Genomic DNA, 69747 nt, shown 5'->3' with positions numbered 1-69747 from the left:
AGAACCTGCCTTGGTCTTCAGCAGTTGCCCCTGGCCACCGCTGCAGTGACATTCCTCCCCCCGCCCTCGTCCCCCCTGAATTCCCGGCATCCTGCCACGGTGACGGTTGTGTGAGGTGCAGGGCAAGCTGGTAAAACCTCAAGGTTTGGGCTGATCCGTTTTTTTCTTTAACCTCAGATATTACCAAATTACAAGCCCGGAAGACTCAGATGCCCCCTCTCCCCACACGCCACCCGCGTCATCTCGCGCCGTGGTTCTCGCTCAGCCAGGGGACAGGTTTCTGGGGGCGGGGGAGCAGTGGGCACGTCAGCTCATTGAGAGATTTCAGTGCAAACCCAAATTTCATACAGACAATGACTGATCGTCAGGGCCGGCTCCAGGCACCAGCCTACCAAGCACGTGCTTGGGGCGGCACCTGGAGAGGGGCGGCGCTCCGGCCGGCTGGGGAGAGTGGGGCCGCCCTCCCCCGGTGCTCCAGCCAGCCGGGGAGAGCGGGGCCCCAGCTGGGCTCACCGCCCTCCCCGTGGCGCTCCGGCCGGTCGGGGAGAGCGGGGCCCCAGCTGGGCTGGCCGCCCTCCCTGTGGCGCTCTGGCGGGCCGGGGAGAGTGGGGCCACAGCCGGGCTCTCCGCCCTCCCCTGCCGTGCTCCCCACCGGGGAGCCGGGGGCGGCGGGAGGCTTTTTTGCCTAGGGCGGCAAAAAAGCCAGAGCTGGTCCTGCTGATCGTACAGACAATAACATTCATGCTGCTCTATGCACTATATTCAGCGGTTCTCAAACTGTGGGCTGTGACCCCAAAGTGGGTCCAGAGTTCGTTTTAATGGGGCCGACGTTAGACTCACTGCGGCCCGGGGCAGAAAGCCGAAGCCCCAGCCCCGCTGCGCAGGGCTGAAGCCGGAGCCCGAGCAACTTCACAGGGTCCCCTGCTTGCCCCCCCTAATGCCGGCCCTGAGCCCAGAGGGAGGACACTGACCTTGGGAACTAGGCTTTGGAGGGTCTGTTACCTTTTGGGTCAACATATCTCTGTGAAGATATATCTCTTTTTTTGGCTCTGACTGCCAGCAAGCCAGTGTGGAGAAAAACCTAACTGTGGCTGTCGCTCCATTGCCTTGTACGCAAGTTTGTGAGCAAGTCGTTTGTAAGTGAGGTGAAACTAGGGGGTACACGAGCCAAATCAGGGGCCTGGAAAGTCAGAGAACCATTGATCTAGCTTGTTCCATTGTCAGGGCCGGCACTTCCATTTAGGCTCCAGGATTTGGGGGGGCGGCAATTCGGCGGTGGGGGGTCCTTCCGTGCTCCGGGTCTTCGGCGGCAATTCTGCGGCGCAGTGGGAAAGTCCCCCCCTCCTTCCCCTCCCCGGGCTTGGCTTTTTCTTATGCTAATGCAATCTGCCCGTAGTGAGGTTCACAGTTGATTGGTGCCTGAGCTTAAGTGCTGCATTTTAAGGAACTGAAAAAACTGAAACTGCTTTGCACAAAAAAAATAATCGATGAGCCCGGAATCTTTCCGCCTGGTTTTTCATACCAATACTTTGTAAAGCGCTCTGGGGTGCGGGACGGGAGGGGACAGGTGGGACGTTATCTGATTAAAATATGACCATATCGATCATTGTTGCAACCACTGTTATATATTTGCGGCAAATCTTGTACAAAGGTTGGCGAGTGAGGTGGCTATGAAAAGGCTATGATTGGCTGGTTATGATTATGCTATCTGTACGGCTGTATCATTTTTGTATTTGAAGTTATAAGTATTGGTTCTATACTTGGAATTAAAACGTTGGCTCCTGGGGTAACGCCCACGGGGTAACGCCCAGAACATCTTGGAAGGACTATTCAAATTAAGTGGCTCATCAAAAGAACATTTACCTGCCAATAGACCATGGGAGACGCCTATCTACACTTAATGAGATTTCCTGTTGTGACTAGGCGAAATGCATGGACATGGGACTTGCCCAGGTGACTCCAAACTCCATCTTGTGGCTGTAATTTTCCACAGGAAGAACAATGGGTTGCCCTCCGCATGGCAAAAGCTATAAACTGCCCTGGAAACCCCTCCATCTTGTCTTCAATCCTGCTTCTTACCTCTGGAGGACCCTTGCTACAAACTGAAGCTCTGAACAAAGGACTGAATGACCCATCCCAGCTGGGGATGTTCCAGAGACTTGATTTGAACCTGCAGTTTATTCCATCGCTGCTACAAGCCTGAACCAAGAACTATGTAATTGATTCCTTTAACCAATTTTAACTCTCTCTCTCTCTCTCTCTCTCTCTCTTTATAAATAAACCTTTAGATTTTAGATACTAAAAGATGGGCATCAGCATGATTTTTGGGTGAGATCTACGTTATACATTGACTTGGGTGTGTGGCTGGTCTTCTGGGATCAGAAGAACCTATTATTTGATGAGACTGGTTGCAAATAATCACTCCTCTGTGAATCCAGTGGTTTTGGTGGTGATATAAGAACTAGGATGCCTGAGGAAACTGCCTTTATGTTCTCTTGTTAGCCAGTGTGGTGAAAGAGGAGTTTACTTTTGTGGCTGGTGTGACGAAGTGGGGGGTTTTCTTGTTTTCTGTGGAGTTTCAATGGTTTGCATGCAGAGGATGTGGGACTCAGTTTCCCTGGGTGTTACTGGTTTAACGAGGTGAGGGGAGAGGGAGTGTGTTTTGCAGAGGACCGGAGAGAGGACGTGGGGACCCAGCTGATGGCCGGGAGGATGGATACCCCAGTGACCGGTGACCTGGCGACCTGGTGACCCAGAGGCCCAGCTGAGGGGACAATGGGCTGCAGAGTGAGGACCCAGTAACCTAATCAGCCGGTTCCAGCCAGAGGACAGAAGCAGGAGCGGAGGCCCTGGTTTACGACCCTGTTTACCTGGAGAGAAGAAAATGGACAGAGGCGGGGCCTGGGGCCGGTGATCTCAGATGCCCAGCTGGGAAGCAGGGGGGCTCGGGCCTGGAGAGGGGAAGCAGGCAGAGCCCACCTGGATGCAGGGAGACTGGGATGTGCTGGGCTGAGGGAGGCCAGGCCTGAGGGTCAGAGAGTTTCCTGTGCTGTGTTCAACTCTCAATAAACCCTCCTGTTTCATGCTAGCTGAGAGTCACTCCGGTCTAGAGAACAGGGTGGCATCAACCCCTTCAGGGGTGGAGGCCCTGGGGGTCCAGAGCGAGGGGACTCCCTGAGGGGGCCCATGGCAGAGACAGACGTGCTAAGGCTCAGAGAGGTGCGGCTCCAGGAAGTGGAGGGGCCTGACCCCGAGAGAGAGTTGCCCCCCGAGAAGGGCTGTCTCACTAAAAGGGGCACCCCCCACGGACCGCACGGGGCCAAGAGTGGGCACGATCTGTGAGTCCGTGACAGCTGGTTTGATCTATCTTATAAAAGAATAACCACCAGTTTGGGGTTGTGTTTGCCCTATTTCTCAGTAGTTCGTCCTGAACTTGGCATCCTCCGTTGTGACCCACTGAGTCATGGTTACAGCAGCGTAGTCTGTCTAGGATTCACAAAGCCAGGTCAATTAAGCTTTGGATCAGAACCCCCCGCTATTAAAATTTGGTTTTGAGAGTTTTAAAGGTTAAAGATCAGTGGCCATGAGCCAGAAGGCATCAGCAGAAGGAATCCAACTTCAAGCCCTGAGAGAGCGCCTGTGTGTTGAACAGGAACAAAGACTGGCAGAACTGAGAATGAGAGAGAAGCATGTCTTGGCCGAGCTGGAAAGAGAAGCTTACAGGAGGCCTATGGAATGGCTGGTGACTGAGGAGAGGGTTCACCAGATGCAACAAGAAACTGCTCGAACTGTATCATCCTGGAAAGCCAGCTCCTCTCAACAACAGAGCTGGGGATAGAATCTATCCAGTTTGTAACAATGTTGGTAGGTTGTTTGACTCTAAGCAGTTAACTGTGTGTAACCAAACTTACCCCAACACGGCCCCCTTTTATGTAGATGCTTTTACTGTGAGCTCAGGTGAAGGTGAGCCCATAACTGGTCCAGAGAATGTAAAAGTCAATGGGAAAAGCTGTTTAGGGCAAATTACACTGGTCTACAATTTTTGAGAAGTCGTCTGCTTCAGAGATAAAATGTGCTATTTATGATGTATTTTGATGTGCTGAATTCAAATATGACAATTAAAACAACTGATTGGCTACTGTTTCTAAGATATTTAAGTTTTTACATTTTATGTCTATGTATATTGTGTAGAGAGTAGAGTTTTAATCATAAATTGTAAACCTAGGTCTTTTCATGTGTTTATGGTTGCTTTACATGATAATATTTCACCTGTCTTGTTTATGTAACACTTTAAAAATCAGCAAAAGGGTTATATAAATAAAATGTATTATGAAACAAAAGGCAAAAAACTATTCTGTACATAGTTTAGTCCTATTCAGTGTCTACTCGGCGCTTCTTGGCTTGTCTCTTGTATTCATTAAATGGAGCATCTCTTGTCACTGTCCAGCAATAGTCTGCAAGCATTGATGTGCTCCATTTGCCCTGATAGCGTTTCTCCATTGTTGCAATGTCCTGGTGAAATCGCTCGCCGTGCTCGTCGCTCACTGCTCCGCAGTTCGGTGGAAAAAAATCTAGATGAGGGTGCAAAAAATGTATCTTTAGTGACATGTTGCAACCAAGGCTTTTGTATGCCTTGAGGAGGTTTTCCACCAACAACCTGTAGTTGTCTGCCTTGTTGTTTCCGAGAAAATTTATTGCCACTAACTGGAAGGCTTTCCATGCCGTCTTTTCCTTGCCACGCAGTGCATGGTCAAATGCATCATCTCGAAGAAGTTCACGAATCTGAGGACCAACAAAGACACTTTCCTTTATCTTAGCTTCACTTAACCTTGGAAATTTTCCACGGAGGTACTTGAAAGCTGCTTGTGTTTTGTCAATGGCCTTGACAAAGTTCTTCATCAGACCCAGCTTGATGTGTAAGGGTGGTAACAAAATCTTCCTTGATTCAACAAGTGGTGGATGCTGAACACTTTTCCTCCCAGGCTCCAATGACTGTCGGAGTGGCCAATCTTTCTTGATGTAGTGGGAATCTCTTGCACGACTATCCCATTCGCAGAGAAAACAGCAGTACTTTGTGTATCCAGTCTGCAGACCAAGCAAGAGACCAACAACCTTCAAATCGCCACAAAGCTGCCACTGATGTTGGTCATAGTTTATGCACCTCAAAAGTTGTTTCATGTTGTCATAGGTTTTCTTCATATGGACTGCATGACCAACTGGAATTGATGGCAAAACATTGCCATTATGCAATAAAACAGCTTTAAGACTCGTCTTCGATGAATCAATGAACGGTCTCCACTCATCTGGATCGTGAACAATGTTGAGGGCTGCCATCACACCATCGATGTTGTTGCAGGCTACAAGATCACCTTCCATGAAGAAGAATGGGACAAGATCCTTTTGACGGTCACGGAACACAGAAACCCTAACATCACCTGCCAGGAGATTCCACTGCTGTAGTCTGGAGCCCAACAGCTCTGCCTTACTCTTGGGTAGTTCCAAATCCCTGACAAGGTCATTCAGTTCACCTTGTGTTATGAGGTATGGTTCAGAGGAGGAGGATGGGAGAAAAATGTGGGTCCTGTGACATTGATGGTTCAGGACCAGAAGTTTCATCCTCTTCCTCTTCCTCATCTGACTCAAGTGAGAATGATTCTGGTGCATCAGGAACCGGCAGTCCTTCTCCGTGGAGTACTGGGCGTATCGCTGATGGAACGTTTGGATAATGCACAGTCCACTTTTTCTTCTTTGACACACCTTTCCCAACTGGAGGCACCATGCAGAAGTAACAATTGCTGGTATGATCTGTTGGCTCTCTCCAAATCATTGGCACTGCAAAAGGCATAGATTTCCTTTTCCTGTTCAACCACTGGCGAAGATTTGTTGCACAAGTGTTGCAGCATATGCACAAGTGTTGCAGCATAGTGGTTATACTGCGCTTTTGTGATGCAAAAGTCACTTCACCACAAACATAGCAGAAGTTATCTGCACTGTTCACACAAGTACGAGGCATCTCTGCTCACTTTGGCTAAACAGAAATGTGTCCCTTTGCAAAACCAAACACTGACAAATAAGAGAGCACGACACTGTATGATTTCTAGAGCTGATATAGGGCAATTTGTTCAGCAGAGTGATGTAAGCTTCGTTATGATTGCATCATCCATGACTTTTAGGAATAACATGATGCAATTCATATCATGTATGATGCAATACCGGCTTCAGATTGCATCATTCATTGTTTTGCCTAAAAAGCAAGTACTGTCCGAACCCAGTCATAGATTTATTCATAGATCCAGTCAAAGATGTATTTTAGTCATTTCTGGTTTAAACTGAGATCCCTTCCCTTTATAACTCACTTATCCTCCGCCATTCCCAAGTCAAGGGTCGTATATACTGACCCAATAGCATATCTTGAAAACTAGAGCCAATCAACAATTTTAAGCATCATTTTCGTTCTCAGTGACCCAGAATTAGTAAAGTTTGACTACATTTATTTCGGAAGCATTTTGGCTGTAGAGCAGTGTTACAGCTTCTAACATCACGCTTGTTAAAGCAGATCTGGTCAAAGAGGAAGATTATTTACCAGATATTGTAATCCCCTATGAGTTTGCTGTAAGTGTGCCTTTGGCCAGAATCCATCTTGAATGGATTGGTGTTAAATGTGAAGTTATAGCTGGTGTGAGGAAGATATTGCCTACGGACCTTTTGATTGGGGATGATATTAAAGTATGTTCAGTCAAGTTGGTGACATAAACCAGTCACAGGAAAGAAATAATCCTGAACCTGTGTCTACGAGGGGCAAGATTTGGAGGGTTTCTCCAAATGTTTGTCTGTGCAAAGAAGCAGGGGAGATGAGGAAAATAGTTCTGAGTGTCTGTCTGGTATCTCAGAAGTGAATCTGGCATTAGATAAAGCTCAGGAAGATGTTTCTCTAGAGCAAATTAAAGTTGGTGATCAGGTTAAAGCCCTAACTGAGGAAGGAAGGGGGACAGTCGCGAGTGATACATTATTGGCTAGTAAAGCTTGGGAAAGTCAGTCTGACCCAGTTGACGTTGTAAGTATTGGCTCTATAATCGGAATTAAAACGTTGGCTCCTGGGGTAACGCCCACGGGGTAACGCCCAGCACATCTTGGAAGGACTATTCAAATTAAGTGGCTCATCAAAAGAACATTTACCTGCCAATAGACCATGGGAGACGCCTATCTACACTTAATGAGATTTCCTGTTGTGACTAGGCGAAATGCATGGACATGGGACTTGCCCAGGTGACTCCAAACTCCATCTTGTGGCTGTAATTTTCCACAGGAAGAACAATGGGTTGCCCTCCGCATGGCAAAAGCTATAAACGGCCCTGGAAACCCCTCCATCTCAATCCTGCTTCTTACCTCTGGAGGACCCTTGCTACAAACTGAAGCTCTGAACAAAGGACTGAATGACCCATCCCAGCTGGGGATGTTCCAGAGACTTGATTTGAACCTGCAGTTTATTCCATCACTGCTACAAGCCTGAACCAAGAACTTTGCCATTATTGTAATTGATTCCTTTAACCAATTTTAGCTCTCACCTTTCTTTCTTTCTTTTTATGAATAAACCTTTAGATTTTAGAGTAGCAGCCGTGTTAGTCTGTATCCGCAAAAAGAAGAACAGGAGTACTTGTGGCACCTTAGAGACTAACAAATTTATTAGAGCATAAGCTTTCGTGGACTACAGCCCACTTCTTCGGATGCATATAGAATGGAACATATATTGAGGAGATATATATACACACATACAGAGAGCATATGCTCTCTGTATGTGTGTATATATCTGTATCTTATATCTGTATCTTAGTCTCTAAGGTGCCACAAGTACTCCTGTTCTTCTTTAGATTTTAGACACTAAAGGATTGGCACCAGCGTGATTTTTGGGTAAGATCTAAGTTATATATTGACCTGGGAGTGTGGCTGGTCCTTTGGGATCAGAAGAATCTATTATTTGATGAGACTGGTTGCAAAGAACCACTCATCTGTGAATCCAGTGTTTTTGGTGGTGATATAAGAACTGGGATGCCTGAGGAAACTGCCTTTATGTTCTCTTATTAGCCAGTGTGGTGAAAGAGGAGTTTACTTTTGTGGCTGGTGTGACGGTGCTGCCCGTGGAAGCCAGCTGAGGTCACTCAATCAGGGTGAACTGCAAACAAAACGGGGCAGACAAACCCCAAACGCTGGTGGTTATTCCAATACTTAGATTTACCAAGCCACACAAAACAGCTTCTGTAGTACCTCACTGGTTACTCAGAAGTCCAAACAACGCAGTTCCCTTAAAGTGCCCGGCCTCAGGCCTGATCCAGATCCAGGACGGATCCAGACACACCTGTCAGATATGATGATGATTACTGAAAATCTTACTTAATCATATAAAAGACAAGGTTCTTCCAATCCCAAAGGATCAGCCACACACCCAGGTTCAATTATAACTTAGATCTTCCCCAAAATACACACTATAGTCAATTCTTATTAACTAAGCTAAAATGTATTAAAAAAAGAAAAGAGAGAGAGTGTTGGTTAAAAGATCAATATACAGACAGACTTGAATTCAATTCTTGAGGTTCAGACACATAGCAGAGGTGAGCGTGTAGGTGTCAAAAGTCCTTTTAGAAATAGTCCATAGGTTATAGTCCAATGTCCATATTCAGGGTGGCTCCAGTCAATGACTGGGGATCTCAATCCTTGTGGCTTAAGGTTTCCCCCTCTTGAAACCCAAAGCAGATGTGAGATGAAGTATGATTTTGTCCCAGGGTTCTTATACATTTCCAGCAGCCTTTTGGCCTGAGAAAACAATAGGCTTAATTCTCCTTCCAAACATCCTGGCAATTAGCACAGGATAATTTATCCATTAAACAGTTCAGATACAGGTTACCACAACCTTCAAAGAGACAAATAGACAATAATATTATGTCACTCAAGTATCATCATAAATGTTAATATTTCTTTTTGATCTTCGAATTAAAGTTACAGCAATAGACAAGACTTCTTTGCTTACATCACAAGACCTGAGCAAACATCTACCCTTGAGATCTCTAACAATGCAGACTTGCATTTCAAAGCTCTGTTCATTTACGTATTTTCCTAACCAGTTTCTACAATCCACCCCTGGGTCAGAGTGAGCACCCCAGTGTGGAGTGAGCACAAATCCAGTGTGCCTTGGATTTGTCTTGGGGCACCATCTCACGATTATCTTGCACCACTTGCATTTGCCACTGCACCAGCGCATGGGGGCAGCCCAGGCAGAAATCTCCTCCCCTCCCCCGACACACCAGAGGTGCTGGGGTGATGGCAACAGGGGCAGGCATCAGGGCAAGTGGCTGTTGGGTGTGTTGCTGGATTCTGGAGAGACCTCCCCTTCTGCCACCAGCCAGCCCCACAGGAACACAGCACAGCGCCCTCCCCTGCCCACGTCTGCCACTGTCTCTCCGCTCTGCGGAGCTCCCACAACCTGCTACCCTGGGGCAGCGACAGACCCTCTTGCTCTCCAGTTATAACACCTAGCCCTGAGCTAGCCCCTTGCACCAGCAGATCTCAACACACTTCACAAAGGAAGTTGGCATCACTATTCCCACTTTATAGATGGGGAAACCAAGGCACAGAAACTGAGCATGGGGGAAGTGACTTAACCAAGGTCACCCCACCGGCCAGCCATGTCTGTATGCAAATGCCTGAGGACTTTAACTGTACTGGTCTAGTTAAAACATTACAAATAACCCCCCACCCCCGTGGGGATGCCATTATACGAGTACGAAGGTTTGTTAACTGGTAGGCCAAATTCCTACTAGACCTCAGGCCTACTGGTGACCCAAACTCCCAAGATGCTTTGGGAATGCTGCTAAACACTCCCAGGCTGTGATAAATGCCAGTTTGCTAAATTTTGTAGCCCAGCGCCCTGTTATTTGCGTTGCCACGCGACTGTACGAGAAATGTACTAACCGCAAAGAAACGGCAATGTATAAATAACATAGTGATGGTAAAAGTTCATACCTATACGGCAGATGTGTGATTGTGTGCTGAGACCTCTATGAAATTTACCAGACACAGATGGATTTGTAGATTTGCATTGGGAAAGAAGAAGTGATAAGCTGGAAATAAGGTACCTATAAGTAGTCCAAGCTGTAGACAAGCAGTGGCAAAAGACATCACTGGTCTTAGTCTGTCGTTTATGTCAACGGCTGCAAGGTTTGGTCCCGCAGTCTTGGTCCTGGATATGCCTTTCTCTTTGGGCGCTGTACTAATAACTAATAAATATTGGCCGGGGCTTGGGTCCTTGAGGTCTCTCTAAGTAGGAAGTAAGACTGAACCTGACTTGGTAATAAATCTGCTGGAACCACACAGGGCAGGGTCACAACTTCTGTGTCGGGAATAAAGACCGAGCCGTGTGCGGAGACTCTGGCTGGGACAATCTAGGGGCCTTGAAAGGCGGGAAAAAGTTTGAAGAAGAGATGTAAGAATAGATCCAGCGAAATGTTAACTTGGGAAAACTCCATCAAGGGTAAAATGCGGGCTAAGAATAGTAGAAATCAAGGAGTGCTTGGATGGTTTGTACAGAAATGTGCTGTTACGCATGGAGGTTCTGTGACCGCCGCGGGTCAGGCCGGCCCGTGGAATCCCACGTGTGCGTTGCTTGTCTCTGAGGCTGAACAGAAAGTTGAGGGGAACGCGTGAAACGGGACGGCAGCTGAGTATCGGGCGTGTGAGGCTTTTAATCCGAAGCTCAAGGAAATGACAGAAAACGCTCCGAAAGAGAAGCAGCAAGATGGGGAAGTCAAAGGGCAGCCGGCAAGCGCAGCAGGTCACCCAAGGAAAGGGGAAGGCGAGCGAGGGGAAGGGGCCAAGGAGACGGTGCAGAAGTGGGGTTGTCAGAAACGGGAGGAGGACGGTGGAAACGCTTATCGGCCAGCGCAGGAGCAATTGGTTGTGGTGAAGCTGGGGGCGCCGGGAAAGCCTTTTGAGCGCACGTAGGACCCGGAGGGTGTGATGGAGCAGGACAAGCCTCAGCGTTAATAAGGCAGCCGAGACGTGTAGGAAGTTAAGAAAATGAACCGGGCGCTGGAAGGAAAAGGTTTGGGGGCACCCGTGGTAAGGAGGGGCGTGGGAGAGCTCGGCCCAGGGGCTCTAGAGAGAACTGGGACAGGAGGCTGCCGGCCGACCGGGCGGTTTGTGAAGGCCGGGTGCTGGCGTGATGGCAGAATGTTTCTTAAACGCAACGTCGAAACGTGACATTGTGACAGGCCATGGCAGATACGCCAGGCCGGGGAGAAACCTGTCCAGGCACTAAGTCAGTGGGCTCCCCACGGGTGCCGGACAGCACCTGGTTCCACCCAGTTCTGTAGGGGGAGATGGGCCAGAGCCGGCGATTCCCTGCCAGACCCGGCACAAAGCTGGCTGGACGAAGCGTCGGTGTTTTCGCAGTTGATTGTATTACAAATGCGAATGGGTCCGGAGTCTGGGGGGATGGGCCGTGACTCCTCTGGGGGAGACCTGACTCCAGCAAACCCTGGGAGGGGTCAGGACCTTCACAGGACACTTGTAAAGCAACCGACCGGCCGAAGCGACGCCCTGAGGAGTGAGCCACTGCCCGCGAATGACCTGTTCCCAGATCGAGGGACCGGCCTGTGGCACTCACAGGTTCCCGGCGGGTTGTGTTCGCAGCAGAAACTGTGCTGAGTTTGGAAGCACTGACGGGCTGCACCCCTGCCAGAGCCCTGGCTGGAGTTGAGGGAGGGATCCCTGGTAAGCCCATCAGCAGGCGGGTGGGTTCACCGACTGGTTTAACACGTGTTCTCGGCAGTGCTGGCACCGTAAGCACCCAGGTGCTGCTTGGGAGGAGCTGAGCGGGGCCGGAGCTGTGGGGCTTATGGGGCTTGTAGCCTCTGAGGGGGAGGGAAAGCGGCCGGCTCGGCCAGTCTGACTTGCTGGGGATATCACAGTGCAAGCAGGAAACCGGGCAGCCTGGAGTACCTGGCAGGAGGAATAGCGAGGCGGGTCCCTGCCCATGAGAGATGCCGGCTGCTCTGCCAGGAGCCCAGGGCGGGTGCCTGGCCGGCCCACGGAGGGGCAGGACCGGTGCAGTTGCCCTGAGCGATGGCACCGTCATTGTCCCTTCCTCAGCTACATGGAGCTCCGGCCATCACATAGCCTGGGGTGACTACAGCCCCCCGCACTGTGCCTGGTGCTCCTCTACCCTTCTCCCCAGCGATCTCACTGCGCTGTGCAGGGGAGGCCGTGTCGTTATCTCCACTTCAGAGGCGGAAACTGAGTCACTGGGTGAGGCAGGGACTTGGCCAAGGTCACCCCACTGGCCGGCCTCATCCACACACAAACGCAGTAGGAGTGTAACTGCACCAGGCTAGTTAACACATTACAGCCCCCGTGGGGGTACAATTATACCCTTGCAACTCGGCTAGAACTATTTCCGGACGAGGAGGGTAGACGGGTCTAACCCTGGTACCAGGCACCTTTATCCTGGTGTCACTGCACACACAGTGCTGTTGTACTGGTATAACTGTCGGCAAAACCGACCCCACAGTTACACCCGGACAAAAGTGTATGGGGTAGAGTGTCTGTGTCTGCAAAGCCCGGCACAACAGGATCGTTATCTTAGTCACTGTGTGTCTGGGCAGCGCCCGGCCCGACGGGGCCCTGATCTCAGTCGCTGTGTGTCTGGGCAGCGCCCGGCCTGATGGGACCCTGATCTCGGTCACTGTGTGTCTGGGCAGCGCCCGGCCCGACGGGGCCCCGATCTCGGTCACTGTGTGTCTGGGCAGCGCCTGGCATGACGGGGCCCCTGATCTCTGTCACTGTGTGTCTGGGCAGCGCCCGGCGTGATGGGGCTCTGATCTCGGTCACTGTGTGTCTGTACAGCACCTGGCGTGACAGGGCCCTGTGATGGATGCACAAACAGCCCTCGGAGAGGGTGGGGTCACGGAACTGCCCTGGGCCCTGGTGGCAGGGTTGCCAACAGTCCCTTATTACAAGGGACGTCCCTTATCTTTCCATCTCCGTCCAACAAGACCGGGAGCTGCTGAGTGCTGCGAAAAGCAGCAAGAAAGACGCCCGGCGAAGGTAGGTGAGTCCTGCATCTCGGTGATGTTGCTGATAATCTCAGGAGATGGGGTGGGGCGGGGATGCTAAGGAAACACCCCTTGTTTGAGAAATACAATGTAGATGATGGGCCACCCCTGGCAGCTCTGCCCTGCCCCACCCGCAGGGCCCTGCCCGGCCGGAGGAGGAGCTTGGCAGGGAGCAGAGAGCAGCTCCCTTGAAAGGCGCCAGCGGAGGTGAGCAGGGCTGGGATCGGCAGCTCTGCAGAAGGAGCCGGCGGCAGGCCCAGCTGATGCGCTACCAGAGCTGTTGAGGGGAAGGACTCTGGGCATTTGCAGGGTCAGAGACGTCTCCTCAGGTTTGTTCCGGTCTTTGCTTCTCCCTCTGGCTTGGGGAGACCGGCGGGAAGTGACCCGGGAGGGTGTGTGTGTGGGGGGTGACACAGAGCTCTCCACGGGCAGGGCTCAGCTGTCAGCCTTGGGGCCCTGCTGGAGCCCGGGGGAGAGGGTGGGCCAGGGGTCCCCGGTCAGGGCTGGAGGCACACGGCCTGTCCCTGACACTAGTGACTCAGGACTAGGGAGATCCCCCATCCCAGAGAGTCCCGACTCTGGGGTTTTGGCCGGGTGATGCCCAAAGCCCTTTGCCAGGCAGCAGAACTAGCATTTGTTGGACCCTTTACATACCCCAGAGGGGCTGGACACAGCCTGTGACCCAGCCGGAGGGCGAGACAGGAGGGGACAGACAGCACAGGGTGGGAGCGGCTACCAACAGGGGGCACCAGGACAGAGAGCGCCTGTCATGCCCTCCCCTGACCACTAGGTGGGAGCTGTGGGCTCAGATCCCTTCCCTGGCCCCGATCTCGGGCACCGTGTGTCTGTGCAGCGACCGGGGTAGCACAGAGAGCCTGGAGCACTGGGGCTGGGGCAAGATTTGAGGCCTGAACCGGAGGCTGTGAACCAAAGTCAGGCCATGGGTTAGAGCAAATGCTGACAGGTTTGCTGTGCAGTTCACGTACTTGGCAACGTTGTCGCTAGTGTCCTAGGCACTAGAGATTTACGTAAATATAGCGTAGGTGGGACAAATACATTCAATTTAGTGCAAAATAAGATGGTTGGAGAAAATAATAAACAGGGGGTGTTTTGTCCAAGATCTCAGGCCCCAGGGGAGGTGACAGGTGAATGTGGTGACACACGGAAGGTGGGATGGAAGCTGCTTGTCTCGGTCTATTACTCTCGGGTACCTCACCGTCAGTCTGTGTGTGGCCTAGGGGACAGCGGTGACTCCCGTCGCTGACTGAGCCGCTCCTTGCCACGGGGCACTCGTGTTAGTGAACCTGTAACCACGGAGCCAGGACACTAGGACTGCACCTTCAGGGCAATGAACCTGGCCGAGGGTCTTTGTCACCAGACCCATAGGTGCCCGTGCTCCACCAATATTCAGGAACGTGGGCCCAGCTCCACCAATGTTTGGGTTTATATTTATCCAGAGGACGGACCAGGGCAACCCTGGGGGGCTAGCGGGGGGCCTGGAGCCAACAGCAGCGAGCGACTTGGCCCCAGCCCGCCCCGCTCCGCCCTGCCCTTTCCCCCAAGCCCCGCCCTGCCTCTTCTCAGCCCTGCTCCGCCCCCATTCCACCCCTTCCCCCAAGCCCTCACCCCTGCCCTGCCTCTTTCCAGCTTCCATCCCCTCCAATAAGTGACGCCGTGGGCCAGCGGGGCAGAGCGGAGAGGGCGGACTGGGGCCAGACCCCCCCACTAACTCCTCAGGCCGCCTAGGACATCGCATCCCCATGAAGAGCGGGGCCCCCCCAAAGCACGGGTCCTGGGGCGGTTGCCCCAGTCCGTCCTATGGACGGGACGGCTCTGCTTGGACCCATTCTGGGCACCATCAAAAATTATACAAACCTGGTGCCCATGACCAGACCGTGCTCTGGTCTTTCTTTATAAGTAGCATTGAGGTCTGCTGAATTCACATGCTGCCTTGTCTGCTCTTAGTGCTGATCTCGGTCACTGTGTGTCTGTGCAGCGCCCGGCGCGACGGGGCCCCGATCTCGGTCACTGTGTGTCTGGGCAGCGCCTGGCCCGGCGGGGCCCCGATCTCGGTCACTGTGTGTCTGGGCAGCGCCTGGCCCGGCGGGGCCCCGATCTCGGTCACTCTGTGTCTGTGCAGCGCCCGGCGCGATGGGGCCCTGATCTCGGTCACTGTGTGTCTGGGCAGCGCCCGGCCCGACACGGGACTAATGTTGGTTGGGACCTATAGGCCCTGCCTTACTGCAGCGGGAGCTGGGGCACACAACGTGTCTGGATCGGTCGGAGCGGGAAATGGTGGCACAGATGGTGGCTGAAGTGCTGTCCCCCCGGTGCGGCGTTCCCCAGCTCTCCAGGCCGGGCAGTGCTCTGTGCCCAGCCTTGCAGAGGTTGGGATGAAGGTTCTGCCCCCGGGATCACGCTGCCAGGCCAGAATCGCTCCCTCCCCCTCGGACGCAGTCTGTCGGCCCTGGTACTGCTACAGATCCCTGATCCCTGCTGCACGAGCCTGGTTTGGTCTTCAGCAACCGCAGCCCCGGGTGAAATCCACCCCCCCCACACTCCTTCCTCCTCCGTGCCTGGGGCTCCCGCCAGTACCCACATGACGGTTTATTGACCAACTACCTGGCCCCGTCCCCCGTCGCCCTGGCAGGTGCTTATAGAGAGCAGTAGGTGCCGGCAGGGCCGGCTCCAGGGTTTTGGCCACCCCAAGCAGCCAAAAAAAAAAAAAAAAAAAAAAAAAAAAAAGGTCGCGATCGCGATCTCCGAGGGCAATTCGGCGGGAGGTCCTTTGCTCCCAGTGGGAGTGAGGGACCGTCCGCCGAATTGCCGCCGAACACCTGGACGTGCCGCCCCTCTCCAGAGCGGCCGCCCCAAGCACCTGCTTGCCAGGCTGGTGCCTGGAGCCGGCCCTGGGTGCCGGAGCCTGGAGCTCACTCTGCTCCCGGCTCTGCAGGAATCCAGGTGGGCACATGCCAGCCCCCCTCTGCACCCCACAGGGTGCCGGTCTCCATGGCCCAGCTCTGTCCCCAGCCCGGCTCTTCTCCCCACAGCCCCAGCTGGGCAGTGTTAGTACAGCCAGGGCCAGCGCCGAGCCTGCAGCTCAAGGGGCTGCCATGGGGACCCGGGGAGCTCAGGCGGGGGAGGGGGATCTGGGCAGGGCTGGGACGCTGCCCTCAGGCGACAGGCCGGGCTGGGAGCCCAGGGCAGCCGGAGCGCAGGGGGATCCTGGGGGTGGCAGGCGGCTGTGACAGGCGCGTGTCCCCACAGGGTCGAGCGAGAGGAAGATGCTGCTGCTGACGCGGGTCGTGTTGCTCTCAGCGCTCTGCGCCGCGGCGCTCGGTGAGTTCGGACCCCCTGGGCCGGGGGTGGGGGGCAGGGCTGGGAATCCCCGATGCAGCGCAGAACCCAGGAGGCGGAAACGCAGGCGTGGGAAATTAACAATGGAGGCACCTGACTAACCCACCTCCTGGCCTGGCGCCCGGGGCTGGACTTGCCCCTGCAGAGCTAGAGATGCCCCTCGGCTTCAGTCCAGCCCATCCCTCCGCAAGGCAGGGCTGGGTCATCCCCTGCCGCCCGTTCCCAGAGCCCTAGTGTTCATCGGCCCACGGGACGAGGCCCCTGACCCTGCCCAAGGGGAGCCGATCCCAGAGTGTCGCACACCTCCCGCCCAGGCCGTGTCCCCTGCCAGCCCAGCTCAACCCGAACTGCCCTGGGGCAACCAAGAGCCAGAAAGGGCCAGCTCCCAGCATGCAGAGGGGCAGCGAGCTGAGGCTGTGTGGGGAGGGCAGGGGAAAGGGGGCTGGGGAGGGGGAGAGCAGGGGCAGAGGTGGGGTGGGGGGGAGCTGTAACAACACTAGCTGGTCCCCAGCTCCCACCAAGGCCCTCTTAGCAGGATTCATGCTGGGAATGTCCCTGCAGCCAAGAAATCGCCCCCGGATCAGAGCAGGGCCCATCTACCCCGGTGCTCCAGCAGTGGCCAGTGCCAGATGGTCCAGAGGGAGGTGACTGACACCCCCTAGTGGCCCACAATGGAATAACCCATCCACAGGGCAATTTCCTGTCTGTTCCCACCATGGAGTGGCTGCCCCAAGCCCTGGGGCGGGAGCCCGTCCAGTCCCACGCTGGCTGGTCTCGTTCTCCATAGAAACCTCTGATCCGTTGCTGGATCCTGCTCGTGGCCCAGTGACAGCCAGTGGCAGCGAGTTCCACAGGCCGATTGTGCCCAATGAGCCTTTTCTCAGGGTCGGATGCTCTGACCTTCCAGTTTGTGGGGCACTGGACTCCATCCTGGTCACCCCGACTCGGAAGTTCCTGGCAGAGGGGCAGGGGGGTCAGCAGTGGGAGACCTGAAGGATCAGGGGCCTCCCGGATGCAGAGAGAGCGGAAAGGCTGCAGAGCAGAGGGGACAGGCTGGAGGGCTGCAAGTGACTGGAGGGGGCAGAGGAGACAGACGGGTTCTGAGCCGCACACCCTGGGCAGGAGCTTCCCCAGCCCGGGGTGAGTTCGGAGCACCAGCCCCACCCACGTTCTCCAGCCCAGCCCTTGCTTGGCCTCCCTCCAGCCCGGCCTGGCTCCCCATTCGCCCCTTTGCTGCCAGCGGCGGGTGCTGCTGCACGGCGAGCAGGCTCCCAGCCAGGCCTCTCCCCAGCCCCGTCACATTTAACGCAGGGCTGCGCGTCCCCCCTGCGCCGTGCTGGGCCTTTACTGGCCCCACCCCCACCCCATTGCCGCGGCCCCACTCAGAGCACCAGCCCTGGACCCGATCCTGCTGCGTGGGCTGGGGCAGGTGGGGGGCAGCCACATTAACCCAGCCCTTTCTCCCCTCCCCCGCATGGCACAGGCTGCCCCCGCATCATCTCACGCCGACAGTGGGGGGCCCGGCCCCCGAGAAACAGGGTCCCACTGAGGACCCCAGTGCCCTACGTCATCATCCACCACACGGCAGGGAACCGCTGCACCTCGCAGGCCTCCTGCAGCCAGCAGGTCAGGGGCATCCAGAACTATCACATGGACACCCGGCGCTGGCCCGACATCGGCTACAAGTGAGTACGGCAGGGTGGGGCGGGGGCCTCCACAGAGCTGAGGGGCATATGCCCCTAGGAGGCCATGGGGGGCAGGAGGGGTGAAATGGGGGATATACTGACCCTCCCTTCCATCGGGGGGGGGGGCGGGGAGGGAGGAAGCACCCTGTGAAGGGGGGGCTGAGGGATGATGGGGAGCCAGGGTTGGTGCTGAGACTTGGAAGTGCGGGAACCGTATTTAGGCTGGGAAGGGCCAACCCAGTAGTTCCTGATCCTGTTTCTCAGGCAGTTCCTCAGCAGTTGGCCCCCCGTGTGTCCCCCCGCCATGCCCTGCCCAAGTGCTGGTGCCCTGTCCCATCCCTCGCCCCACCCCAGCAGCTGCCGTTCATGCTCCTGCCCCTCCCCCAGGCCGGGACCCAGGGGGGCTGGAACACGGGACCAGGCTGGGCCTTGGCTCCAGACCCTCCCCCAAGTCCTGCCCCCTCATGAGTCACTGGGGGAGGGGGCAGGTGGAAAACATGGCCGGTGCAGAGATGTGTTTGCACCCCCAGCCCTCCCAGCTCTGCGAGCCCTGCCTGCCCTGGAGGGGGACGGGGGCCACAGAGCCCCTGGCAGGGGGAGATTGGGGGGGGCTGAGGGAGTCCCTGAAGAACGGGGGATGGAACCGGGCAGTCATAAAGCTGGTGGGGGGATGGAGGGCCACAGGGAGCCCCTGGGCCGTGCCAGGAGCTTGGCTGACAGATGCTGCGTGGCCTGTGCCCTGCTCATCTCTGACACTGCCCCGTGCCGGTGTTATCAACACCTTTCCGTGGGGCCGGCCTGACGCCCCGCAATGAAAACCTGGCCGGAGATTTTGCTCTGTGAAATGTTTTGAGATGGTGACGTCGGGGGATGGAAACCCAGCTGGGAATTTCCCGCAGGGTGGCGGGTCCCAGCGCTGTTCTCCTGCCCCACATCTGGGCCGGCTACAGCCCTCCCTCGCCCCCCACCTGTGTCCAGGTGGGGCCCAGGGCTGCTTCCATAAGGGGCTTTACACAAAGCGCCACCTAATGGCCAAACAGTGCAATACAGGTTAGCCCCCCATTCCAGTCCCTTTCCTCAGTGGGTCTTTAGCTGCATGGCAGAGGATTGAGCTTCTAGCTCCGAGGGTCCCAGGTTCAAACCCGGGCAGGGCCAGCAACGACCCTGGGGGAGCTGCCGGGAGCGATAGGGAGGGGAGGCTGCGGCCGACGTGCCTGTGCGGGTCTCACACTGCGCTCTGCCTGCAGCTTCCTGATCGGCGAGGACGGCAGAGTCTACGAGGGCAGAGGCTGGAGCAGCGTGGGGGCCCACGCCTACGGCTGGAACTATAAGTCGCTGGGATTCAGCTTCCTGGGCAACTTCTCCAGTACGTGGGTCCCGTCTGTACGGATTTCCCTGCTAGGGTTGCCAGGTGCCCGGTCGAAAGGGGACCCTGGCAGCTCTGGTCAGCACCGCTGACTGGGCCGTTAAAAGTCCAGTTGGTGCGGGCTGGCAAGCTCCCTACCCGGCTCTGTGCAGATCCCAGGAACGAGCCGGCATTTCCTTCCAGCTCGGGGGCATCCACGGAGCTCCGCACGCTGCACCCACTCCAAGCTCCGGCTCCGCAGCTCCCATTGGCTGCACTTCCCGGCCAATGACAGCTGCGGAGTTGGTGCTTGGGATGGGGACAACGTGTGGAGCCCCCGTGGCTGCCCCCAAGCTGGGGGGACATGTCGCCGCTTACTGGGATCTGCCTGAAGTCAGCACCGCCTGGAGTCTGCACCCCAAAGCCCTTTCCATGCCCCAACTTAGAACCCTCTTCTGCACCCTAACTCCCTCCCGGAGCCTGCACCTCACACCCCCTCCCGCACCTCAACCCCCTGCCTCAGTCCTGAGTCTCCTCCCACACTCCGAACCCTCAGCCCCAGCCCAGAGCCTCCTCCTGCACCCCAAACCCCTCATCCCTGGCTCCACCCCAGGGCCTGAGTCCTCATGCTCCCCGCCCCCCCCCCCCAACCCAGTGAAAATGAGCGAGTTAGTGAGGGTGAGGGAGAGAGAGCGAAATAGGGAGGGGGGATGGAGTGAGTGGGGGAGGGGCCTCAGAGAAGGGCGGGGCAGGGGTGGGGCCTCAGGGCAAGGCTGTTCGGTTTTCTGCAATTAGAAAGTTGGCAACGCTCCCAGGCCGTGCTGGGAGCTGGGAATCCCTCCTGCAGGGCTCCCGCCCACACCTGCTCTCCTGATGCCCGGGGCAGGGGGTTCTGCCCCAGAGACCATCTCCGGTGATGTAGGAATTAGTGACGACGGGTCACTGCTGCAGAGCGACCTGGCTGGCTGCAAGCAAACAACGTGGGATTTTAGGTGGGGTTTTCATCCAGCCAAGCACAAGGGCAGGGATGGGCCCAAGGAACGCAGGCCAGACCTACGGCCTGGAGCCTGGAAAGCAGCGACCCCGAAAGGGGATCTAGGGCCAGGAAAGCAACTGAGCAGGGGCAGCCCGTAGGACCCTGGAGCTGTAGTGACCTTTGGCTGTACAGGGAGGGGAGAGTGAGTAGGAGCGGGGGGGGGGGGGGGGTCACCTGTATACGGCATCACTGGGCCCGTCACTGGATCCCCTGGCTGGCTCTGGTGGCCCAGGGGCGTTTGCTCCACTGGCTAATCGCCCTCCCTGTTTGAAATTTGGGCCTTATTTCCCGGGGAACGTGTCTGGCTTCAGCTCCCGGGCCCCAGCTCCTCTTCTGCCTTTCTCCGCGTGGCTTAACGCGCCCGGCAGGTCCTGTGTTTCCTCCCTGGGTGATCAGCTGGGTGGGCTGAGCTCTGCCCGTTCCACCCTGGCAGCCATTTCTCCAGCCCACCCATTGTGTTTGGGGCTCTTTTTCCACGTCCCTTTTATCACATGGGCCCCAGAGCCGGGCGCAGGATCCAGCAGCCGTCTCCCCACGGCCGGACACAGGGGGAAAATCCCCTCCCTGGCCCCTACTCCCCTGTTTGTCCCGCCCAGGATCCCATGAGCCCTGCGTGTCCTCGCGTCGCCCTGGGAGCTCAGGTGTGGCTGGTGACCCCTAAATCCTGCCGCAGCCCGGCTCTGCAGGGTGCAGCCCCTAGGCTGGAGGTGGGGCCCTGCGGCCCTGGCCTCCCCCGGCAGAGAGCGCCTGAGCTGGGCACTCACAGGGTGGCGGCAGTGGGGGGACACTGAGCTCCCTGTGACAGGTTCCCTCCGGGCTTCCACTTGGAACTGGGTACCACTGAGCCCGCCTGAGCCACCAGCCTGGTTTCCCTTTACGCTGCGCTGCTGTGACAGGCTCTCGAGGCCCCTCCAGCACACGCAGGTAGGGACACCCCCAGCTGCAGAAACACACAAGATGCTGAGATCAGCTCTGGCTGGGAAGCTCAGGTAAGGATTGCCCAGCCCTCAAGTGCACCCCCCCCTAGAGGAGAAACCCAAAATTGTACCGTCTGGCACTGGACAGCGCAAGCTCATGAAATTCACCCCCTTCCTCCATGTGAGAAAGGCAGGCACAGATTTTGCCCCCAGTGATGATTTCCACACGCTGGTTTTAGACCGAACAAAACCAAGTTGATTAATTACAAAGATAGAGCTGAAGTGATTATAAGGGAGAGCAAACAGAGCAAAGCAGATCGCCAAGCAAATAAAACAAACACGCAAGATAAGCTTCAGATACTAAAGAAACTGGCTCCCAGCAGTAATTTCTCACCCTAAATGTTTTAGGCAGATTGCAGAGATTCCTGAAGGCTGGTTGCTCTGGCCTGCAGCGAAAAGCTTCAGAAATTTCATTCACAGGCTAGACACCCTTCCGGTCTGGGCTCAGCACGTCCCCCGCCCCAGTCCTTTGTTTCTTAGGTGTTTCCAGCAGCCATCCTGGGCAGGGATTCCGTGAAGAACGAGCGTTGATTATGTCACCCCCCTGCCTTAAATAGCTTTACATATGGTGGGAAGCCTTTGGGCACTCACAGGGCGGCTGCAGCTGGGGGCACTGGGCACCCGGTGCCCCCTCCCAGCTGAGAGCTCGGGGGCGGAGGGTTGGGATTCAGTAAGAGATCTGCCCCGGGGCTAACCCAGCTGGCTTCAGCGCCATCCCGCCAGGCCCTGCCATGGTCGAGCTCCCCCCTGTGGGGCACCGGGCTGGGGCACAGGGCTAGGAAAGGGGGGGAGGGACCTTGGCTAAGCAAATGCAGCTGAGCGGGGGGGATGCATTACCGAATGTGTGGGAGGGAGTGACACTGACATGGCCAATCGAGAGCGTGGCCAGAGGGGGGTTATTTATTCAGGCCACAGTCACATCCCCTGAGCAGCAGAGAGGGGCCGAGGGCCAGGGTGAGATTAACACGGGGCTGCTCTGTTCCTGCAGGCAGAGTGCCCAACGCTGCCGCCCTGAACGCCGCCAAGAGCCTGATCCAATGCGCCGTCTCCAAGGGCTTCCTGAGACGCAGCTACACCCTGACGGGGCATCGCAACGTGAACCCAACCAGCTGCCCCGGGAACGCCCTCTACAGGGTCATCAGCAGGTGGCCCAGGTTCAAAGCCAAACCCTGAGTCGCTGCAGCCTCGGGGAAGCCCCTGCGCCCATCGCTGACCCCACCTGCGGCTTCTGCCTTCTCAAGCAGCACCTCCGTCCTCCAGCAGGGGGCAGCCTCGCGCTTCCCGCCCACCTGCTGCCTCCTGGGGCCCGGAGAGCAGGGATCTGAGAGTTGGGGTTACGCTCCCGTCTCCCCTGGGCTCTGCTGCCCTCCCTCACCCCAGGGCTCAGATTTCTAATGGTGCCTTGGAGCCAACTGCCCCCCCCCCCATGTGGCTTTCTTCGGCAGACGCCAGGCCTAGCCCCTCGCTCCCGTCCAGAACGGGCACGTCGGCTCAGCCCGGCTCCACACACAGCCAGGCCCAGGGTCTGACAGCATCCAGGGGGTGGGGCCAATCCTCAGCCGAGCTCCGTGGCGACGGCCCTGCCAATCCCTGGGCAGCTCAGGGAATGTCGCCTCCATTCCCGTGTTAAACGTCCGAGCAATTCTCAATTCCAGAGTCCAACCCTCCTCTGCCCCCAGCCCCCTGACAGCTGCAGCGAAATTCATCTGGACTCCCCCAGAAATTGGTCGCTATTTACCCCACCCCACAAAGGGAACCCCAGTGTCCCCGAGCCCTGACCCGCAGCTCGGCCTGGCCCCCCTAGGGTCTGGCTCTCACAGCTTTCAGCCCCAGCCCCTTTCGCCCTGACAGTCCATTCCCACCAGCCTCTCACCGAGGGGGGGCGAAGTGTTTGGATCTTCACACGGCAGGTGCCTGGGAAGGACCCGGCGGGTGGTTCGCAGAGTCCCACAAAGGGGTTTTAATTCAAGTGCAATTTGCCTCTAACCCAGCGCCCCTGCGGCTTAGCGCTTGCTTTGCTTGGGAGCTTCTGAGCAGTGACAATAAACCAGCTTCTAGCACATGAAAAGTTGAAGCGCCGTGAATCATTTCATCTCCTGTTAAACCATAACCACTCCCCGCCACTGGGCTGGGCTGGGAGAGCTCAGAGGGTGAGATTATGGTCTGTCAGAGTGGCACTAAGAGGCCCCACTATGCTAGGTGCTGTACACACAGAGCATGAGACAGACAGTCCCTGCCCTAAAGAGCTCACGGTCTAACTAGACACAGGGTGGGAGGGGAAACTGAGGCACAGGGCGGGGAAAGGGTTTTGCCCAAGCTCCCAGGCCAGTCAGTGGCAGAGCAGGGAACACACCCCATGGCTGCAGTCCAGCGCTCTGCCCACTAGGCTGTGCTGCCTCTCAGTCCCACTGTAAGACAAATAAGGGAAAAAATAGAAAAGTTTAAGGGAAACAAGGGCCCCCCGCAATGGGCAGGGCCGGCCCTAGACTAAACGGCGCCCAGGTTAGCAGCGTCTTCAGCTTCATTTTTATCTAAGCTGATAGAAACTGTTTTTAGTTTAAGAATAACTGAAATGTACTCACATGAGGAAATTGATCTGTGCCCCAGTCTCGAGTGGGCCAGTATTAAATAGTGTTACTGCAGGTGGGAGCGTTAGAATGGAAACCCTCATCCTTTAGTTCCCAAGGGCGTTTTTCTCGCCTCTGCCCTCGCCAATGGACGCTCAGCGTCCGAGAGATCCCAAGACTGGCCAAAGGCATTTTCCAGCGATAAAATAGCCGGCGAGGCCCGTCTCCCGTCAGCCATCGTCCATCCAAGACGTGTTGTAATGAACCTGAGTTTCAAAAGCTGCGCCCACCACGCGCGACTGTGCCCGGCCGTGGGAGCAGAATCCTGAGAGTGTCCTGCGGCTCTGCATCATGCATGAATTGGAGAACTGGGAGGGGAGAGCGCTTCCCGTGTGGCAAAATGTGACGGGTGTTGGCCAATTCGACATAGGGTCTTTATCATTGAAGTCTGAACATTCCCCGTGTGCCAGCGTCTGGTGAATTGTTCAAGAGTGTTTTCCTGTCCACCGGCAGCTTACTAAGGTCACGCAACCCGTCCTGGTCTTTTCATGCAGCTTTATTTGTCCAAATTTTCATCAATGGACACTCGAGCAGTGTCCCCCAATGGAGTCACGCCCCCCTCCGAGCCAGGCCTGGAAGGCCCCTTGTCTGGAGACATTTCCCTGTGCTAGGACCTCTGCCCAGGCCCCCCCAGTTCTCCTCAGCCACTTGCTGCGCTTGGCTGCGGGGTACCGTGTGATACAACCGGCGCCTGCCGTCCCGGCTCTGGGCCCGTGGCTCCCCCTGCAGCTTGGCCCTGGCTCCGCACTGGCGCGGCTGGTCTGTGCTGCCCCAGCTCCCGGCTCCGGCCTGCTCCAGCCCAGCTCGGCCCCCTTAGCTCTGCCCGGCCCCCAGCCCAGCTGCGCTCCCCTTAGCTCTGCCCTGCTCTGCCTCAGGCAGCCCCAGCTCACACAGAAGATGGGCCCCTGGGCGCCTGACTCTCTCGTTGGTCTGCTGCCTTGTCAATCAGGAAGATAAACTCATTGGCTTCTCCCCATTGGCCCTGGGTACTGTCAGTCCCAAGATCCTGATTTCTCTTCGGCCCTTCCCCTTTCTCCTCATGTTGGCACAGATCAGCCAGAGCCCCACTAAGTGTCAGTGAGGGTCCAGCAACCCCTGACACATGGGTGGGGGTTTCCTCTGGGTTTCATCCCACGCTCGCAGGCCCCCAGCCCCGAACAGGTGAGACGAGCCCAGAGCATGAGGGCAGAGGCTGGCGTAGCTCAAGGACTAGGGTGACCAGACAGCAAGTGTGAAAAATCGGGACAGGGGGTGGGGGGGGGTAATAGGAATCTATATAAGAAAAAGCCCCAAATATCGGGACTGTCCCTATAAAATCGGGACATCTGGTCACCCTATCAAGGACCCATCAGAGCCTTCAGCGGGCGCTGGCACCAGCCAGCAAAGGAAACCACTTGTCCCCCCCCCCCAGCCTGTTTGGCCAGCCTCAGTATGTTATGCAGACAAAACCTCACAGGATCGTTTCAGGGGGCAAGACAAAGATGCCACATTTATTATGATAACACAATTTGATTTATGACCAATAACTAATATCTAATACCTATGTATATACACACACAGAGAGACACACACACACATCCACACACACACACATCCATCAGATGTTCTGCAGCTGCTGTACAGTTACCAGTCCTGAATGTACCTTGAGTTTGTGGCTTGGGTTCGTAGCTTGGGTTCATAGCTTGTGGCGGTAACTGGCCAGGAAAGCCGGGCACAAGGACGAGCTGGGTCTCTGTTGGGCATGCACTGATGCCCTTCCATGTTGGCAGCAGAATGTTACCCTCTAAAGTCTTCCATCTCGCCCACCTTTTTGTAGGCTTGAGTTTGAATCCAGAGTCTATAGGTCTTGCTGTGTCGCACTGCCTCTGGGTTCGGTGTGATTGATCACCCGTCAATTGCAGATGTGACTTTCAGCCTGGGACCTGGCTTTGATCTTCCTTCTACTGTACCTTTGTTCTTTTCTTTTTAGGGTGGACTCTTCTTACTTTGTTAGGGCTCTTGTCTGCATCTTCAGCCCTTGGTGTTTGAACTTTATTTAATCAGGACAGGCTGGGGCTGGAGGTTGATTCCATCATCCATCCATACCTCATTCACACATCTAAAGTAACCTAATAAGATTACAGCAGGGTTTGCAAAAATGAAGGTTGCAGCAAGCTTACAAAATGGAGTAAGGGTTTTAAAATGGGGTTTGAATTACAATATGGCAAACAGTGAACAGAAGTTACAATGTAGGCAAGTGTAATGAATGGTGAACAGAAGTTACAATACTGAAACAGTGCAAGTCACTGGCTGGGTCTACACTACCCGCCTGAATCGGCGGGTAGAAATCGACCTCTCGGGGATCGATTTATCGCATCCCGTCGGGACGCGACAATCGATCCCCGAATCGACGCTCTTACTCCACCAGCGGAGGTGGGAGTAAGCGCCATCGACGGGAAGCCACAGAGGTCGATTTTGCCGCCATCCCTACAGCGGGGTAAGTCGGCCGCGATACATCGAATTCAGCTACGCTATTCGCGTAGCTGAATTTGCGTATCTTAAATCGACCCCCCCCCCCCCGTAGTGTAGATGTAGCCTAAGTCTCAGTGATTTAAGCAGGAATTGGATGGATAGTGAAATTTACAAGGGTAACTGGCTGAACAGCTATGGCTCTTAACAAGCATCTTAATTGTCAATTAGCCAGTTATTGGGGTAACCGGTTTTATGAATGAATGTTGTTTCATTCATTCATAAAACGTTACTTATGTACAATTTCATTTATCAGTTCTACAAGTAGCACCCTGTGTCGGTGCTGCCCCCGGGTGGGGACGGATGGGCAGCGGTGACCCTGTTGCCGCAGTGAATAAATGGGGGTGTTGCGGCAAGAAATGAAATGAGCAAACGGAGCCACAACCTGGGGCGCGTCCCGTTGTGCTGGCAGCCCCAGCGTATGGCAGGATCCGGGCAGGGCGCCGCGTCACTAGGATTCTGCGGCACGGAGAGAGCATTACCCAGGAGAAGTTCACGCTAGAAGGGTCTGAACTTTGATAGAGTCCACCCGTAACCACTAGAACCCCCCCTCCCTCTCCCAGAGCCAGAAATAGAACCCCGGCATCCGGGACCCCAGGTCTTCCTCCCAACAACTACTAATCCCCCCTCCCCTCCCAGAGCTGGGACTGCAACCCAGGAGTCCTGGTTTCCAGCCCCACACATGGTTTCCCACTGCTTTGAGCCAGGATCAGTCAGGGGTCTTTTTAACATTGGCTGCCCTCGCTTGGGGGCAAAGATCGGCAGGTCCCAGCGGCATCCATGTAGCAGATCCACGTTCCTGTGGCGCTACCGCGCCAGCCTGGCCTCGGATCTGCCGGCTGCACTGGAGCAGTTGGGCCAGTCTCTGGTTAGGGGGTGGAACCTGTGGGGCTTGGCTACGGAGCCCAGCCGCAGCTGTCAGGCTCCAGGCCCAGGTCTGGAGTTTAGATCTCAGCTGGGTCTCGAGCTCCTACAGATCTGTCATTCTGGTGTGCCCGCCAGAGCCAGACCCGCTGGCTCCACCCACGATCATTTCCACCCGTCAGCTCTGGCAGGGCGAGGCAGGGCACAGCCTGGCGCAGGCATCCCCACTCTGGAGCTGCACCCCAAAAAGGTCAGGAGAGTAACAACAAAATCCAGGGCTGCCCAAGCCGATCCAAGTCGTCTGAGCTTTCGGGGGCCTCCCGTTTCCTCTGCAGCCCCCAGGGCTAGAATCTTCTCCTATGAGCTGGGTGCTTCCTTGTTATGGGCTGGGTTAAACTCCCATTGAGGTTGGTGGGGGCAAGTGTGTGTATGTGTGTGTGTGAGTGAGTGAGTGAGAGAGAGAGAGAGACCCTGGAAAACGCTAGAGAGAGCGATGTTGGGTCTGGTGTTGGCTAAAGAGGCCTGGGTACATTCTTGGTCAGAAAACAAAGCTGCATCCAAGAAAATCCATCAATTTCTACTTCCAGCTGGAAAGTCCCCAGGGCCCCGGACTTTGACGAGCTGCTCAACTTCCTTTGTTAAAAAAGGGGCGACTCAGGCCCTCCCAGAATACCAGGAATCTGGGAGCTGGGGCTTTTCAACCCCCTCCCCCACCAATAACAGCACCAGGACACACATAAGAGTCAGTGACATGGCCCCCGGCAGGATGGTTGGCTCAGTTCCTGGTCGCTGGGCACAGGGTTGTGTGCTGGGGGGGCTCAGACCTTTACTGAGATAACCAGCCTCTGGGGGAAAAGGCAGCCTGGCACAGACGGCTCGAATGGGTCTTTCTGGGATGTCTGGTTTAAATGGGACCTAAGCAGTGCCAGGCTCTTGTGCCGGCTTTTGCCACGGTGCGGAGGGGGGAGTTTTACCCGGGTGAGCTAAGCACGTTGGGATCTGCGCTGGCCTCTCCCCAGGAGGGAATGAGTGTGGGGACGCAGTTCCCTCCTGACTCCACCAGGGGGCGATAGCCCCTTGCAGGGCAGGAGCCTTTGGTGACAGCAGCTGAGCCGGTGCACGTGGCCAGGTGGGGCCCATCCGCTAACCCGCCTGATGCAATTAACAGCCCAGCCTGGCGCTAGTGCCCGTCTGGCTAGAGCTGGATCCCCCTGAGTGCTAGGCCCCGATCCAGCCGGGCGCCCGTTTCTCCCCACTCTCAGCCCTTTCAGCACAAGGAAGTGAAAAGCAGCGCCGTGTTATCGCAGCGGTGAGTCTCCACATTGATCCCACTGCTCACACCATCTGTTCCCTTATCTCTCCATATCTTGTCCCGTATCTGTCAGTGCGGTGCCTCCGGGATTAAACATTAACCAGGACTTGTTGTTTTCCGCCAAATGCAGTGGGACCGAACAGGGGAACGAGAAAGAGAAAAAGGAGAAGAAAGGCCAACATAAAGCTGGTGGGGGGCATCACTGGCCCAGGGACTGGCTTCCATAACGCCCTGTAATAGGGCTTGGAGACATGAAAACAATACCGCCATCTGGACACTGGCAAGCAAATAGAAAGGGGTCAGAGGCAGAGATACAGGAAAGTCCACGGTTTTCCCCAGGAATTGAAATTAGGGGGGTGTTTGAATTCTCAGAAGGCCGATGAGGGGCAAGACTGTGAGGGTGAAGGTGGGCTGTATGGCACCATAGTAAAAACTGAAAAATATTCCACACTCATTTTATTAGATTGAACTCATGTTTTAAAATCATCACACACATTAAAGTTGGCTACTCAAGCACTACATCTACATCCTTCTTGGTTTCTTCTTGTAATTTTGCACAACTCTTTTAACGAACTCCTTGAAAGCAGTGCCTTCATCTTTGGTGGCTTCTCATGTGTCTGGTACTTCCTGTCCTTCATGATATGCTCATGATCAGGCAGAAGGCAACTTCTTTCAGAACATAAAATTCTACTCAATGAGGAAAAAGAGTGCTCAACTTTCACTGTTGTGACTGGGAGTAGCAAGAGATGAATTCCTGCTTCTTTCATCCAAGGAACCGTAGCACAAAGATTGGGTCGAGGCACCAGTGATGATAAAGAAGAAGTTGAAGTCAAATCTTCATTCATTCGTCGTATGCTATTCCACTCTGTGTTCAAATTCTCTATTCTGTCCTGATCACATGGCAGCCCCATTGCTGGCAGTGCCTCACTCCACTCAACCGTCAGTGTTTTAATAAGACTGGACTCTTCAGCTTGGAAAAGAGACGACTAAGGGGGGATATGACAAAGGTCTGTAAAATCATGAGTGGTGTGGAGAAAGTAAATAAGGAAGTGTTATTTACTCATAAGACAAGAACTAGGGATCACCAAATGAAATTAATAGGCAGCAGGTTTAAAACAAACAAAAGGAACGGAACGCTTGCGTAAGTCGGGGAGCATCTGTAACCCTAATACATTAGCGTACCCCAAAGTAATGGGAAAATCTGGTAACAATGTACCCTTCCCTTCTCCCTCCACCTCATCCCATTCATAGTTATTGTCCTTGGTCAGTGAAGACCAAGAGTTCCGAGGTGCTTTCCTGTGAGTTCACCTCCCACCCTGGGGCGTGTGGGGTGGAGAAGGCACCTTGCCCGTTCCTCCAGCCGCTCGCCACTCGCTCCGGCCACTGCTGTTCGTTGTGCCACCGCTCACTCCATCGCTCCATCGCCAAAGGCCGCACGCCGTCACCTTCTGCTGCCACCTGCCACTGTGACCTCTGCGAGTCGGTCTCTCGAGGGTCCACCGGCTCTCAGAGATTTCAGCTCTCAGTGGGGGAACCCACTGCTGGTGCAGGCTGGGCTGTCTCTTCCACCGAAACACTGTCCCACAGCAGCTCTCAGCACTTGCACCTGATTATCAGTGATTCCAGCTCTAGTGGTCACTTAAAAAACAAAGGTCTCTTTATGGAGCTTAATCGGATCTGTGGTCAAATAGGGCCTGTGACTCTTAGGCAGAGCCCACCCCACCAAGCAAAACATCTGTCCCACCCTCTCTCTTTCTCCACTGTAGGGTGACCAGACAGCAAATATGAAAAATCGGGATGGGGGTGGGGGGTAATAGGAGTCTATGTAAGAAAAAGACCCAAAAATTGGGACTGTCCCTATAAAATCAGGACATCTGGTCACCCTACTCCACTGGGATCTGGCATCCACACCCCCTGCTTAGCCCCTGCAGTTCAGTTGAGGGTGACCAGTGCTTAATTTATAATGAAAGAGGTGCCGGGGCTCAAGCAAGTTTCTCACTTTCATAACCGACGTGGCAAGTCCAGAGGTGCTGGGGCTATGAACTGCCCAGCCTAAAGGTGCCAGGACTCAGCCCCAGAAAGCTCTGGCACAAACTAAGCACTGAGGGTGAGTACAGTCCTCCTGCCTTTTACTCAGACATTATGGATCACAACATTTCATTACCTCTGAATTCCACTAAAGTGATTTGTAACCCCAAACCAGCCACAATGGAGCACTTGGGCAACACAGCTCTGCCTGCTGGATACCTCGGCAGAATAGGGGCATTCATGTAAACGCAGCCTGGTCCTGAAGCCTTTCCCCATTCCTCCCTCCTCCCCCACCCCCTGCCCGCCCATCGCTAGCTGTCAGGGAACAGCTCATTCAGTCCTTGAAATTATTAGTTTGGACAATATCACCGAAACAAACGTGCCGACATTGTCATAAAAAACAACAGCTGTAGCTCCTCTCTGCAGCGCCCTGGCCCTTTACGGCATGATAACCACCTATAAAAGCCCTGGGCAAACAGCTTGTAAATGTCTCCGAGGTGTTTATGGAGAGGCTGGCTTAGAATCATAGAATATCAGGGTTGGAAGGGACCTCAGGAGGTCATCTAGTCCAGGGGTTCTCAAACTGGGAGTCGGGACCCCTCAGGGGGTCACAAAGTTATTACATGGGGGGTCACGAGCTGTCAGCCTCCACCCCCAAACCCCGCTTTGCCTGCAGCATTTATAATGGTGTTAAATCTATAAAAACATGTTTTTAATTTATAAGGGGGGTCGCACTCAGAGGCCTGCTAGGTGAAAAGGGGTCACCAGTACAAAATTTGAGAACCTCTGATCTAGTCCAACCCCCTGCTCAAAGCAGGACCAATCCCCAACTAAATCATCCCAGCCAGGGCTTTGTCAAGCCGGGCCTTAAAAACCTCTAAGGATGGAGATTCCCCCACCTCCCTAGGTAATGCATTCCAGTGCTTCACCATCCTCCTAGTGAAATAGTGTTTCCTAATATCCTACTGTAGAGCGGCAGCTGCCCCACTCCTGGGGAACAGGGGTTAAAAGCAGCCATGCCAGGCTGAGTGGGGAAGCAGCCACGTCTGTGGCCAGCTCAATTAGGGCCCAACTGGCCCTGATAAGAGGGCTGGGGGCCAGGAGCTGAGGAGTCTCACTCTAGCCCTGGAGGGAGAAGGGCCCGGCTGCCTGAGAGAAGGTACCTGAAGCAGCCAGTGCTTGGGAAGGGCAAAGGGAGCTGGGGAGCTCCAGCCTGGTAAACCCCCAGGCTGCAGGCCTTGTTTAAGGCCAAAAGGTACTGGGTCTGCAGAGTGGCAGCCCGAGGATAGACAAAGGCAGCAGCTCCTACCCCGTTGCCAGTGATGAGTGGCCATTACACTGCAGTCTGCCCCCGTGAACGGGGGCTAGATGACGACTGGCAGTAGCCACTGAGGCAAGGGTTGGGGGTTCCCCTGGGAGGGGGGATAATAACTGAGAAATAGCTGACAGGAGCACTGTATCTAATTCCTATATCAAGGAAGAAAATTAAATAAATATTAGACCCACTCAGCTCTCATACGAACATGTTCTGACATCTTGTGGCAAGTCACTGATGGGACACTGGTTAAGTTTAAAATTGTAATGTCTCACTTACTCTCTCTAAAGGCAAAAGGGACCACTGTGATCATCTAGTCTGACTTCCTGCACATCACAGGCCACAGAACCTCCCCCCACCCACTCCTGTAACAGACACCTAAGCTCTGGCTGAGTTACTGAATCCTCAAACCAAGGTTGAAAGACTTCAAGTTACAGAGAATCCACCACGTACATTAGTTTAAACCTGCAAGTGACCCGTGCCCCATGCTGGAGAAAAAAGTGAAACTCCCCCACGTTCTCTGCTAATCTGACCCAAGGGAAAATTCCTTCCTGAACCCAAATACAATGGTCAGTTAGACCCTGAGCATGTGGGCAACATCCACCAGGCAGATACCTGGGAAAGAATTCTCTGTAATAACTCAGAGCTCTCCCCATCTAGTGTCTCATCTCCAGCTGTTGGGGATTTTTGCTACAGGCAGTCGCCGATGGGCCACACACCATGGTAGGCCGTCCTGTCATACCATCCCCTCCATAAACTTATCAAGCTCAGTCTTGAAGCCAGTTATGTTTTTTGTCCCCACTGCTCCCCTTGGGAGGCTGCTCCAGAACTTCACTCCTCTGATGGTTAGAAACGTCCACCTAATTTCAAGCCTAAACTTGTTGATGGCCAGTTTGTATCCATTTGTTCTGAGGTCCACACTGATGCTTAACTTAAATAACTCCTCTCTCTCCCTGGTATTTGTCCCTCTAATGTATTTATACACAGTAATCATATCACCCACAGCCTTCTGTTGGTTAGACTAATCAAGCGTACAGGGTTAAAAAAAATGAACTGGATACATTCATGGAGGATAGATCCGTCAATGGCTATTAGCCAGGATGGGAAGGGATGGTGTCCCTGTTCATTCCCTCTGGGGCACCTGGCATTGGCCACTGTTGGAAGACAGGATACTGGGATGGACCTTTGGTGTGACCAGTCTGACCGTTCTTATGTTCTTATGAGCCAAGCTCTTTGAGTCTCTTCTGAGAAAATATGTTTTCCATTCCTCAGATCATCCTAATGGCCCTTCTCTGCACCTGTTCCAGTTTGAATTCATCTTTCTTAAACATGGGAGACCAGAATTGCACACAATATTCCAGATGAGGTCTCACCAGTGCCTTGTATAACAGTACTAACACTTCCCTGTCTCTGCTGGGAATACCTTGCCTGATTCACCCCAGGACCACATTAGCTTTTTCATGCCTGCATCACATTGACAGCTCATAGCCATCCTGTGATCAACCAATACACCCAGCTCTTTCTCCTCCACCATCACTTCCAAAAGTCCCCAGCTTCTAGCAAAAATTCTTGTTGTTAGTCCCTAAATGCATGACCTTGCACTTTGCACTATTAAACATCATCCTATTTCTATCACTCCAGTTTACAAGAACAACAAGGAGTCTGGCGGCACCTTAAAGACTAACAGATTTATTTGGGCATAAGCTTTTGTGAGTAAAAACATGAAAGCTTATGCCCAAATAAATCTGTTAGTCTTTAAGGTTCCACCAGATTCCTTGTTGTTTTTGTAGATACAGACTAACACGGCTACCCCCTGATACTTGACTCCAGTTTACAAGGTCATCCAGATCTTCTTGTATGGTATTCCAGTCCTCCTTGGTATTGACAATACCTCCCCACTTTGTGTCATCTGCAAATTTATTAGCACACACCGACCTTTTGTGCCAAGGTCAGTAATAAAAAGGTTAAATAAGGTTGGTCCCAAGACTAATCCCTGAGGAACTCCACTAGTGACCTCCCTCCAGCCTGACAGTTCCCCTTTCTGTGTGACCTATTGTAATCTCCCCTTCAACCAGTTCCTCATCCACCTTTCAGTTCTCATATCAATCCCCATCTTCTCCAATTGAACTCATACTTTCTCATGTGGTACTGTATCAAATGCCTTAGTGACATCCCGGTACGGTAGATCCACTTCATTTCCTTTGTCTGAAAAATCAGCTATCTTGTAAAAGCAAGACATTAGTAACTTTGTTACCACCTCTGGAATCCAACAACTGAAACAATGGTAGAAAAATCTATAATTACTTTCTATCATTTCCGCTACTCGCTTTTTGCAGCTCACCCAGCTTGGAACAGATCATAGAACTTTAGGAAACATCCTAACAGGCCTTTCTTATCTTATTCACCTGTTAATCACTCTGTTTATAAACAAAATCCTGACTCCCTGCCTCAGGGGCGCAAGGTGGAAGCAGCATATCGCCTGTCTCCCCTGCAGAATTCATTGCATTGCACACTCAGGCTGCCTGCCTGAGATTTGCAGTTTGGGGAGGGGGACAATGCCCTCCCTTGCCCCCCAAACTCCACCTATGGGCTAGATGGACAATTGGTCTGACCCAGTGTCATGTAAAATGTTTAGTACAGAAATGCCCCAAGATAATGACCTCTCCAGATAGCGATGATGTGAGATAACGACCTTGGCCAATGATGCATTTTAAAAATCTTGTTCTACTAGGAAATATATTTTTATATATGACTCCCAGTCACAGATCTAGCATTCTGGAGCAAGGTCACTAAAATATAGTCCAATAACAAATGTTCCTTTAATGTGTTACCTGTCAGCTCTGTGTTCTTAGGGAACCAGGGCGCAGTGTCCAGCCTGTCTGACTCACGAAAGACCTTCCTCCCCCCTCCCGCCCTACAGCCTTTGCTTGAACCAAACCTGATCAGAAGGACGACTTACAAAAAGCAACGGAAAGGCCGTGGGAGACACACCTAAACCCCTGGGACAAGGGTGACAGGATTACGGAAACTCCCCTGGCCTCATTTGCAGCGGAGATGGGCCAGGGAGGCATCTCCATTAGCATACAGAATGGAGAACAGAGATTCCAAGGCAAGAACCGCACGGAACTCTGGGACCAGAAAAGCAGGGACGCACTGCATGATGGGGGATCTCTGCTCCAGATGTTAATGAACCCACACCTGCACACACCCAGCTGGGTAGTTATCAGACTAATTCTAGTAATAAATCCTTTATTGGTATCCAAAATACTAAAGCTGCCTAATTGCATTGTGATCTCCCTGGAAGGAACACCGTCCATAGCCAGGAATGATCAGTTCCTATTGTCAAGCCTGAACGAAACAACTTTGGTATCCTCCCTTGAGCCATCAATTTACCCATAAACAAATCTAATGTTCTCCCTTGAACCATTGTTTTTTCCCTACAAAAAACTCCGACCCCTGCTCAAGTAAGTGTTCTGATGCCTGGATCCAAACTCTGCATCAGTTCCACTGGGACGTCATCTTCTCCTGACTGATCATGCTGGGGGCTCTGCCTGTCTCCAGCACTCCGGACCCTCAGCTACCACCCCCTGGGATCTCCGATTGATCCAAGCTCCACGGAGTGGTGAGAACCCATCTCTCTCTCTCTCTCTCTCTCTCTCTCTCTCTCTCTCTGTTTTTTCTTTCTACAAAAGACTCTTTATGGAGCTTAATGAGATCTGTCTTTAAACAGGGGAGAGAGGCAGGTCAAATAGTGTCTGTGACTCTTAGGCAGAGCCCAGCCCACCAAGCAAAACATCTGTCCCACCCTCTCTCTTTCTCCACTGGGATCTGGCATTCACACCCCCTGCTTAGCCCCTGCAGTTCAGTTGAGGGTGACCAGTGCTTAATTTATAATGAAAGAGGTGCCGGGGCTCAAGCAAGTTTCTCACTTTCATAACCAACGTGGCAAGTCCAGAGGTGCTGGGGCTATGAACTGCCCAGCCTAAAGGTGCCAGGACTCAGCCCTGGAAAGCTCTGGCACAAACTAAGCACTGAGGTGAGTACAGTCCTCCTGCCTTTTACTCAGACATTATGGATCACAACATTTCATTACCTCTGAATTCCACTAAAGTGATTTGTAACCCCAAACCAGCCACAATGGAGCACTTGGGCAACACAGCTCTGCCTGCTGGATACCTAGGCAGAATAGGGGCATTCATGTAAACGCAGCCTGGTCCTGAAGCCTTTCCCCATTCCTCCCTCCTCCCCCACCCCCTGCCCGCCCATCGCTAGCTGTCAGGGAAGAGCTCATTCAGACCTTATTAACAAATCATTATTTGAAATTATTAGGTTGGGCAATATCGCCGAAACAAACGTGCCGACATTGTCATAAAAAACAACAGCTGTAGCTCCTATCTGCAGGGACCTGGCCCTTTACAGCGCAATGTCCACCCATAAAGGCCCTCGGCAAACAGCTTGTAAATATCTCCGAGGTGTTTATGGAGAGGCTGGGCTTGTGGGGGTGCGGGGAGGGATGGGACAGACACAGCCAGATCTTTTTGTGCCAAGGTCAGTAATAAAAATGTTAAATAAGGTTGGTCCCAAGACTGATCCCTGAGGAACTCCACTAGTGACCTCCCTCCAGCCTGACAGTTCCCCTTTCAGCGTGACCCATTGTACTCTCCCCTTCAACCAGTGCCTTATCCACCTTTCAGTTCTCATATCAATCCCCGTCTTCTTCCTTTGTCTAAAAAATCAGCTAGCTTGTAAAAGCAAGACATTAGTAACTTTGTTACCACCTCTGGAATCCAACAACTGAAACAATTGTAGAAAAATCTATAATTACTTTCTATCATTTCCGCTACTCGCTTTTTGCAGCTCACCCAGCTTGGAACAGATCATTGAACTTTAGGAAACATCCTCACAGCTCTTTCCTATCTTAATCACCTGTTAATCACCTTGTTTATAAAAACAACGAGGAGTCCTTGTGCCACTTTAGAGATTAACAAATTTATTTGGGCATAAGCTTTCATGGGCTAAAACCCCTTCATCAGATGCATGCAGTGGAAAATACAGTAAGCAGTATATGTATTACAACACATGAAAAGATGGGAGTTGCCTTACCGAGTGGGGGGTCAGTGCTAACGAGGCCAATTCAATCAAGGTGGAAATGGCCCATTCCCAACAGTTGACAAGAAGGGGTGAGTATCAACAGAGGGAAAATTACTTTTTGTAATGACCCAGGCCTAATTTGATGGTATCTAGTTTGCAAGTTAGTTTGCAAATTAAACCCAGTTCCGCAGTTTCTTGTTGAAGTCTTTTTTTGAAGTTTTTTTGTTGAAGGATGGCCACTTTTAAGTCTGTTATTGAGTGTCCAGGGAGACTGAAGTGTTCTCCTACTAGTTTTTTAACGTTACAATTCTTGATGTCTGATTTGTGTCCATTTATTCTTTTGCGTAGAGACTGTCCGGTTTGGCCAAAGTACATGGCAGAGGGGCATTGCTGGCACATGGTGGCATATATCACATTGGTAGATGTGTAGGAGAACAAGCCCCTGATGGCGTGGTTGATGTAGTTAGGTCCTGTGATGGTGTCCCTTGAATAGATATGCGGACAGAGTTGGCACCGGGGTTTGTTGCAAGGATAGGTTCCTGGGTCAATGTTTTTGTTGTGTGGTGTGTAGTTGCTGGTGAGTATTTGCTTCAGGTTGAGGGGCTGTCTGTAGGCGAGGACTGGCCTGTCTCCCAAGGTCTGTGAGAGTGAGGGATCGTCCTTCAGGATAGGTTGTAGATCCTCGATGATGCGCCTGAGAGGTTTTAGTTGAGAGCTGAAGGTGATGGCTAGTGGCGTTCTGTTACTTTCTTTGTTGGGCCTGTCCTGTAGTAGATGACTTCTGGATACTCTTCTGGCTCTGTCAATCTGTTTCTTCACTTCACCAGGTGGGTATTGTAGTTTTAAGAATGCTTGATAGAGATCCTGTAGGTGTTTGTCTCTGTCTGAGGGATTGGAGCAAATGCGGCTGTATCTTAGAGCTTGGCTGTAGACAATGGATCGTGTGATGTGTCCTGGATGGAAGCTGGAGGCATGTAGGTAAGTATAGCGGTCAGTTGGTTTCCGGTATAGGGTGGTGTTTGTGACCATCACTTATTTGCACTGTAGTGTCCAGGAAGTGGACCTCTTGTGTGGACTGGTCCAGGCTGAGGTTGATGGTGGGGTGGAAATTGTTGAAGTCCTGGTGGAATTCCTCAAGGGCCTCCTTCCTGTGGGTCCATATAATGGAGATGTCATCAATGTAGTGCAAGTAGAGGAGGGGCGCTAGGGGACGAGAGCTGAGGAAGTGTTGTTCTAAGTCAGCCATAAAAATGTTGGCATACTGTGGGGCCATGCGGGTACTGCTATGGGTAATACCCACCTGGTGAAGTGAAGAAACAGATTGACAGAGCCAGAAGGGTACCCAGAAGTCACCTACTACAGGACAGGCCCAACAATGAAAGTAACAGAGCGCCACTAGCCATCAACTACAGCCCCCAGCTAAAACCTCTCCAGCGCATCATCGAGGATCTACGACCTATCTACAACCTGAAGGATGATCCCTCATTCTCACAGGGAGACAGGCTAGTCCTCGCTTACAGACAGCCTCCCAACCTGAAGCAAATACTGCCAAAGAAAAAACCAGCCAAAATTGATCACTTGGGCAACACAGCTCTGCCTGCTGGATACCTAGGCAGAATAGGTGCATTCATGTAAATGCAGTCCAGTCCTGAAGCCCCGCCCCACCCCCCAAGCCCATCACTAGCTGTCAGGGAAGAGCTCATTCAGACCTTGCTTACAAATAATAATTTGAAATTATTAAGTTGGGCAATATCGCCGAAACAAACGCGCCGACATTGTCATAAAAAACAACAGCTGTAGCTCCTGTCCGCAGCGCCCTGGCCCTTTACGGCATAATGACCGCCTATAAAAGCCCTGGGCAAACAGCTTGTAAATGTCTCCGAGGTGTTTATGGAGAGGCTGGGCTTGTGAGATGCCATCGTGTCTGGGGTCTCACCCAGAACCACAGCACAAGTTTGAGATACAAACATACCACACATATTTATAACTCACAAAACAAAGATGACACATACATGTGGTGATGATATTTAGTGAATGATAACTTTTCCACTGATAGCTTAGACGGCATATCTGATAAGATTCATTGCAATTCTATAATAATTATGGTATCAATAATATCATAAAGTGTTTCACATATTCCATGCAGCATTGCAATGATGACGATATTAATATCAGGAGGTGGGGTGGGGGTGCTAAGAAAACAGTCTGTTATTTGTGAAATACAATGTTGACAAGCCTACCTGGCAGCTGTGCGCCACACCTGCAGGGCACTGCCCGGCCGGAGGAGGAGCTTGGCAGGGAGCAGAGAGCAGCTCCCTTTAAAGGCACCAGTGGAGGTGAGCAGAGCTGGGATCTGCAGAGGACCCCGGCGGCAGGCCCAGCTGATGCGCTACCTGAGCTGTTGAGGGGAAGGACTCTGGACATTTGCAAGGTCGGAGACGTCTCCTCGGGTTTCTTCAAGTCTCTGCTTTTCCCTCTGGCTTGGTAAGGCTGGCAGGAAGCAACCCGGGGGTGGGGGAAGGTGGCACAGAGTATTCCAGGGGCAGATCTCAGTTGCCCGCCTTGGGGTCCTGCTGGAGCCCATGGGAGAGGTTGGGCCAGAGGTCCCCAGCCAGGGCTGGAGGCACACAGCCTGTCGCTGATGCAACGACTCAGGACTAGGGAGACCCACATCCCAGACAGTCCCGACTCTGGGGTTTGGCCAGGCAATACCTGAAGCCTATTGCCGGACAGGGTAACACGTATTTATTGGACCATTTATGTACTCCAGTGGGGGTGGACACAGCCTGTGACCCAGCCGGAGAGTTAGTCACAGGAGGGGACAGACAGCACAGGGTGGGAGCGGCTACCAACAGGGGGCACCAGGACAGAGAGAGCCTGTCACGACCTCGCCAGACTACTAGGTGGGAGCTGTGGGCGCAGATCCCTTCCCCGGCCCCGATCTCAGTCACTGTGTGTCTGCAGCGACCGGTGTAGTACAGAGAGCCTGGAGCACTGGGCCTGGGGCAAGATTTGAGACTTGAACCAGAGGCTGTGAACCAAAGTCAGGCCATGGGTTAAAGCAATTGCTGACAAGTTTACTGTCCGGTATAGGTACGTGGCAAAGTTGTTGCTAGTGTCCCACACACTAGATATTAACGTAAATATAGCGTAGGTGGGACAAATACATTCAATTTACTGCAAAATAAAATGGTTGGACAAAATAAACGGGGTGTTTTGTCCAAGATCTCAGGACCCAGGGGAGGTGACAGACGAATGTGGTGACACATGGAAGGTGGGACGGAAGCTGCTTGTCTCAGTCTATTGCTCTCGGGTACCTCGCCGTCAGCCTGTGTGTGGCCCAGGGGACAGCGGCGATTCCCGTCGCTGCCTGAGCCGCTCCTTGCCACGGGGCACTCGTGTTAGTGAACCTGTAACCATGGAGCCAGGGCACTAGGACTGCGCCTTCAGGGCAATGAACCTGGCTGAGGGCCTTTGTCACCAGACCATGCTGTGGTCTTTCTTTAAAAGTAGCACTGAGGTCTTATAAATTCACATGCTGCCTTGTCTGCTGTTAGTGTTGATAACACTGGAGCTCCAAGAACAGATGCTCTGGGCTGATCTAGGTTGGCACCTTCAGGCACTGCCTTAGTGCCCTGCAGCTGGAGTTCAGGGGAAGTGGGGCAGGCGGTGTGTCTGGATCGGTCGGAGCAGAAAATGGTGGCACAGACAGTGGCTGACGTGCTGTCCCCCCGGTGCAGCGTTCCCCAGCTCTCCAGGCCGGGCTGTGCTCTGTGCCCAGCCTTGCCCAGGTTGGGATGAAGGTTCTGCCCCCGGGATCGCGCTGCCAGGCCAGAACCGCTCCCTCCCCCTCGGACGCAGTCTGTCGGCCCTGGTGTTGCTACAGACCCCTGAGCCCTGCTGCATGAGCCCGGCTTGGTCTTAAGCAACCGCAGCCCCTGGTGAAATCCCCCCAATCGTTCCTCCGCGGTGGCTGGGCTCCCAAACAGCATCGGCAGGATGGTTTATTGACCAACTACCTGGCCTCACCCCCATAGCCCTGCCAGGCGCTTATAGAGAGCAGCAGGTGCCGGTGCCCAGATCTCACTTTCCCCCCAGCTCTGCAGGAATCCAGGTGGGCACATGCCAGCCCCGCTCTGCACCCCACGGGGCGCCGGTCTCCATGGCCCAGCTCTGCCCCCAGCCCGGCTCTTCTCCCCACAGCCCCAGCTGGGCAGTGTTAGTACAGCCAGGGCCAGCACCGAGCCTGCAGCTCAAAGGGCTGCCATGGGGACCCGGGGAGCTCGGGGGGGAGGGGGGTCTGGGCAGGGCTGGGACGCTGCCCTCAGGCGACAGGCCGGGCTGGGAGCCCAGGGCAGCCTGAGCGCAGAGGGATCTGCTACCCAGGGGCTCTGAGGATGTTTGGCTCCGGCCCAGCAGCGCCCCCTCCTGGGATTGGCAGGCGGCTGTGACAGGCGCATGTCCCCACAGGACTGAGTGAGAGGAAGATGCTGCTGCTGACGCGGGTCGTGTTGCTCTCAGCGCTCTGCGCCGCGGCGCTCGGTGAGTTCGGATCCCTGATGCAGCTGAGAACTGGGGGGTGGGGGGGCGGAAATCCAGGAGTGGGAAATTAACGATGGAGTTACCCATCAAACCTGCCCCCTGCCGTGGAGACGCCCGTTGGCTTCCATCTACCATCCCTCGGTGAGGCAGGGCTGGGTTGTCCCCTGCCCGTCCATACGCAGAACCCTAGTGTTCATCGGCCCAAGGGACGAGGCCCCTGGCCCTGCCCACGGGGAGCCGATCCCAGAGTGTCTTGTCGCACACCTCCCGCCCAGGCCGTGTCCCCTGCCAGCCCAGCTCCATCCGAACTGCCCTGGGGCAACCAAGAGCCAGAAAGGGCCAGCTCCCAGCAGCAGAGGGGCAGTGAGCTGAGGCTGTGTGGGGAGGGCAGGGGAAAGGGGGCTGGGGAGGGGGAGAGCAGGGGCAGAGGTGGGGGTGGGGGAGCAGTAACAACACCAGCTGATCCCCAGCTCCCATCAAGGCCCCGTTAGCAGGTTTCGTTCTGGGAATGTCCCTGCAGCCTAGAAATCGCCCCTGGATCAGAGCAGGGCCCATCTACCCCGGTGTCCCGGCTCCGGCAGCGGCCAGTGCCAGATGCTCCAGAGAGAGGCGCCAGACACCCCCTAGTGGCTCATGATGGAATAACCCGGCTACAGGGCAATTTCCTTTCTGTTTCCACCATGGAGTGGCTGCCCCAAGCCCTGGGGCGGGAGCCCGTCCAGTCCCACGCTGGCTGTTCTCATTCTCCATAGAAACCTCTGAGCCGTTGCTGGACCCTGCTCGTGGCCCAGTGACAGCCAGTGGCAGCGAGTTCCACAGGCTGATTGTGTCCATTGAACCTTTTCTCAGGGTCGGATGTTCTGACCTTCCAGTTTCTGGGGCACTGGACTCCATCCTGGTCACCCCGACTCGGACGTTCCTGGCAGAGGGGCAGGGGGGTCAGCAGTGGGAGACCAGAAGGATCAGGGGCCTCCCGGATGCAGAGAGAGCGGAAAGGCTGCAGAGCAGAGGGGACAGGCTGGAGGGATGCAAATGACCAGAGGGGGCAGAGGAGACAGATGGGCACGAAGCCGCACACCCTGGGCAGGAGCTTCCCCAGTCCGAGCTCAGTTCAGAGCACCAGCCCCACCTGCCATCTCCAGCCCAGCCCTTGCTTGGCCTCCCTCCAGCCTGGCCTGGCTCCCCATTCGCCCCTTTGCTGCCAGGGCGGGTGCTGCTGCACGGCGAGCAGGCTCCCGGCCAGGCCTCTCTCCAGGCCTGTCACATTTAACACAGGGCTGCGCCTCCCTCCTGCGCCGTGCTGGGCCTTTGCTGGGCTGCTCCCCCCACCCTATTGCCACGGCCTCACTCAGAGCACCAGCCCTCGGCCAATCCTGCTGCGTGGGCTGGGGCAGGTGGGGGGCAGCCACATTAACCCAACTCTTTCTCCCCTCCCCCGCATGGCACAGGCTGCCCCCGCATCATCTCTCGCTCCCAGTGGAGGGCCCGGACCCCGAGAAGCAGGGACCGGCTGAGGACCCCAGTGCCCTACGTCATCATCCACCATACGGCAGGAAACCGCTGCTACACACAGGCCTCCTGTAGCGAGCAGGTCAGGGGCATCCAAAACTACCACATCAACAAGAGGGGCTGGTCTGACATCGGCTACAAGTGAGTGGGGGCAGGGTGGGGTGGGGGCCTCCCCATAGCTATGGGCAGACTTGGGGCCACTGCCCCCAAGCAGCCACATGGGGGCAGCAGAGACCACACTCAGGGGTAGAGGGGACTTGTCCGCAGAAGAGATTTGATTTTTATATTTAATATTTTTTGGCTGAAAAGGGGGAATTGGGTTGGGGTGCACCCAGAGTCTCTGCTGTGGGGGACGGGGATTTCGGGGGCATAGGGAGATTGGGAGGGAGGCTGAGGAAGTCCCTGAAGAGCGGGGGATGGATGGGAAGGGGCAGTCATGGAGCTGGTGGGGGATGGAGGGCCGCAGGGAGCCCCTGGGTTGTGCCAGGAGCTCGGCTGACAGACGCCGCACGGCCTGCGCCCTTCTTGTCTGTGACACCGCCCCGTGCTGGCGTTATCGACGCCTTTCCTTGTCGCCGGACTGACGCCCCGCAACGAAAACCTGGCCAGGGATTTTGCTCCCTGAAATGTTTTCAGATTATGACGTCAGGGGATGGAAACCCAACTGGGAATTTCCTGCGTGGCGCCAGGTCCCTGCCATGTTCTCCTGCCCCAGATCTGGGTTGGCTACAGCCCTCGCTCTCCCCCCAGCTGTATCCTGGTGGGACCTGGGCAAGGCCAGCGACGACCCTGGGGGAGCTGCCGGGAACGATGGGGAGGGGAGGCTGTGGCCGACGTGCCTGTGCGGGTCTCACACTGCGCTCTGCCTGCAGCTTCCTGATCGGCGAGGACGGCAGAGTCTACGAGGGCAGAGGCTGGAGCACCATGGGGGCCCACGCCAAGAACTGGAACTCTAAGTCACTGGGATTCAGTTTCCTTGGCACCTTCACCAGTACGTGGGTCCCGTCTGTACGGATTTCCCCAGCTAGGCCCCGAGGGGAGCTGGGAATCCCTCCTGCAGGGCTCCCGCCCACAGCCCTGGCAGCCATTTCTCCAGCCCAGGGATAATTTTTGGCTCTTTTTTGCCCCCTGGACAATTTTTCCACGTCCCCACAGCCGGACACGGGGAAAAGCCCCTCCCTGCCCCTGCCCCCCACTCCTCTGTTTGTCCCGCCCAGGATCCCATGAGCCCTGCCTGTCCCTGCATCGCCCTGGGAGCTCGGGTGTGGCTTGTGACTCCTAGATCCTGCCCAGAGCCCGGCTCTCCAGGGTGCAGCTCCCGGGCTGGAGGTGGGGCCTGCGTCCCTCGAGCTGTAACTGTCCATCGGGCTGGATAAAATGCATTTGGTTTGCCTGGGCCCAGCTCGCGCTGTAGCACGGCCCTGGCCTCACCGGGCAGAGAGCACCTGAGCTGGGCACTCACAGGGCAGCTGCAGCTGGGGACACTGGGCACCCGGTGCCCCCTCTCAGCTCAGAGCTTGGGGGCGGGGGTTGGGATTCAGCGAGAGATCTGCCCCGGGGCTAACCCAGCTGGCTTCAGCGCCATCCCGCTGGGCTCCACCATGGTCGAGCTCCCCCTGCCTGGGGCACCAGGCTGGGGCATGGGGCCAGGAAATGCAGCGGGCGGGAGGTTGCATTACCCAGCGCAATGGGGCGAGGGGGGGTGACATTGACGTGGCCAATCGAGAGCGTGGGCAGAGGGGGGTTATTTATTCAGGCCACAGTCACGTCCCCTGAGCAGCAGAGAGGGGCCGAGGGCCAGGGTGAGATTAACAGGGGGCTCCTGTGTCCTGCAGACGGAGTCCCCAACGCTGCCGCCCTGAACGCCGCCAGGAGCCTGATCCAATGCGCCATCTCCAAGGGCTTCCTGAGCCGCAGCTACACCCTGAAGGGGCATCGCAACGTGAGCCCGACCAGCTGCCCCGGGAACGACCTCTACAGGGTCATCAGCCGGTGGGCCAGGTTCAAACCCTGAGTCCCTGCAGCCTCGGGGCAGCCCCTGCGCCCATCACTGACCCCGCCTGCGGCTTCTGCCTTCTCGAGCAGCACCTCCGTCCTCCAGCAGGGGGCAGCCTCCCGCTTCTCGCCCACCCGCCTGGGAAGGACCCGTCGAGTGGTTTGCAGAGTCCCACAAAGGGGTTTTTAATTCAAGTGCAATTTGCCTCTAACCCAGCGCCCCTGCGGCTTAGCGCTTGCTTTGCTTGGGAGCTTTTGAGCAGTGACAATAAACCAGCTTCTAGCACATGAAAAGTTGAAGCGCCGTGAATCATTTCATCTCCTGTTAAACCATAACCACCCCCCGCCACTGGGCTGGGCTGGGAGAGCTCAGAGGGTGAGATTATGGTCTGTCAGAGTGGCACTAAGAGGTCCCACTACACTAGGTGCTGTACACACAGAGCATGAGACAGACAATCCCTGCCCTAAAGAGCTCACAGTCTAACTAGACACAGGATGAGAGGGGAAACTGAGGCACAGGGAGGGGAAAGGGTTTTGCCCAAGCTCCCAGGCCAGTCAGTGGCAGAGCAGGGAACACACCCCATGGCTGCAGTCCAGTGCACTGCCCACTAGACTGTGCTGCCTCTCAGTCCAACTGTAAGACAAATAAGGGAAAAAATAGAAAAGTTTAAGGGAAACAAGGGCCCCCCACTATGGGCAGAGCCGGCCCTAGACTAAACGGCGCCCCAGGTGAGCAGCGTCTTCGGCTTCATTTTTATCTAAGCTGATAGAAACTGTTTTTAGTTTAAGAATAACTGAAATGTACTCACATGAGGAAATCGATCTGTGCCCCAGTCTTGGGTGGGCCAGTATTAAATAGTGTTACTGCAGGTGGGAGCGTTAGAATGGAAACCCTCATCCTTTAGTTCCCAAGGGCATTTTTCTCGCCTCTGCCCTCGCAAACGGACGCTCAGCGTCCGAGAGATCCCAAGACTGGCCAAAGGCATTTTCCAGCGATAAAATAGCCGGCGAGGCCTGTCTCCCGTCAGCCATCGTCCATCCAAGACGTGTTGTAATGAGCCTGAGTTTCAAAAGCTGCGCCCACCACGCGCGACTGTGCCCGGCCCTGTGAGCAGAATCCTGAGAGTGTCCTGCGGCTCTGCATCATGCATGAATTGGAGAACTGGGAGGGGCGAGGTTTCAGAGTCGTAGCTGTGTTAGTCTGTGTCAGCAAAAAGAACGAGGAGTCCTTGTGGCCCCTTAGAGACTAACATTTGAGCATAAGCTTTCGTGGGCTAAAGCCCACTTCATCAGATGCATGCAGTGAAAAATACAGTAGGCAGATATAGATAGATATATTCAGAGAGCATGAAAAAAATGGGTGTTGCCATACTGACTCTAACGAGACTAATTGAATAAGGTGGGCTATTAGCAGGAGAAAAAAAACTTTTGTAGTGATAATCAGGATGGCCCATTTCAAACAGTTGACAGGAAGGTGTGAGTAACAGTAGGGAGAAAATGAGCAAGGGGAAATAGTTTAGTTTGTGTAATTACCCAGCCACTCCCAGTCTTTATTCAGGCTTAATTTAATGGTGTCCAGTTTGCAAATTAATTCCAGTTCTGCAGTTTCTCGTTGGAGTCTGTTTTTGAAGTTTTTTTGTTGAAGAATGGCCACTTTTAGGTCTGTAATAGAGTGACCGGGGAGGTTGAAGTGTCTCCGACTGGTTTTTGAATGTTATGGGTGTTGGCCAATTCAACATAGGGTCTTTATAATTGACGTCTGAACATTCCCCATGTCCAGTGTCCTGTGAATTGTTCAAGAGTGTTTTCCTGTCCGCTGGGAGCCGGGGCTTTTCAGCACCCCCCCAATAACAGCACCAGGAAACCCATAAGAGTCGGTGACGCGGCCCCTGGCAGGATGGTTGGCTGAGTCCCCGGTCGCTGGGCACAGGGTTGTGTGCTGGGGGGCTCAGACCTTTGCTGGGATAACCAGCCTCTGGGGGGAAATGCAGCCCGGCACAGACGGCTCGAATGGGACTTTCTGGCACGTCTGGTTTAAATGGGACCTAAGCAGTGCCAGGCTCTTGTGCCGGCTGTTGCCATGGTGCGGAGGGGGCAGTTTTACCCGGGTGAGCTGAGCACGTTGGGATCTTTGCCGGCCTCTCCCCAGGAGGGAATGAGTGTGGGGACGCAGTTCCCTCCTGACTCCACCAGGGGGCGATAGCCCATTGCAGGGCAGGAGCCTTTGGTGACAGCTGCTGAGCGGGTGCATGTGGCCAGGTGGGGCCCATCCGCTAACCCGCCTGATGCATTTAAACAGCCCGGCCTGGCGCTAGTGCCCGTCTGGCTAGAGCTGGATCCCCCCGAGTGCTAGGCCCCGATCCAGCCGGGTGCCCGTTTCTCCCCACTCTCAGCCCTCTCGGCGCAGGAAAGTGAAGAGTTAACTGGGGCAGCGACGTGTTATCGCAGGGGCGGGTCCCCACAGCGATCCCACCGCTGCCACCGTCTGTTCCGTTATCTCTCCATGTCCTTGGCCCGCACCTGTCAGTGCGGTGCCTCCGGCGTTAACCATTAACCAGGACTTCCTGTTTGCCGCAAAACGCAGCAGGACCGAACAGGGGAACGAGTAGGGTTGCCAGGTGTCCGGTTTTCAACCAGAACACGGGGTCGAAAAGGGACCCTGGAGGCTCCTGTCAGCGCTGCTGATCGGGCTGTTAAAAGTCCTGTTGGTGGTGCAGTGGGGCTAAGACAGGCTCCCTGTCTGCCCTGGCTCCGCACAGCTCCCAAAAGCGGCCGGCATTTCCCTGCAGCTCCTAAGCAGAGGCGCAGCCAGGGAAATTTCGCATCACCTCCGCAGCTCCCATTGGCCAGGAACCGCAGACAATGGAAATTGCATGGGTGGGGTGCGGGCAGTGTGCACTGCGCAGAGCCACCTGACCGTGCCTCCGCCTAGGAGCCGGACGTGCCGTCCGCTTCTGGGAGCAGCGTGGAGCCAGAGCAGGCAGGGAGCCTGTCTTAGCCCCACTGTGCTGCCAACCAGGAGCCTCCTGAGGTAAGAGCCACCTGCACCCTGAACCCTCTGCCCCTGGTCAGAACCTAACTCCCTCCCAGACCCCACACTCTACACCCCCACCCACACCCCCTGTCCAGGCCTGAGCCTAGGGTGACCAGATATCCTGATTTTCTAGGGACAGTCCCAATACTGGGGGCTTTTTCTTATGTAGGCACCGATTACCCCCTCCCCCCATCCCAATTTTTCACGCTTGCTAGCTGGTCACCCGACCTGAGCCCCATCCCACACTCAAAATTCCTCCCAGGGCCCACACCCCGAACCCTTTCCTGCATCCCAACCCCATGTCCCAGGCCTGAGCCCCCTCCTGCACCCCAAACCCCGCATCCCTGGCCCCAGCCCAGAGCCCACACCCACAGCCAGAGCCCTCAGACCCCTGTACCCAACCCCCCTGTCCCAGCCCTGGGCCTGCTCCTGCACTCCAAACCCTTGGCCTCCAGCCTGGAGTCCCCTCCTCCACCCCAAACCTCTCATCCCTGGCCCCACCCCCAGCTGGAGCCCTCACCCACACCCTAACCCCCTGCCCCAGCCCGGAGCCCCTTCCCACTCTGAACCCCTCATTTTTGGCCCCACCCTGGAGCCCGCATCCCTCCGCACCTGAACTCCCTCCCCCAGCCCAGTGAAAGTGAGTGAGGGTCGGGGAGAGTGAGCGATGGAGGGAGGGGGGCTGGAGTGAGGGGGGGCTGGGGCCTCAGAGAGGGGTGAGGCAGGGGCAGGGCTGTGGGAAGGGGCGGGGTATGGGACACGCCAAGGGTGTTCGGTTTTGTGCAATTACAAAGTTGGCAACCCTAGGAACGAGAAAGAGAAAAAGGAGAAGAAAGGCCAATGCAAAGCTCGTGGGGGGCGCTTATTAGGGTGACACCCGCTGGCATCACTGGCCCAGGGACTGGAATCCAGAACGCCCTGTAATAGGGCTTGGGGATATGGAAACAATGCCCCTAGCTGGACACTGGCAAGCAAATAGAAAGGTGTCAGAGGCAGAGATACAGGAAAGTCCACGGTCTTCCCCAGGAATTGAAATTAGGGGGGGGGGGGTTTGAATTTTCATGGGGGGTGAGGGCCAATGAGGGGCGAGACTGTAAGGGTGAAGGTGGGCTGTATGGCACCATAATGAAAACTGAAAAATGTTTCACACTCATTTTATTAGATTGAACTCATGTTTTAAAATCATCACACAGATTAAAGTTGGCTACTCAAGCACTCCATCTACATCCTTCTTGGTTTCTTCTTGTAATTTTGCACAACTCTGTTAATGAACGTCTCAAATGCAGTGCGTTCATCTTTGGTGACTTCTTGTGTGTCTGGTGTGACATTCTATACCTTGGGGGAGTGCCTTGTAACCCCTATACTCCTCATTTATATACAATTGTGATCTTGCGTATAAAGCATGGCATGTAAGGTATCAGGGAAAACGTTATGATCTGCTGAAACCCACCCACTGTTCCATCTAAGTATATGTATCATTAATTCATATGAAGTTATGAGATTGTGTTGCAGGTTTGTCAGTAAAACATGCTGCAAGTTGGGGAATCGGCCAGATATTAGCTCCCCACAGACAACAGCAAGGAAAGTAATCAACACCTGGGCAGGTGTCAAACAACCATCAACAGCCATTGTCCAGCAAGGGAGCTACAATTCAATGACTCACCTGCATGAGGCCACACCAGGGGAATTGCTGGCCTGGAGACTCAGCAATGCCCCCCGACACGCCTGGACTTGTGTTCTCCAAGCACATGGACTGAGGGCTGCAAGCAACAAAGACACTGAGAAGACTGAAGACTCCAACGGAGGGAACTGGCCCAGGTTTCAAGGGTGAAATCTGTGTACTATGAACTGTAATATCCAGGGGGGGTGAGAAAAACTGCTTAATCTAGATGTTGCCCAATCTAATAGGGTTGAAAGTTTAGACTGCGTGCTTATATTTTATTTTCCTTTGGGAACCAGTCTGACCTTTTACCTACCACTTATGATCACTTAAAATATACCTTTTGTAGTCAATACATTTGTTTAATTGTTTATCTTTACCAGTGAGTTTGCCTGAAGTGTTTGGTAAGGGTGTTTGCTCAGGTTTACAAAGGCTGGTGAATATCCGCTTTCCATTGATGAAGTGGTGAACCAATTAATAAATTTGCTCTGCTCGTCTTGAGCAGTGCAAGAAGGTATATTCCTGAGGTACAAGGCTGGGAGCTGGGGGGGATTTGGTTCTGTTGCCTGTCTCTGTGTGATTCATGAGTGGCTCTGGGAGCATTCATGCAATCCAGCCGGGTGTGGGGCTCCACATGCAGTTGTGCTGAGTGATGACAGCGCCTGGAGGGGTTTGCTGCTTGTCACTAGCAAAGCATTGTGAGAGACAGCCCAGGCTGGAGAGTTAAGGAGGCACAGTGGTCCCACAGGCCCCGGCTGCACCCCAGGGATCCCGTCACAGTGGCGTAGTCGGCAGGGTGAAATACACAGCTTCTTGTACTGAGCAAGATGTGCACTTCATACACTGGTGTGAAGATTTTAAGTGGGGTGGCTAAGGACAGTCAGGAGGAGGCTACCGGTTTGTTGTTTTCTGTTTCCTTATTTCGGGAAAGGGAAGTAGGGACAGAAAAGCAGGAAAATGAGTGAAAACAGTGAAGCCATTGCTAGGTTGGAGTTTTTAGAGTGCAGGTTGCAGAAAAAGAGAGAGAGCACCAGAGACTATTGGAACTGAAAGAACTGGAGATAAAGGAAAGCTAGCAGGGGGAAAGAGAAAGACATTAGGAGAAAAGAGAAACAGAGCTAAAACACCAACTGGACCTGCTAGCGAAGCAGAACCAAAGCCCACCGACCCCAGTCATTCCCATTACTCCAAAAATACACAATTGGGACCATTTATGTCTTGCATACAATGAGACAGACAATATTGCTGAATATCTGACTACATTTGAAAGGCTGTGTGCAGTGCATGAAATCCCTGATGCCAAGAGAGTACCTACTCTGATTGCAAAATTAACCAGTAAAGCCCTAAGTGTATTCAATGAAATGCCCATAGAAGGTGCTTTAAATTATTGTAAATTCAACAATACTGTTTTGCAAAGGTTTAGATTACCCCTGAAACATATAGAGATATATATAGGAATCTTAAGAGGGATACTGGTAGGAGTAACAGGGAATATGTGAACAAAATGAAAGATTTGATGGGAAAGAGGGTGAGGGCCAAAGGTGTTACAAGCTTTGAGGGAATGTTTGATCTTCTAGAATGTTCTAGAACATTTCCTAGGCAGATGTAAAGCAGTGTTTATGGGACAAAGATGTAAAGTCTGTGGAAGAGATGGCATCTCTAGCTGATGCCTTTGAAGAGACCCAGGCATCTATTGAAAGCAAACCGCCAAAACAGGGGTTTGAACATGGAGGGAAGGGAGGATGGAGCGTGGCTGGTAGGCTGGGTACTCACCTCTCCAGAACCAGTCCTCTAACCCTCATCCCAAACCTCCTGTAAAAACAGAAGAGCCCAAAAGGTTCTATCACTGAAATTCAACTGACCATCTGCTAGGAGGAAGCAGGCAACCAAGAGCTCATGTTAGTTCTGCTGTCCTCAACACAGAAACCTTCCAAGCGATCAAAACCTGTCATATTGGTTTTGTGAGATTAGCCTCTGCAGAACCAAATATGGAGCATATTAAGGCTGTCTGAATTAATGGCAGGGAATACTTGGGGCAGAGAGATACAGGGCCCCAGATTTCTCTAGTTAAGCAGAGTGTGGCCCCAAGGGCCAGTATATTACCTGGCCAAATGGCAGAGATTGTGGGGGTGGGTGAAACCAGATTCCTCGTACCACTAGCTAAAATCCATGTGGGGTGGGAAGTTTTTGGAAAGTGTTTTGACTGTGGGGGTGATGGAACACCCCCTAGTTTACCTGCTTCTTGGGGTATGTCTACACTACGGGATTAATCTAAATGTACAGAATTCGAATTTTGGAAATAGATTGTATAAAGTCGAATGTATGCGGCCACACTGGGACCTGGAATGGGGGATCCTCCATCACCCCTTTCTCTGTCCCTGAGAAGTCAGCTGTGTGACTGCTCCTCACAAGGAGGTCGGTTACACAATTCCTTAGGTGCACAGATGCTGACTCAGCCATTCGGTCCTGGGCCTCCTCTCCCGAGTGACCAATGAGGAGACATTCCTGTCCTGCCTCTATTCCTTCCCCAGTTTCCTCCTCTGGGCCCCGCTCTCAGACACATCTCTGTGCTCTCTAGAATGGGGTCCGTTCCTTCTTCAGCTGCAGAACTCTGCTAGCTAACAACTGGGACAGTTTCCTTAATCACTGAAAACACCTCTCCTTCCCCCGATCCTGAGGGCGTGTTGCCCTCTGCTGGAAAGGAGCTAGTCTCACCCCTCCCATATTTGGAAGCACCCTGCTTCCCTGTGTTAGAGAGTCCCAGGAATCCTCACCCACCTCAGTAGTTTCCGACATCCCATCCCCCTTCTCTGGGCTCCCCTCTGGGACACCTCTCCCTATGGTCCCTAGAGTGGGATCTGTCCCTGGTTCACGTGCACCTGTTGGCAGCTAACAACCTGGACAGTTCTCTCCCTGGCAGGCATTACACCCCCATCCCTTCCTGAGGTGGTGTTGCCTACAGCTGCATTGCAGGAGCTGGTCTCAACCAACCTCACACCTGGAAACATGTGGCTTCCCCCAGCTGCAGAAGAATCATGGAGACTCTCTTCCATTCCCTCAGCAGTTCCTGTGACCTTACCCTTTCCCTTGGGGGTCACAGCATAAAACTCCTTCTTGCTGCAGGCAAATACCTTAACCCAAAGCTACCCGGAAAACATTATTCCCAAGAAGCAGGTAAACTAGGGGGTGTTCCATTACTTTCCAAAACACTTTTCAAATCTTCCCACACCACATGGATTTTAGCTAGTGGTCGGAGGAATCTGGTTTTGCCCACCCCAACAATCTCTGCCCTGTTCCAACACCAGGAGAAAGGTGAAGGGCCGAAGAGAAATCAGGATCTCAGATCGACAGTGCCCAGGGCCAATGGGGAGCTGCGAACACTCCATGTTAGTCCAAATGACAGGGCAGCAGACCAATGAGAGAGGCAGGAGCCCAGGGGCCCATCCTCTGTGTGAGCTGGAGCTGCCTGAGGCAGAGCAGGGCAGAGTTAAGGGGAGCTAGGCTGGACTGGGGGCAGAGGAGAGCCAGAGCCAGGGGGCCGAGCTCGGCTGGAGCAGCCGGGAGCTGTGGCAGCACAGACCAGCCGTGCCAATGGGGAGCCAGGGCCAAGCTGCAGGGGGAGCCACGGGCCCAGAGCCGGGATAGCGGGCACCGGCCATATCACACGGTATCCTGCAGCTGAGAGCGACGAGCGGCTGGGAACAGCCAGGGGGACCTGGGAAGAGAGCCCAGCCCAGCGGCGGGGGGTGGTTATGGTTTAACAGGAGATGAAATGATTCACGGCGCTTAAACTTTTCATGTGTTAGAAGCTGGTTTATTGTCACTGCTCAGACGCTCCCAAGCAAAGCAAGCGCTAAGCCGCAGGGGCGCTGGGTTAGAGGCAAATCGCACTTGAATTAAAACCCCCTTTATGGGACTCTGCGAACCACCTGATGGGTCCTTCCCAGGCGGGTGGGCGAGAAGTGGGAGGCTGCCCCCTGCTGGGGGGCGGAGGTGCTGCTTGGGCAGCCAGAAGCCGCAGGCGGGGTCAGTGATGGGCGCAGGGGCTGCCCCGAGGCTGCAGGGACTCAGGCTTTGAACCTGGGCCACTGGGTGATGATATTGTAGAGGGCGTTCCCGGGGCAGTCGGTCTGGCTCACGTTGCGATGCCCCTTCAGGGTGTAGCTGCTGCTTAGGGAGCCCCTGTTGACGGCGCATTGGATCAGGCTCTTGGCGGCGTTCAGGGCGGCAGCGTTGGGGGCTCTGCCTGCAGGACAGAACAGCCCCCTGTTAATCTCACCCTGGCCCTCGGCCCCTCTCTGCTGCTCAGGGGATGTGACTGTGGCCTGAATAAATAACCCCCCTCTGCCCACGCTCTCCATTGGCCACGTCAGTGTCACTCTCCCTCCCCCCCGCATTGCGTTCAGTATTGCATCCCCCTCCTGCATTTGCTTGGCCAAGATCCCTCTCCTTCGCCACCCTTTCCTGGCCCCGTGCCCGAACCCGCTGCCCCACGGAGGAGGAGCTTGACAGCGGTGCAGCCCAGCGGGATGGTGGTGAGGCCAGCTGGGTTGGCCCCATGCCCCGGGTGTCAGGTTGGCAGGGGTGAGCAGCTGTGGGCGGGAGCCCTGCAGGAGGGATTCCCAGCTCCCCTCGGGGCCTAGCTGGGGAAATCCGTACAGACGGGACCCACGTACTGGAGAAGGTGCCCAGGAAGCTGAATCCCAACGAATTACTGTTCCAGCCGTAGGCGTGGGCCCCCACGCTGCTCCAGCCTCTGCCCTCGTAGACTCTGCCGTCCTCGCCGATCAGGAAGCTGCAGGCGGAGCGCAGTGTGAGACCCGCACAGGCACGTCAGCCGCAGCCTCCCCTCCCCATCGCTCCCGGGAGCTCCCCCAGGGTCGTCACTGGCCCTGCCCGGGTTTGAACCTGGGACCCTCGGAGCTAGAAGCTCAATCCTCTACCATGGAGGTAAAAACTCACTGAAGAAAAAGGGACTGGATTGGTGGGGGGGGCAGGGGGCTAACCTGAATGGCACTATTTGGCCATTAGGTGGCACTGTGTGTAACACCCCTTATGGAAGCAGCCCTGGGCCCCACCTGGACCCAGCTTGGGGGCGTGCAAAGGCTGTAGCCGGCCCAGATGTGGGGCAGGAGAACAGCGCTGGGACCTGCTGGCTTGCGTGTAAATCCCAGCTGGGTTTCCATCCCCTGACGTCGCCATCTCAAAACGTTTCATGGAGAAAAATCTCCGGCCAGGTTTTCGTTGCGGGACGTCAGGCCGGCCCCAGGGAAAGGCGTTGGTAACGCCAGCACGGGGCGGTGTCACAGACGAGCAGGGCGCAGGCCACGCGGCGTCTGTCGGCCAAGCTCCTGGCACAACCCAGGGGCTCCCTGTGGCCCTCCATCCCCGCACCAGCTACATGACTGATCCCTTCCCATCCAACCCCCGCTCTTCAAGGACTCCCTTAGCCCCCCCATCTCTCCCTGCCAGGCCTCTGTGCCTCCACCCCCCTCCCCTTATGCCAGGGTCCCATTCTCACCCCATGCCAGGCGCGCTCTGTGCCCCCCCATTTCCACCCACCGTAGCTGGGGCTCGGAGCACACCCTCCCCAATTCCCTCTTTTCAGCCAAAAATATTAAATATAAAAATCAAATCTCTTCTATGGAGACTCCATCCCTCCCCCAGCTTTCCCCCGAGCGTGGTCTCTGCTGCCCCCCTGTGGCTGCCTGGGGGCAGTGGCCCTGAGTCTCCCCCATCGCTGTGGGGAAGCCTCCACCCCACCCCACCCTGCCCCCACTCACTTGTAGCCGATGTCGGACCAGCCGTTTGAGTCCATGTGATAGTTCTGGATGCCCCTGACCACCTGGCTGCAGGAGGCCTGTGAGGTGCAGGAAGTCCCTGCCGTGTGGTGGATGATGACGTAGGGCACTGGGGTGCTCAGCTGGGTCCTGCTTGTTGGGGCCCGGCCCCCCCACTGGGAGCGGGTGATGATGGTGGGGCAGCCTGTGCCATGTGGGGGAGGGGAGAAAGGGCTGGATTAATGTGGGTGCCCCCCACCTGCCCTAGCCCACGCAGCAGGATCGGGCCCAGGGCTGGTGCTCTGAGTGGGGCCGCGGCAATGGGGTTGGGGGACAGGCCAGCAAAGGCCGTGCACGGCGCAGGGGGGACGCGCAGCCCTGCGTTAAATGTGACGGGGCTGGAGACAGGCCTGGCCGGGAGCCTACTCGCAGTGCAGCAGCACCCGCCGCTGGCAGTAAAGGGGCGAATGGGGAGCCAGGCCAGGCTGGAGGGAGGCCAAACAAGGGCTGGACTGGAGCTGGCAGGTGGGGCTGGTGCTCTGAACTCACACCGGGCTGGGGAAGCTCCCGCCCAGGGTGTGCGGCTCAGAACCCGTCGGTCTCCTCTGCCCCTTCTGGTCATTTGTATCCCTCCAGCCTGTCCCCTCCGCTGTGCAGCCTTTCTCCTCTCTCTGCATCCAGGAGGCTCTCCAGGCCCCTGGTGCTTGTTGTCTCCCACTGCTGAGCCCTTTGTCCCTCCTGCCAGGTCCCTTCAGAGACGGGCTGTGAAGGATCGAGCCCGATGTCCCAGGAACTGGACCTGACCCTGAGAAAAGGCTCGTTGTGGAAAATGAGCCAGTGAAACTCGCTGCCACAGGATGACACTGAGGCCAAGTGCAGGATCCAGCAAAGGTGTGTGACGCTCTAGGATCAGCTCCCCGTGGGTAGGGTGAGGGGCCTCGTCCCTTGGACTGATGAACTCTAGGGCTCTGGGAACAGGCAGCAGGGGACGACCCAGCCCTGCCTCATGGAGGGATGGGCTAGACGGAGAATGGGCATCTTCGGCTCTGCAGGGGCAGGTCCTGCCCTGGGTGCCAGGCCAGGGGACAGGTTAGTCGGGCGTCTCCATCATTAATTTCCCACTTGTGGGTTTCTGCTCCCTCCGTTCTCAGCTGCGTCAGGGATTCCCAGACCTGCCCCCTTCCCCGGCCCGGGGGATCCGAACTCACCGAGTGCTGCGGCGCAGAGCGCTGAGAACCACATAACCCACGTCAGCAGCATCCTCGTCCTCTCACTCAGCCCTGTGGGGACATGTACCTGTCACAGCCGGCCTGACACCCGCAGAAAGGGGCAATGCTGGGCCGGAGCCAAACACCCCCAGAGCCCCTGGGTAGCAGATCCCCCTGCGCTCCGGCTGCCCCGGGCTCCCAGCCCAGCCTGTCGCGTGAGGGCAGAATCCCAGCCCTGCCTAGATGCCCCTTTCCCCCGAGCTCCCCGGGTCCCCATGGCAGCCCCTTGAGCAGCAGCTGCCTCGGCGTTGCCCCGGCTGTACTAACACTGCCCAGCTGGGGCTGTGGGGAGAAGAGCCGGGCTGGGGGCAGAGGTGTTCCATGGAGACTGGTGCCCTGTGGGGTGCAGAGTGGGGCTGGCATGTGCCCACCTGGATTCCTGCAGAGCTGGGAGGAGAGTGAACTCTGGGCACCAGCACCTGCTCCTCTCTATAAGCGCCTGAGAGGGCTACGGGTGTGTGTGTGTGGTGAGGCCAGGTAGTTGGTCAATAAACAATCGTGCCGATGCTGTTTGGGAGCCCAGCCACCGCGGAGGAACGATTGGGGGGATTTCACCAGGGGCTGCGGTTGCTGAAGACCAAGCCGGGCTCTTGCAGCAGGGCTCAGGGGTCTGTAGCAGCACCAGGGCCGACAGACTGCGTCCGAGTGGGAGGGAGCGATTCTGGCCTGGCAGCGCGATCCCAGGGGCAGAACCTTCATCCCAACCTGGGCAAGGCTGGGCACAGAGCACAGCCCGGCCTGGAGAGCTGGAGAACGCCGCAGCAGGGGGACAGCACGTCAGCCACCGTCCGTGCCACCATTTCCTGCTCCGACCGATCCAGAGACGCTGTGTGCCCCAGATTCCCCTGAACTCCAGCTGCAGGGCATTAAGGGAGCACCTGGAGGTCCCAACCTAGATCAGGGCTGTATTGGGCCGGGCGTTGCCCAGACACAAAGTAACCGAGATCAGGGCCCCGTCGTGCCGGGCGCTGCCCAGACACACAGTGACTGAGATCAGGGCTCCATCTCACCGGGTGTTGTTAAGTGCTGAAGGTTGGAATGTCGTTTCCTCACTAACGCTGTTTAGGCTGCCCGGTGCTTCTGTTCTTGGAGCTCCGATGTTATCAACACTAATAACAGACAAGGCAGCATGTGAATCCAGCAGACGTCAATGGTACTTAGAAAGAAAGACCACAGCATGGTGTGGTGACAAAGGCCCTCAGCCAGGTTCATTGCCCTGAAGGCACAGTCCTACTGCCCTGGCTCCATGGTTACGGGTTCACTAACACGAGTGCCCCGTGGCAAGGAGCGGCTCAGGCAGCAGCGGGAGTCACCGCTGTCCCCTAGGCCACACAAAGGGTGACAGCGAGGTACCCGAGAGTAATAGACTGAGACAAACAGCTTGTGTCCCAGCTTACATGTGTCACAAGATTCGTTTGTTACCTCCCCTGGGTCCTTTTGTCCTGGTTGGACAAAACCTCCCTCTTCATTATTTTGCACAAAAGTGAAATGTATTTGTCCCACCTACGCTATATTTACGTAAATCTCTAGTGCCTAGGACACTAGCGACAACGTTGCCGAGTACCTGAACTGCACAGCAAACCTGTCAGCATTTGCTTTAACCCACGGCCTGACTTTGGTTCGCAGCCTCTGGTTCAGGCCTCAAATCTTGCCCCAGGCCCAGTGCTCCAGGCTCTCTGTGCTACCCCGGTCGCTGCAGACACACGGTGCCCGAGATCGGGGGCAGGGAAGGGATCTGAGCCCACAGCTCCCACCTAGTGGTCAGGCGAGGGCATGGCAGGCGCTCTTTGTCTTGGTGCCCCCTGTTGGTAGCCGCTCCCACCCTGTGCTGTCTGTCCCCTCCTGTCTCGCCCTCCGACTGGGTCACAGGCTGTGTGCAGTAATGAGTCCAACAAATGCTAGTTCCGCTGTCCGGCAAAGGGCTTCAGGTATCACCCGGCCAAAGCCCCAGAGTCGGGACTCTCTGGGATGTGGGTCTGCCTAGTCCTGAGTTGCTAGTGTCAGGGACAGGCCGTGTGCCTCCAGCCCTAACTGGGGAGCCCTGGCCCAACCTCTGCCCCAGGCTCCAGCAGGGCCCCAAGGCTGGCAGCTGAGACCTGCCCCTGGAGTGCTCTGCGTCCCCCCCCCCCCCCCACCCTCGCAGGTCACTTCCCGGCGGCCTCCCCAAGCCAGAGGGAAAAGCAAAAATGAGAACAACCCCGAGGAGACGTCTCCGACCTTGCAAATGTCCAGAGTCTTTCCCCTCAGCAGCTCAAGGAGCGCATCAGCTGGGCCTGCCGCCGGCTCCTTCTGCAGATCCCAGCTGTGCTCACCTCTGCTGGCATATTTAAAGGGAGCTGCTCTCTGCTCCCTGCCAAACTCCTCCTCCTCTGGCCGGGCAGCGTGAGACAGGGCACTGTTTTCTTAGCACACCCACCCCACCCCGCCTCATGAGATTAATATCAGCATTAAGGCTAAGATTTCGTCACGGGTATTTTTAGTAAAAGTCATGGACAGGTCAGGGGCAATAAATAAAAATTTACAGCCCGTGACCTGTCCATGACTTTTACTATATAAATAACCCCGACTAGGGGGCCCCAGAACATCACTGCTGTGGGGATCCGGGGTCTGACGGTTAGTCCCTGCCCTGGCTACGGGGACTGCCCCGCCCCAGCCACCCCTGCGCCAAGGCCCTGGGGATGGCTGCTTGGGCACTCCCCAGGGCAAGCTGCCCTGGGACCACTGCTCGGGTGCTTCCCCCAGGCCAGCCGCCCGAGCAGCCACCAGTGTTGCTGGCCCCAGGGCTGCCCTCGGGACCGCTGCTCGGGCGCTTCCCGGGGCCAGCTGCCTCGGGACCGCCTGAGCCGCTGTCCCGAGCTGCGAAAGTCATGGAGGTCACGGAAAGTCAGAGAATCTGTGACTTCCGCGACCTCTGTGACAGAACTGCAGCTTCATCATTATCTTTGTGATGTTTTATGGCATTTGTGAAACACTTAATGATATTATTGTCTTCTTTTTCCTTCCAGTGTTCCCGTCTGTGTGGGCTCCTAATATAATCCTGTTTCTGGGATTTTGTACCTCAGGTTCTGGCAAGAGAGGGGTTCCGGGGGGTTCGGCATATTGAGTGGCCCTTTGGGGGGCTTTCTCCCAACTCCAAGACTGTACGTATGCAAAAAATCCAGCTCCTTTTTTGGGGTTACCCTGTGTTTCCCCCTCCCAGAACTGAGTCCTGCCCTGCCCCCTTTCCTAGAGGGCTGTGATCGGTGCTCTCTGGGCTACGTGTATTTTCCCTTTGATCAGATGTAACTTTTCCCAGCAGTTTTTCCACAGCTGATTTCTGTGTCTCATCAGCCTCCGGGAAGACACCCTCCCTCTCTGTCATTCGGGTCATTTGCATTCTCACAAACCACCACCTGGCAATTTTCTGGTCTCAAGTGCTCTGCTATCATAGCACTTGGAGCTGCATCTTGGTTTAAAGAGACACTGTTACATTTCAAAAGCTTATCAGAAACAGCATCCTGAAAAACTGGGACCTGGATAGGAGCACCCTCCATCACCCTTTTCTCTCCCTGGCAGGCACTACACCCCATCCCTTCGTGCGGTGGTGTTGCCTCCAACTGCATTGCAGGAGTTGGTCTCAACTACCCCACACCTGGAAACATGTGGCTTCCCCCAACTGCTGAAGAATCAAGGAGACTCTCTCCCATTCTCTCACAGTTCCTGAGACCTTACCCTTTCCCTCGGGGGTCCCAGCATAAAACTCCTTCTTGCTGCGGGCAAATACCTTAACCAGAGCTATACGGAAAAAGTCATTACCAAGAAGCAGGTCAAGTAGGAGGTGTTCTATTACCTCCACGGTCAAAACACTTTCCAAATGTTCCTACCTCACATGGATATTAGCTAGTGGTAGGAGGAACCTGGTTTCAGTCACCCCCACAGTCTCTGCCATTTGGCCAGCTAATATACAACTTTTGGTACCACACTCTGCTTAACCAGAGAGATCTGGGCCCCTGTATTCTTCTGCCCTAAGTATAACCTGCCATTAATTCGACAGCCTTAACATGCTCCAGATCTGGTTCTGAAGTGGCTAATCTCACAGAACCAATATGACAGGTTTCGATTGCCATGGGGGAGGGGGTGGGTTCTGGGTTGAGGACAGCAGAACTAACATGAGCTCTTGGTTGCCGGCTTCCTCCTAGCAGAGGGCATTTATTCGTCAGGTGATCGGTGGGATTACACTGATAGCACCTTTTGGACTCTTCTGTTTTTTACAGGAGATTGGGATGAGGACTGGTTTTGGGGAGGTGAGTACCCAGCCTCCCAGCCACTCTCTGTCTTGCTAGAGATAAAATGGGATCCTCGTTTAAACCCCTATTTTGGTGCTTTGCTTTCAATAGATGCCTGGTCTGTTCAAAGGCATCAGCTGGGGACACCGTCTCATCCAGAGACTTCACGGCTTTGTCCCAAAGACACTGCTTCGCATCCGCCTTACCTATGCCTAGGAAATGCTCTTGGGCAACAAGATCAAACATTCCCTCCAAGCTTGTAACACACCTTTGCCTCTCACCCACTTTCCCATCAAATGTTCCATTTTGTTCCCACGTTCCCCATTACTCCTACCAATATCCCTTTTAATATTCCTAAATTTAACTCTGTACATTTCAGGGGTAATCGGAAGCCTTTGAATTTACAATAGTCTAAAGCATCCTCTACGGGCATTTCAATGAATACATTAAGAGCTTTACCAGTTAATTTTGCATTCAGGGTAGGGACTTTCTTGCCATCAGGGATTTCTTGCACTGCACAGCCTTTCAAAGGTGATCAGATCGTCAGCGATATCATCTGCCTCATTGTATGCAAGACATAAATGGTCCCAATTGTGGATTTTTGGCGTGATGGGAACTGCAGGGCTCGGTGGGTTCTGGTTCTGCTTCTCTAGCAAGTCCAGTTGGTGTTTTCACTCTCTTTCCTCACGCTCTCTTTCTGTTTCCCTTTCTTCCTGCTCTCTTTCCTTCTCCTTTATCTCCAGGTCCTTCATTTCCAAACGTCTCTGGTGCTCTCTCTCTTTTTCTGCAACCTGCACTCCAAAAACTCCAACTTGGCAATGGCTTCACTGTTTTCAGGCATTTTCCTGCTTTTCTGTCCCTACTCCCCTTTCCCGAAATAAGCAAATAGAAAATAACAAACCGGTGGCCTCCTCCTGACGCTCCTTAGCCACCCCACTTAAAATCTTCACAGCAGTGTAAGAAGTGCAAATCTTGCTCAGTACAACAAGCTGTGTGTATTTCACCCTGCCAACTACGCCACTGTGACGGGATCCGCGGGGTGCAGTCTGGGGTTGTGAGGCTGCCGTGCCCCCTTAACTGTCTCCAGCCGGGGCTGTCTCTCACAATGCTTTGCTAGTGACCAGCAGCAAACCCCTCCAGGCGCTGTGATCACTCAGCACAACCGCATGTGGAGCCCCACACCCAGCTGGATTGCATGAATGCTCCCAGAGCCACTCACGAATCACACAGAGACAGGCACCAGAACCAAATCCCCCACAGCTCCCAGCCTTGTACCTCAGGAATAGACCGTCTGGCACGGCTCATCTTGAGCAGTGCAAACATATTCATTGGTTCCCCACGTCACCAATGGAAAGTGGATCTACACCAGCCTTTGTAAACCTGAGCAGATTTACCAAACACTTCAGGCAAACGCACTGGTAAAGATAAACAGTAAAAGAAGTTTATTGACTACAAAAGAGAGATTTTAAGCGATTATAAGTGATAGGCAAAAAGTCAGTTACTTACCAAAGGAAAATAAAAGAATAAGCGCGCAGTCTAAACTCTCAACCCTATTAGACTGGGTAACATCTAGATTAAGCAGTTTTTGTCACCCCACTGGATATTGCAGTTCATAGTACACAGATTTCACCCTTGCAACCTGGGCCAGTCCCCTCTGTTGGAGTCTTCAGGCTTCTGAGTGTCCTTCTTGCTTGCAGTGTAGGTCAGGGAAGGACAAAGGCCAAGTATAGGGCCACTGTTCTGTTTGATACCCTTAGTCCCTGTGCTTGCAGAACTAAAGTCCAGGCGTGTCTGGTGAGTGTTGCTGAGTCACAAGGTGAAGCAATACCCTGGTGTGTCTCCTGTGAGTGAGTCATTGAATTGTAACTCTTCTGCTGGACAATGACTGGTGATATCTGTTCAGCACCCACCCGGGCGTTGGTTACCTCTTCTCTTGTCGTAGTCTCTGGAGAGGTAGTATCTGGGCGCTTACCAACCCCACCGCATGTTTTAGTGACAACCATATAACACAATTCTCATATCTTCATATGCATTCATTAATTATATATATATATATTGAACAGTGGGTTGCAGCAGATCGCAACCTTTCACATAATACCTTACAAAGCATGCTTTGTATGCAATATCACAATCATATAGAAATGAAGAATATGAGGGTCACAGGGCGCTCCCCTGGCATGTAGAGTGACACACCTCTCCCCTTAGTTTACTGCAGGACGGTTAGCCAGTGACTAACTCGGAGGCAGTTTGTTGTAGAGTTCCTTTGGCATCGGGCCATCAAGGCGATGAGGTGGTCTGCCTGAGTTTCCCCCGAACACAGCAAACCAGGTTGGTTATGGTTTCTCGGCGGTGGAGAGCTTTCAGCCTGTTTACAGGTGTTAACTGAGAAGCAGCATTTTCATAAGGTTTCTTTATATTGCAGGTGTTTCGAATTACCATTTGCGGCATGTCCCAAGGCTCTTCCCCAAAATTGTGCATAATGTATCTTATCACAAGGTGTAACATCAGTATCAACATTCTTCTCCCAAGACTTAACATTAATACCAAAATATGGATCACAGCTGGGCGTTTACAAGTGTCTTTATGATACCGCGTCCTCTGTTCAGACAGTCTGGTTTGAGGGAGGTTTGTTCATCACCCATGGGGTCATTTGACTCCCTCCCATGTAATCAGTCACTGGCTTCTCTTCCCTTCCAGTCTTCCCTTCTGTGTGGGCTCTTAATTTAATCCTGTTTCTGGGATTTTGTACCTCAGGTTTTGGCAAGAAAGGGGTCCAGGTGGATCCTGCACATTGGCTGGCCCTTTGGGGAGCAGTCTCTCAACTCCAGGACTGCACATATGCAAAAAATCCAGCTCCCTTTTTGGGGTTACCCTGTGTTTCCACCTCCCGGAACTGAGTCCTGCCCTGCCCCCTTTCCTAGAGGGCTGTGATCGGTGCTCTCTGGGCTACGTGTATTTTCCCTTCGATCAGATGTAACTTTTCCCAGCAGTTTTTCCACAGCTGATTTCTGTGTCTCATCAGCCTCTGTGAAGACACCCTCCCTCTCTGTCATTCGGGTCATTTGCATTCTCACAAACCACCACCTGGCAATTTTCTGGTCTCAAGTCCTCTGCTATCATAGTACTTGGAGCTGCATCTTGGTTTAAAGAGACACTGTTACATTTCAAAAATTTATCAGAAATAACATCCTGAAAAACTGGGACCTGGAATGGGGGATCCTCCATCACCCCTTTCTCTGTCCCTGAGAAGTTAGCTGAGTGACTGCTCCTCACAAGGAGGTCAGTTACACAATTCCCTAGGTGCACAGATGCTGACTCAGCCATTCGGTCCTGGGTATCCTCTCCCGAGTGACCAATGAGGAGACATTCCTGTCCTCCCACTATTCCTTCTCCAGTTTCCTCCTCTGGGCCCCCCTCTAAGACACATCTCTTTGCTCTCTAGAATGGGGTCCGCTCCTTCTTCAGCTGCAGAACTCTGCTAGCTAACAACTGGGACAATTTCCTTAATCACTGAAAACACCTCTCCTTCCCCCGATCCTGAGGGTGTGTTGCCTTCTGCTGGAAAGGAGCTAGTCTCAGCCCCTCCCATATTTGGAAGCACCCTGCTTCCCTGTGTTAGAGAGTCCCAGGAATCCTCACCCACCTCAGTAGTTTCCGACATCCCATCCCCCTTCTCTGGGCTCCCCTCTGGGACACCTCTCCCTATGGTCCCTAGAGTGGGATCTGTCCCGGTTCACGTGCACCTGTTGGCAGCTAACAACCTGGACAGTTCTCTCCCTGGCAGGCATTACACCCCCATCCTTTTCTGAGGTGGTGTTGCCTACAGCTGCATTGCAGGAGCTGGTCTCAACCAACCTCACACCTGGAACCATGTGGCTTCCCCCAGCTGCAGAAGAATCAAGGAGACTCTCTTCCATTCTCTCAGCAGTTCCTGAGACCTTACCCTTTCCCTCGGGGGTCCCAGCATAAAACTCCTTCTTGCTGCGGGCAAATACCTGAACCCAAAGCTACCCGGAAAACATTATTCCCAAGAAGCAGGTAAACTAGGGGGTGTTCCATTACTTTCCAAAACACTTTTCAAATCTTCCCACACCACATGGATTTTAGCTAGTGGTCGGAGGAATCTGGTTTTGCCCACCCCAACAATCTCTGCCCTGTTCCAACACCAGGAGAAAGGTGAAGGGCCGAAGAGAAATCAGGATCTCAGATTGACAGTGCCCAGGGCCAATGGGGAGCTGCCAACACTCTATGTTAGTCCAAATGACAGGGCAGCAGACCAATGAGAGAGGCAGGAGCCCAGGGGCCCATCCTCTGTGTGAGCTGGGGCTGCCTGAGGCAGAGCAGGGCAGAGCTAAGGGGAGCTAGGCTGGACTGGGGGCAGAGGAGAGCCAGAGCCAGAAAGTGAGTGAGGGTGGGGGAGAGTGAGCGATGGAGGGAGGGGGGCTGGAGTGAGTGGGGGCTGGGGCCTCAGAGAGGGATGGGGCAGGGGCAGGGCTGTGGGAAGGGGCGGGGTATGGGGCAGGCCAAGGGTGTTTGGTTTTGTGCAATTACAAAGTTGGCAACCCTAGGAACGAGAAAGAGAAAAAGGAGAAGAAAGGCCAACGCAAAGCTGGTGGGGGGCGCTTATTAGGGTGGCACCCGCTGGCATCCCTGACCCAGGGACTGGAATCCAGAACGCCCTATAATGGGGCTTGGAGATATGGAAACAATGCTGCCAGATGGACACTGGCAAGCAAATAGAAAGGTGTAAGAGGCAGAGATACAGGAAAGTCCACAGTTTTCTCCAGGAATTGAAATTAGGGGGGGGGGTGTTTGAATTTTCAGGGGGGGTGAGGGCCAATGAGGGGCGAGACTGTGAGGGTGAAGGTGGGCTGTATGGCACCATAATGAAAACTGAAAAATGTTTCACACTCATTTTATTAGATTGAACTCATGTTTTAAAATCATCACACAGATTAAAGTTGGCTACTCAAACATTACATCTACATCCTTCTTGGTTTCTTCTTGTAATTTTGCACAACTCTGTTAATGAACGTCTCAAATGCAGTGCGTTCATCTTTGGTGACTTCTTGTGTGTCTGGTGGGGTTGTCTGAAGTGTTTGGTAAGGGTGTTTGCTCAGGTTTACAAAGGCTGGTGTATATCTGCTTTCCACTGATGAAGTGGTGAACCAATTAATAAATTTGCACTGCTCGTCTTGAATACTTGGGGCAGAGAGATACAGGGCCCCCGATTTCTCTAGTTAAGCAGACTGTGGCCCCAAGGGCCAGTATATTACCTGACCAAATGGCAGAGATTGTGGGGGTGGGTGAAACCAGATTCCTCGTACCACTAGCTAAAATCCATGTGGGGTGGGAAGTTTTGGAAAGTGTTTTGACTGTGGGGGTGATGGAACACCCCCTAGTTTACCTGCTTCTTGGGGTATGTCTACACTACAGGATTAATCCGAATGTACAGAATTCGAATTTTGGAAACAGATTGTATAAAGTCGAATGTATGCGGCCACACTAAGCACATTAATTCGGCGGTGTGCGTCCATGCACCGGGGCTAGCGTCAATTTCTGGAGCCTTGCACTGTGGGTAGCTATCCCATAGCTATCCCATAGTTCCCACAGTCTCCTCCGCCCATTGGAATTCTGGGTTGAGATCCCAATGCCTGATGGGTACAAAAACATTGTCGCGAGAGATTCTGGGTACATCCTCCCCCTCTCTCCAGGAAAGCAATGGCAGAAAACCGTTTCGCGCCTTTTTCCTGGGTGAACAGTGCAGACGCCATACCATGGCAAGCATGGAGCCCGCTCAGCTCAAGACAGCAGTCATGAATATTGTAAACACCTCGTGCGTTATCGTGCAGTTTATGCTGAACCAGAACCTGCAAAACCAGGCGATGAGGAGTAGCCTACGGCAGCGTGGCGGCGAGAATGATGAGGACATGGACATGGAATTCTATCAAACCGCGGGCCCCGGTGCTTTGGAAATCATGCTGTTAATGGGGCAGGTTATAGCTGTGGAACGCCGATTCTGGGCCCCGGAGACAAGCACAGACTGGTGGTACCGCATAGTGTTGCAGGTGTGGGACGATTCTCAGTGGCTGCGAAACTTTTGCATGCGTAAGGGCACTTTCATGGAGCTTTGTGACTTGCTTTCCCCTGCCCTGAAACACCAGAATACCAAGATGAGAGCAGCCCTCACAGTTGAGAAGCGAGTGGTGATAGCCCTGTGGAAGCTTGCAATGCCAGACCGCTACCGGTCAGTCGGAAATCAATTTGGAGTGGGCAAATCTACTGTGGGGGCTGATGTGATGCAAGTATCTAAAGCAATCACTGAGCTGCTGCTACGAAAGGTAGTGACTCTGGGAAATGTGCAGGTCATAGTGGATGGCTTTGCTGCAATGGGATTCCCTAACTGTGGTGGGGTGATAGATGGAACCCATATCCCTATCTTGGCACCGGAGCACCAGGGTACCCAGTACATAAACCGCAAGGGGTACTTTTCAATGGTGCTGCAAGCACTGGTGGATCACAAGGGACGTTTCACCAACATCAACGTGGGCTGGCCGGGAAGGGTTCATGATGTTCGCGTCTTCAGGAACACTACTCTGTTTAAATGGCTGCAGCAAGGGACTTACTTCTCAGACCAGAAAATAACCGTTGGGGATGCTGAAATGCCTATAGTTATCCTTGGGGACCCAGCCTACCCCTTAATGCCATGGCTCATGAAGCCATACACAGGCAGCCTGGACAGGAGTCAGGAGCTGTTCAACTACAGGCTGAGCAAGTGCAGAATGGTGGTAGAATGTGCATTTGGACATTTAAAAGGTCGCTGGCGATCATTACTGACTCGCTCAGACCTCAGCCAAACCAATATCCCCATTGTTATTGCTGCTTGCTGTGTGCTCCACAATCTCTGTGAGAGTAAGGGGGAGACTTTTATGGCGGGGTGGGAGGCTGAGGCAAATCGCCTAGCGGCTGATTATGCGCAGCCAGACACCAGGGCGATTAGAAGATCACACCAGGAAGCGCTGCGCATCAGAGAAGCTTTGAAAACCAGTTTCATGACTGGCCAGGCTACGGTGTGAAAGTTCTGTTTGTTGAAAACCCGCCCCCTTGATTGACTCATTCCCTGTAAGCAAACCACCCTCCCCCCTTAAATCACAGCTTTCTTTTAAAGGAAATAAAGTCACTACCATTTAAAAATCATGTATTCTTTATTAATTGATTATAAACATAGGGAGAGAACCGACAAGGTAGCCCGGGTGGGGTTTGGGAGGAGGATAGGAGGGAAGTAAAAGGACACTGAAAAAATTCAATATAATGACAGCCTTTTGGTTGGGCTGTCCACTGGGGTGGACTGGGAGGGTGCATGGAGCCTTCTCCTCCCCCCCCCCCCCGCGTTCTTACACGTCTGGGTGAGGAGGGTATGGAACATGGTGAGGGGGGAAGGAGATTATACAGCGGCTGCAGCGGCACTCTGTCATCCTACTGCCATTCCTGAAGCTCCACCAGATGCCGGAGCATGTCCGTTTGATCACGCAGCAGCCCCAGCATTGCAGCCTGCCACCTCTCATCTCGAGCATCCCTCATGACCTCACATTCACTGGCATCTTTCCTGTACTTAGATACCGTGTCCTTCCACTCCTTCAAATAAGCTCTTTCATTGCGGGTGCATTCCATTATTTCCGAGAACATCTCGTCTCGCGTCCTCTTTCTCCGCCGCCTTATCTGAGATAGCCTTCGGGACGGAGGAGGGAGGCTTGAAAAATTTGCAGCTCCTGGAGGGATGGAAAAAAGGAGAGAAGATTTTAAAAAGATACATTTTACAGAACAATGCTTATACTCTTTCACAGTGAACAACACTATTCACATTACATAGCATGTGTGATTTCAGTACAAGGTCGCATTTTGCATCTTAATATTGAGTGCCTGTGGCTTTGGTGTTAGAGATCACAGACGCAGGTCCAGGCAACAGAATTCGGCTTGCATGCGGCCATGGTAAGCCATTGTCTTTCGGCTTCTGCGCCCTCCTTTCCCACATACCAAGCAAAGCCCGTTGAGTGCTGTGGTTTTCCTGTTAACCTTCAGCAGCAGAAAAGAAACTAACCCTCCCCCCCACCATTTCTCTGGGATGATCGTTTTATCCCTCCCCCCACCGCGTGTCTGGTATCAGGGAAGATCCCTGCAGAAACCAAACTAACCTCCCCCCCCCCGCCATGAATTATCTGGGATGATCGCTGTACCCCTCCCCCCACCACATGGCTGGTATCAGGGAAGATCCCTGCTAGCCAAACGCGAAAAGCTCAGGGCCAATTACCCCACCCCCACCCCCCGCGCTTTGCTAACTGCAGGGAAGGATTTCTTTTCAGCCACAGGCAAACAGCCCAGTAGGAACGGCCACCTCTGTCCCCTTAATTAAATTCCCGTATTTCAACCAGGTTACCATGAGCGATAT

General features: G+C 54.4%; 2 protein-coding genes across 2 annotated transcripts; one reads left to right on the top strand and one right to left on the bottom strand.

The window, feature by feature from the left end:
- Nucleotides 1-16375: 16375 nt before the first annotated feature.
- Nucleotides 16376-45588, top strand: LOC112061213 (uncharacterized). The gene is made up of 9 exons (XM_024113987.3): nucleotides 16376-16442; nucleotides 17944-18145; nucleotides 19393-19511; nucleotides 22492-22675; nucleotides 28945-29003; nucleotides 41719-41790; nucleotides 43239-43440; nucleotides 44172-44290; nucleotides 45135-45588. Exons 1-9 carry the CDS (start codon nucleotides 16388-16390, stop codon nucleotides 45311-45313), a joined length of 1191 nt encoding a protein of 396 aa, XP_023969755.2. The 5' UTR covers nucleotides 16376-16387; the 3' UTR covers nucleotides 45314-45588.
- An 8199-nt stretch (nucleotides 45589-53787) lies between these two features.
- Nucleotides 53788-59373, bottom strand: LOC101935255 (peptidoglycan-recognition protein SC2-like). The gene is made up of 6 exons (XM_005314055.4): nucleotides 59254-59373; nucleotides 58047-58145; nucleotides 56977-57048; nucleotides 55772-55973; nucleotides 54665-54783; nucleotides 53788-54234 (listed from the first exon to the last, which is right to left on the bottom strand). The coding sequence occupies exons 3-6, from the start codon at nucleotides 57026-57028 to the stop codon at nucleotides 54056-54058; spliced, it is 552 nt and encodes a 183-aa protein (XP_005314112.2). The 5' UTR covers nucleotides 57029-57048; nucleotides 58047-58145; nucleotides 59254-59373; the 3' UTR covers nucleotides 53788-54055.
- Nucleotides 59374-69747: the final 10374 nt, after the last annotated feature.

This window comes from Chrysemys picta, chromosome 17 (assembly GCF_011386835.1).
Source record: "Chrysemys picta bellii isolate R12L10 chromosome 17, ASM1138683v2, whole genome shotgun sequence".
Classification (NCBI taxonomy): Eukaryota; Metazoa; Chordata; order Testudines; family Emydidae; genus Chrysemys; species Chrysemys picta.
The sequence above is the reverse complement of the archived record's forward strand: the minus strand, read 5'-3'. Positions and strand labels throughout refer to the sequence as shown.

What these genes read in the sequence shown, in the direction of transcription:
- LOC112061213 (XM_024113987.3), top strand. Translation starts at nt 16,388, where the DNA reads ATGCTGCTGCTGACGCGGGTCGTGTTGCTCTCAGCGCTCTGCGCCGCG. An exon ending in TGGCCCGACATCGGCTACAA is followed by an intron (nt 18,146 to 19,392) that starts GTGAGTACGGCA and finishes CTCTGCCTGCAG; the next exon opens with CTTCCTGATCGGCGAGGACG. An exon ending in TGGTCTGACATCGGCTACAA is followed by an intron (nt 43,441 to 44,171) that starts GTGAGTGGGGGC and finishes CTCTGCCTGCAG; the next exon opens with CTTCCTGATCGGCGAGGACG.
- LOC101935255 (XM_005314055.4), bottom strand. Translation starts at nt 57,028, where the DNA reads ATGCTGCTGACGTGGGTTATGTGGTTCTCAGCGCTCTGCGCCGCAGCA. An exon ending in GCTCTGCGCCGCAGCACTCG is followed by an intron (nt 55,974 to 56,976) that starts GTGAGTTCGGAT and finishes CACATGGCACAG; the next exon opens with GCTGCCCCACCATCATCACC. An exon ending in CTTCCTGGGCACCTTCTCCA is followed by an intron (nt 54,235 to 54,664) that starts GTACGTGGGTCC and finishes TCTGTCCTGCAG; the next exon opens with GCAGAGCCCCCAACGCTGCC.